This window comes from Thalia democratica, chromosome 7, assembly GCF_965202585.1.
Source record: "Thalia democratica chromosome 7, ktThaDemo2.hap1.1, whole genome shotgun sequence".
In the NCBI taxonomy this organism is placed as follows: Eukaryota; Metazoa; Chordata; class Thaliacea; order Salpida; family Salpidae; genus Thalia; species Thalia democratica.
The window spans coordinates 36,174,979-36,247,067 of record NC_139171.1 but is presented as its reverse complement, the minus strand read 5'-3'; the positions used below and the strand labels follow the sequence as shown (position 1 = coordinate 36,247,067).

Genomic DNA, 72,089 nt, shown 5'->3' with positions numbered 1-72,089 from the left:
GTTTAAAAGGCCCTGTATCTACATTAATGATATAACTAGTCTTAATTATTAAAGCTATAAGTAAATAATTGGTATTTATTGAGTTTTTTTTAAGTTCCACTCTAAATCAAATATTTTTTCTTATACAGATGCAAAAGGGTTAGATTAAAAAAACATTCTAGAAAGTGTTTAAAAAATTATTTGACTAAAAACGGCTCTAAATTTCAAATGGGTAAAACATTTTGTCGGCTAGCCAGATGTGGAACACTTTTGAACATTACGGGCCTGAATTATAAAACATGGACTTTAGCTAGCCGCTGTTTTATTAATTTATACTGAAAAATAATAATGAATAATTTCAAAAGATTCTTCTTCATTGAAAGATGCTCGTTTTGAGTCATTTTATCTATCGATTTTATCTGATGATCAACGACTCCTATTATGCTGTGGAGTCAATAGTATTAAAATTTGAAAATTAAATTTTTACAAGAAATGTTGTTAAAATTTCAGTTTTATTTAAATATTTAGTTCATCGTAGAAGGCTCGAAAAGAAGTTGCCCATAAAGTGTTATTAAACTTATTTATGACAACTGTGAAATGTTTTTATTTTTTGTTTTAAAATGAAAATTTAAAGACTGTTTTTCAGTGAGAAGGCTAGTAAAAATAGTTTTGCCGGGGAGATTAGCTCCCAAAGGTTAGGTTTGTGATTGACGACACTCCAACTCTCACTCAAGGTTATCTCTAACTATGGTGTTTAGTAAGGCCACTTAAATAAGCTTTCTCTGAGGTGTGTTGTCATGATCATTTAGCGTTAGGTAGGAAAGCGTTCGGTAGAATTAAACCTACGCCGTTAACAGGTTAGAGTGGAACTTTTTGTTGATTTTATTTATGTTTTTAGTTGTTTAAAGCAGTTTCTATTTTCAACTTTTTCTAAAGCTAGGTATATAAAAGTTCTTAATTTATTTAACGCTACTCAGTTAGCTTTGATCATCTGAATTACTGCAAGTATAGAAGAGGTAAAATTATATTTTTAAATTTTACTACTTACCGTATATAAATATATTTTAAAATCATATTAATTCTAGTATCATAAGTATAAAATGTCTTTTTTTTTGTTACGTTAATTAATAAAAATAACTACTATTTAAAAGCTTTTTTGATTGTGTTTTATTTTAAAAGTTTACTGTTAAAACTATTTTTATAGTAAAAGTTTGTTATCTCCATTTATGGAGACTTTAAATACTGTAAAGATGTATAAATAAAACTAATAACAAGTTTAATAAGAAACAAGTAAATTAACCTTGAAACAGATGTTAATTTTTTTGTGTAAATGTATATACCATAGTGTTTGCTTCTTAAGTTTACAAGACTTTTGACTAAATTTTAAAAAAGTATAATGATGAAGTTAAATCTGAATGTCTGAATGGAAAACATAAACTGTTTTTGTATTAAAACTAAAATTTCTTGACAGTTAAAGAAACAAGTGTCTATACACATTTTTTATTTCAAAATAGCTATAATTAGGCTTTACTGTTTATTTTTTTTAATCAGTTTGTTTCAAACTATAAGTGTTAATTAAACAAACATTTTTATAGGTGCTTAAGATATCAATATTTTATTTGAAATACTTTATACAAAATTTTTTAAAGTATTTTTTAAGATCTCAGTAGCATACCGTTTAAATAAACATTATTTGTAAAAATAGAACTAAAGTCTGTAAATAATAAAGTAATGCAATTTCAAAGTGTTACTTCAGTTTAACTTTTCTTACTACTATTAAAGAATCTTTATATTTTGAAACAATTCATACTTTCTCTCTCAAGTATAAGTCTTCTTAAACTAGTTATTTAAATGAAATACACATTAAGGTACTCGTTGCTTTAAATGTTGAAACTAAAACATTTTCTACTTATAAATTAGTTTAATTTTTTTTGTATCATATTGCTGAAAGATGTTAAATATTTATGACAAGGTAGAATGATGTTAAGTCACCGTTCAAAAAACGACAATTAAAAATTTGACTATTTAAGTTGTTAGAAAAACTTTAAAAACGGCTAAATTTCAAAATATAATTCATATTTGAAAAATAAATGCTTATGTAGGTATAATTAATAAGATTACAATAATAGGAAAAGTTCAAAGAAAAAGTTATAAAAAGAGATAACTAACAATTACTACGAGTTATTAGAATTCGAATTGTCGGAATTTGATTTTCAGAGTTTAAAAAGCCGTGCACCCAAAAATAATAAGGTGTTTAACTTGTAAACTTTAAAAACTCGGAATTTTTTTATAAAATCTTTTAACCCTAGTAACAAAGGCTTTAAAAAAATAAGCATATAAATAAATTGATAATTAATGCTTAATTCGTGACTGAATTTGTTTAGTTTTAATTTTAATGCTTAAAAAGTATAGAGTGAGAGTTTTAAAACTTTTAATGCTTAAAGATCAATAATGACTGTTAAATCTCTTTTTTTTTGTATCTTTAGCTATGTTTTATAATGCTTATCAAATAATTGTTTAGGTAATAAGAAAGTAAAACTATTTGCGTATTTAAAAAAACATTGTAAATGTTAGCATTTATGTGTGTATAATAAATATTTTGTATAAAAGCGGTGCCAAAACTATTTCTAGAATTTTTATTAAGTCTAAGGTTTTTAGTATCGAATTGTAAAAAATGACGTTAAAATTTCTAGGTAGCTCATAACAATCAAAACACCCAAAAAAAAAAAGTGAAACAGAAGAAAAATATATTTTTTATATTAAAATATTTCTAAACATAAAATAAAACGATTTTTTTAGATAATTGGCGTTGTTTTAGAGATTGTGCACACTACTGTGTATAACTTTAAATAAATTTACTTATAAATAAAAAAACTATCTTTCTACTGTTGCCTAATTCTTAAGATGAAAAAATAATTTAAATTTAAAAAAAATTGATTTAAACACTTTTATTTTCGAATATAATAACAATACTTTCGATACGTACAAAGTTTATTTGTTCAGCTTCAATTAAGTTACAAGTTTGGTTGCCCGTACCTTAATTTCGCTAAATTAATTCAAAATCTAAATATAACTAAAACTGATTTAGCATTAAATATATAAAAATATACAGTTTCCAGTATTGTTCTAGTAGATTTTGTTTCCAGACTTCAACACTGAATGTAAAGAGTAAAACCTCGAAGGGTCTTTTGCTTCTTTTGATGACAACAATACCGGAAATTTCATGGTGACCTCATCCGCGTAACTCAAGCTCACCTGCTCAACGAGCTGATCAGGCGACAGTGACGTCATAACAGGAGCGTGCAGCCTGTAGTGCGAGTGCATGAGCTGTGTGACGGTCGGGGAAACACCAAGCTCGCTCGTGACGTAACCGATCATGACGTCGTCGTTATACTTCCATCGCATCTCCGCGCTCAATCTTACAAGTCGATTGTTTCCGACGAACCGGCGCATTTTCAGCGCCAAGGAGCGGCTGACGCAAAACCCGCACCCTCCGTGTAGAAACCGCGCCTTTCGCACTTCATTCCCTCTCACAAAACGAGTTGGTTTTTGCTTGCTCGGCTGCAAAATTTATAGTTTGTTACCTGTTTTTATAATCTAGCGATCAAAATTAGTTTGCAATTTTATATAAATATTATTTATTGAATACTTAGTTTTAGTGTCACGTTTATAGGTATGTTTTTTTTTGAGTTTACCTTAAAATCAAATCAAAAAGTCAAACAAACTTTTCCGATATACCAGTCTTTTTCGGGGTCGTAATGCCGCAAAAGTTCAAGCAAATTTTTGATTATGACGTAATTATCGTCGTCCCAGTGGCACCACCACTTGGCAGACGACTCTCTCAGGTAGGCTGTAAATTCCGCGTCCAGCTTGCAGTTCAGTCCTCGCGGGTTGTGGCCCTTCGGACAGCCAGTGACAATAAGACGACCTGGTTTGACAAGCTCCGTGTTCGCAGCGCTCATTGGACGATCGGTGATGACGTATGAGTTGTTTTTTACGTCACGATACCAAGTGTTTAAGATTCTCGGCATTCTCAGATTTTGGGTGTGGTTGCCTGTTTTTATTGTGTGTATGACGTCACTACTAGTTAGCTGGTTGTCAGAGATTTTTTCAACAAGCTTTGTTTCTGATCCAACTAAGTAGACGAAAACCAAAAATAACAACTTCATAGTAAAGAAGTTTTTAGCTAATTCATCTGCATAATTGCATAGAATCATTTAGTTTAATTTAAACTTTTGTTTTAAAAAAATGTTTTAGCAGTTTTCATTGAGCAAAGATAAAAAAAGTGAAAACGTTTAAAAAAAATTTATTAAAAAAAATAAGCATAATTTTAATTCTTATTTTTAAGTAATTTCAATGAAATATTAGTCTTTACTTTTTTATGTTTTTAATGCTTCAAATACAATACGTTAGCTACCACATAGTTTATGTGCTTACTTATTAGTTTGTATTGTTGTTATTATTGATACCTGGTACAAAACTAAACATAACATTTTAATATTTCTAAATAAATATAAGTTTAAAAGTATTTTATCTAGTTTTGTCGAGACTTTTTTGAGATCTTTTTTTTTAAACTTTGTATACCAAGCAGTTGAAATCAAAGTTTAAATTAACAAAAAAATCTTTTTAAAACACAAATACTTTTTTTTTCTAAATTGTCTATATATAGTTTTTATTTTAATTTTAAAAATTAACATTTTTGTTGGATAGGTTTGTATTTTTAACTTTAAAAAAAGCGCTTTTTGATTCATATACAATTTAAAAGTTTGGGACATTCATAAATTAATTGTTCAAAAATTGTGAAAATTTTATGCTTAAGTATTTAAATGCTTAAAAAAGGTTTTGTAAAAGCTTAAAAATAAAGATTATCGTTTTTTTTTATTTTTAATAAAAACTTTATAAAACTTTATCGTTTAGCCTCTGAACTTTTAATCTTAGATAGTGGTTACAGATTGAAATAACTTTATTGCAACCTTATTTAATCTTTATAGATTTTATTTACATGTCCTTGACAAGACGTTTAAAGGTATCCGTGGTGAGCAAATCGATACCCAAAAGGTTTTTTCGTGCACCAGGTTCTAAGACCAAATATTTTAAGTGCTTTTATTTTTTTCATTCAATAAACAATATATAGGTTAAAAATAAGCTTAACTTAAAGTTAAGTTAAATAAAAAAAAAAGTTAACTATGAGATTATTTTTTTATATTAAAAATTGTAAGACGAAATAAGTTTGTTTTAGTTTCTTAAACTGAAATTAAGCATTTTTTTCCATATAGTTTTTTTTGAAAATATTTTTGAGTAAACTTTTCAGATTTTTAACAATTACAGTTCTTATAACTTATGTAATTTAAAAAAATGACAGTCTAAGCTTTAATTACGATACAGAAAAAAATACTTATCTTTATTTAGCTTTAAGATCAGCTTGACTCAAAATAAAATAAACTTGATTTTTAATAAGACTAAGTAATGCTTAAAAAAATAATATTCATTCTATGTTTAATTCAACTGCTAAACAGTAGCATGAATATTAAATATTAATTTACTTTTTACTTTAAAGCAGTAAGTATTTAAAAGAAAAAAGTTGTTTCAAAGTGTACATCAAATAACTATTTTATTAAATTATTTATTTTTCTTTCTGTATTGTTTATTGACAGCTAATGACAAAACTGAAAGTATGTATGATATTATTATTAAATTTTTCTAAATTAGTGTCCTTTGTCTTACTTATCTGAAGATCAACAATCTGCAAACTGAAACATTTAGTTATTTCAAACTATTGTGCATAATGCATCTCTACTAAACACATAATTGCTAAATAATTATATTTTAAAGAAGTGGTGCTATAACGAGCGCAATTAAAATAAATTCTACTAGTTAAGAAACACTTGCGATAACTCGTTTTAAAGAAACACATTTTTACTTCGAGTGTTTCTGAAAAAACATTACTTTCCAAATTGTGCCGTAGGGTTATTTGATAAATTTCATGTGAATTATTTTCTAAAGTTTTTTAAATTTATAAACGCTTGGTAACTAGACTAATTTTTGCGGTTTTCATTGACACAGATTTCAAACAGTAATCAAAGTACCAAAAACATTTTCTTATTTAAACATCGAAATATTTAGCTTTAGCAAGTTTTTCAACACAAAAAACTATTTCAACAACACTACGAACAATAATTTTATTATTTTGAAATAAAAAAACGTGACCTGAATATATTGTAAAACTTGTTAGTTTTCTAAACTAATTTCGATTATAAATTTTCCTACGTAAAACAGAACTAATATTTAACTTATACAAAAATGTGTTAAGATGAATGTTTAGCACATTAATTTTTCAAATAGAATTTTTTTCACATAAAGTTGGTCTCTAAAACAATTTTTTTTGGAAATGCTGTTTGGATTTTTTTATCAATGCAAACGCTATCATATATTGCTTAGGTCTGGAAGTATAACTTTGCTAACGTAACAAGCAAACTATTTTCTATAAAAATGTGAAGTGTAGAATTAATAATAACAACAGCAAACTCGTTGGTTTAAAATTTTTATAGGCTGATAAAAAATTAAGTTTTTGAACCTATAATTTAAATCATTACTTGAAATTTTAACTTAAACTATCAGTGCTTTGTGCTTTTCAATATATAAATGTGTAAAAAGTTCCTTTCGACATTAATCTACATAGCATACTGTTAAAAAAAAGAGTTTATAAACTGTTAAAACTTTTTATTGTCAAACATACAAGCTATTTCCACTAAAAAAACGAATAAGTGTCGCCGTATGGTAGTTTAAATATATTGTATGTGAAAAACTATCGTTTATTTTAAACTAGCTAACTTCTTGCCCTTTTTCAATGGTAGGTTTTTTAAACTTCAAATATTTTTAAATAAAAATTATTCTTCATAGCTGATTTTAAAAGTTCATAAGACAATTTTTTCTTAACTATTTTAAATAGTTTTTTAATAATTCAAAAAAAAATTACAATTATATTCTTGAAAACTTTAATATAAATGTAGAAAAAATGAATATTTTGAATCGAATCTAAAGAAACAATTTGAATTGCTTAATTGACAGCTCTATGTTTTTGAAAAACTTTATTTATAATAACAACGTTTTAGACATGAAAAAATAAAATTTCTATCTTATATTTATAATTAAAGTAATTTCAAGTATTTATCTGTTTAATAAAAAAAAGTTGTTATCAATTACGAGCTGATATCTAAATATAGTTTAAAACGCAAATACTTAACAATATATCAATTCAAAAACACTGTTTGATGTTTTAAATACTACTAAAAAAGATAATAGAATTCAGATACTCAACTCATTGTTCTTTGTAAACGTTTATTTTTGCTTTTCTCAGTCTAAATGATTAAAATGATTATAAGAGCATTGTAATATGTAAATAAATTTATTTGAAAAAAACATTTATACCAAGTTGACTAGTGTTTTTCAAAGTGTGCATATCTATGCGTACTAGTTTCCTTAAAAATTATTTGTTGCGCTCAGAGTTTTAAAGAGCAGTGAAAGCTTTTTAAAAATAGATAAATACTTGATGTTATTTGTTTTTCATTTTTAGATGCTTTTAACTAGTTCTTATGCTTTCTGTAGTGGTAAACACAATAAAAGCATAGCGTTAGTATATGTATTTTAAAAATCAATTTAATTAAAAAATAATTGTAAACATAATTACAGAGTGTAAACAAAACTATTTTTAGTAATCTTCTGTTCGAGCTTTTGAAATTGTTTAGAACCAGTGGTATATGGTATCAATTTTATACTTATAACTTTTATTTTCTTTAATAAATTGCTAATTTCTATTGAAAATTAATACCTTAAAAATTATTCGTAAGTTTTATTATTACTGCTTGATTATTTAGATATGTATATATAAAAAAGAACCCATTTATATCTATTGCTTTTTAACGAAGTCTGGCGAAAGTCTAACAGAGCCGAAGCCTAGTCTTCGCGCGCCGTAATATAAGTTTGTGGTGGTGATCTGACGATTTTGTGTTGACTTGAGGTCGCATTTTCAGCGAAAAAAACGTGTTTTAAAGCTTAGTAGTTTAAAATTTATAAAAATTTAGAAACTTTTAGAAGTAGGTTTCAAAGTTTTTATGCAAATTTTACTTTTTTTAGCTTTTGTAATTTATGAAGACTGTTCAACTTTTAAAAAATGCAATCGAAATAGCATTGGAGAAAACACCAAAGTATTTTGATGTTGATAGAGTAATTTTGTTTCTAGTTATAAAAATCAAGCTATAAATGATTTTACACTTTTATACGTTTCCTTATTTTTAAACTATTTATTTCAACCTAGCAAAATTACAGATTACTTCAATTCAACACCTATAAAAAAACTTTAATTCAACACCTTTAATTGTTCACACAGACTTAATGCGTGTATAGACTCACTTGTTATCCAAAAACATTTGCTTTTAGTGTAAAGAGTTCTGTTTAGCTCCGCAAGGTTGCTTTAGTTTGAAAGAACAGGGATGCGTTAGTTACAGAACATAGCGTGCATATAAGAATTGCATTTTTTAGTTATTTAAATCTTGTACTGAGCTTAATAAAATATCGACCGTGTTTTAAATGAGGTCTGTATTCGCTCCTTGGTTCTCGTAAATATTTAAGTGAACAAAGACCGCTCGAGTCTTATTTGATAACATGAACGATATACCAGTGTAAATAAAATTTTTTTACAAATAATGCTGTTATACGTCGTCTGACTTTATTAATTTTTGTGTAACATCAACAACAAACAAGTAATTTAAGAGAAAAATTACTATTTTAACAATGATTTTTGTGTAACATCAACTACAAAATAGTAATTTAAGAGAAAAATTACCATTTTAACAATGAGATTGTCGCTAAAAATTGCTCATGCATGGTATAAAAAAGACGTTTATTCATCATTCACAATCTTTATTCTAAAAACCCTGCTTCACAATAATCTAGAGGCTTATGAGAATTTTTATAAAGACTTTTTTTGTTCAAAATTTCAAATTAATTTGTTGGTAGTAAATAAAGGTGACATAGAAACATTAATTTTGTTTTTTGTTACTTCTAGCTGTTTTAAAACCATGCTGACATCTTTTTACAAGATATTCAGTTTAAGATACTTAAGTGTTTAGAAAAAATTAAGCAGTAAAGTCACTTTCAAACGCAAACAAACATCTAACTTTTATAAATTTCAAAGAAAAGTGAAAACTATCCTGAAAGCGGAAATTTGTTCTAAAATAGAGCATTTTAATCAAGACAGTAGGGAAAATGTGTATTGTCTCCGCAAAAGACATACCTTCAAAGTTCGTACAAGGAAATAATTTATTGTTAAAATAACAAACAAGTCTGTACGTAATACCGGAGAAATATTCTCTGCTTCTTATGTAAAATCGACAACTGCTCGAAAGTGTGTGAATTGCGGTGCGTTTGTCGCAGCTTATTGTTGAGCTGCTTATATTTTATCACTTGTAGCTTTAGTCTAGAACTATTTATTTGTGTAGTCTTTGACACACACTTTTCATTTAATCTGTACTTGTTTTAGTTAGTATGTTACATCTCATTTGATATGAAACGAAACTACGAAGTTTTTATACAGAATCACCTCAGACCATTATGCATTTTTTCATTCAATGTTTTCGCTTCTCCTAAACTACGCTAGCACCATTCTGCTTTTCAAACTGCAATAAAAAATTATTTATTTTTAATTCAATTTCTCTTTGTTTTTTAAAAGTATCGTCGAAGGTAATTGTTCTTTGTTTTTGTAGAGCGATATTATCAATGAACACCCAAACTGAACTCAATTTCCGGCACGCAATAAACAGTTCTTTAAGATGATACAGGTTCTTTACTTCTACACTTCCACAAGTATCTATTCTCAGCTACTGGCATGATTTACTCATAGCTGAAAGGCTTGGTATGTTTTTAATAGTAATCAACCGTAGTTTGTATTTTCAAAGAGGTTTTAGATATCAAAACTATTTAGTTTTGTTTAAAACAATTTCTTACAAAGTCGAATCATCAAAAAATAAAAACACGAATTAACGGTGATTAAAGTGATTTTTACGTTGGTTAATTAATTGACTCAACTATATTCGAGATTTAAAGTAACAACACGAGCTTGCTCTTTTTATACTTGCTTTTCGACTCGAAAACTCACGTTTAAATGTGTTACACGACCTAGCACGCTTGAAACAGTTCAGCTTAACCTTTGTATGAAGTATAAATCACAAGTCACTTCCTTTTGTACTCAGTTTTTTCACAACAAACTACTTTCGGGTAGAATTTCATTCACGTTTAAAACTTCCTTGTTTTTTATTTTTGCTTTAGATTTTTTTTCAATAATCGTAATGAAAAAGAAAATATTTAGTTTTCGCGCTTTACTCAGAATATCGATTGTTTTTAGTTTACAGAAAAACTGTTTTGTAGAAACACTCTTTTACTGTTATTGATAGTTTATTTTATTTTGTTTGTATATATTTTAAACTAAACAGTTTAATTTTTTTATTTATTGTTTTAACAATTTGGCTTTTAGTATAACAAATATTAAACAAACTTTATTAGCTTTATAATTTTTTTCAAAATAGCTAAAGTAGTAAGTAACTAAACTTTTAAGATTTATTTATAAAAAATACTGAAATACATGATGTGCTTGTTAGTTCATTATATGTTTTAAATGAAATAAGTAAAATTTTAAAACTACATGTTAGATCTGAAAGCTAAAACTTATTTTCATAGAGCTTTATAAAAAACAGTTAATAAAAGTGTAGTTTGTATTTTGTAAATTTTTATAAATAAACTAAGCAGCTAACGGAAATAAAAATTTTAGTTGCTGAAAATAAAAAAGGCAAACATTACTACTTTTACTAAAAGTATACAAATTAAAAAAAATAAAGCTTTAGAAAAATTTTTAGGGTAAGGTAAGAAATTTCATTCCAAAAGTTATTATCTTAATTTAAGTAAAAAAAAAGTTGTGTATGATAACGCCCTTAATGTAATTTACCAGTCGGTCAATTCAAAGCTCTTAGGTATAGTAAAAATTAATAAAATTGAATTAAAGTAAACTGTAATATTGACAGAAAATTAAAAGACTTCGAGAATAGACCTTAGATATTTTATCTTGAAGTAAAGCTAATACTTAAATATATATATTGAATAGTTTTTTCTTCGTAAGCAAAATATAACTTAATGTTATAATTACTTTTTCAAATAGGTTTTGTGTACAATAGGGTGCATCTGTTGCCCGACCTTAGAATTTAGCTTAGTTTAATTTTTTGTGCGTGGCAAACCATATAAAAACCTAAAAAAAAATTTATCTTTTTAGCTTTTACCACCGTTTATTTTCTGAAAACGACCCCAATGTAAATTGTATGAAGCCTTAAAAATTCGACTTTAAAGTTTTTGGCTGAAATTATTTTTGTACATGTAGCAATCATCACAGAACACATTCTACGCGTTTTAAGACGATTTGAAGGAAGTTTCATGACTTTTTTTTTTGATTTTCTGTACTTTTTATATATATTTTTTTGAGAAAATCAAGAAGTGGCTCCATGAAATTTTCTTCAGATCGTAAAATGTGTTTTTGTTAAGATTGATACATGTACAAAAATTTCAGCCAAAAACTTGAAGGTCGAATTTTTAAGGTCCCATAGAATTTACAAAGAGGTTGTTTTCATAAAATTATAAGACGCGCGACGGTGGTAAAATTTAGGATGCTAATTTTTTCTAAACTGTCCTTATATATTATTTTCCGTGCACAAATAATTAAACTAAGCTTACTACAAAATTTACATTTTTAGCGGCAACAGATGCACCCTAGTATACATGTTATATGCTTGGATGTTTGATCAAATTCCTTAGTATACTTAAGAAGGCTACTAAACAAAGATTAAATAAACAACAAAATACAAATATTTGTAAGTAGTAAGACTGAAACCAGCTAATAAAAGAAAAAAGAGTTTTTATAATTTTTTAAGTTAAATTTCTTTTTGTTAGTAAACGAAAGTTAAAACTACATAGAAAGGTAAGTATTTGGTTTAGTAAGAAAAGTTATAAAAAAGTTTCATTATAGTTTAAAGTAATAAAACGCATCGTTAAACTAAATCAAAAAATCTTTAAAGTTATAGCATAAAATTTAAACTATTATGAAAATTATTAAAACTTTCTTACTAAATCAAATATTTACCTTTCTATGTAGTTTTAACTTCAATGGAACAAGGTTATGATAGAGTTGACATACATTTATTCTATTCAGAAAATAATAAGTGATAAAACGCATCGTTAAACTTAATCAATTTATCTTTAAAGTTATAGCAAAAACTTATTATTTTCTAAATAAAGTAAAAGTAATGTCAACTTTATCATAACCTTGTTCTATTGAAGTTCAAGTAAATTTGATTTTTAGTTAAAAGTAAACGCTTAGTGGTAGGAATAAATATACATTTTATTAGGTATACACAAAGGTATACTCAAAGTATAAAGACAAAAGTATAAATAAAACGTTTTGGCGACTTTTAATATTTAGTAGCACTGCTTTTATCATTTTAAAAATATAAAAAAAGAAATCAAACAACTTGATGAAAAATTTTACGAGAAGTACATGACTATGACATGAAATGCATCTAAGGTTATTTGTATAAACAAAGTAAAGGTCTTACATTAGCTTACAGAAACAGAACAAAAGTTATACACAAGCGTTACTTCTTCCAAAGTTAAAAAGTATTTTAAAACAAAAAAGAGTAAAAAGCTGGTTTAATTGTTTTTTTTAGTTTAAAAATTATTTAAGATAGTTTTTTATTATTTTTATCATTACGTATACTATTAGCTAAAAAAAGCAGGCGTACTTATTTGTGTGATTTTTATAACTTTATTTTATAGTTGCTTAGTTGCCTTTAAAACTACTAGCTGTAGCTTTTTCATGGAATAGCCAATGAGGAAGTTATTTGTTTTTTTACCGTAAGCTTCTTGCTGAGTTAGGTTTTCGTCATTGCTCTAGTTTCTCATTACTTCGCTAAAATTTTTTCTAGTCGTAAAACGTTCATTACTCTTTGCAGTTGTTTTTTTTTGTGATTTTCAAAAAAAAATAAAATGCTAGTTTTATAATAGATCAAGTGTTATTTTTAGTAGTATACGCTTTAGAATTTAACTACATACAATTTACTAAGATTTATAATTTTTTAGTAGTTAGTGAGTAGTAAATAGATTTATTTCAAGAGTTCTTTTCAGTAAATTTAAGATTGACAAGTAAAATAAGTTCAAATTAGCAAGTAATTGTGGTTTGAAAAAGTCTAAAAATTAGTAAAAACTAGCTTACTAGTTTTAAGTAATTTTTTCAGACTTTATTGCTTTCATTAACCTGTTGCTTTCGATTTGATTTAATAAGGTGTTTTTATAAAGTCTTGGCTTACTGCAAAGTACTTAGTTTGAAAGATTAGTTTTTCCAGGGTAAAATAACAAAATCTGTTAAATGCAGTCAGGCGTGACTAATTAAATTTCCAATTATAGGTTTGAGTCAATGTGTTTTGTACAGTTTTATAATTTTGATGAATTGTTTTGTTTGCTTTATATTTGTTTAAATTCAATGAAAAATATACTACCAAAGTACTTAAATTGATGTGTGTAATAAATAAAAGTGTAGCTTATAACAAGTTTTTTAATTAGTTATGAAACAATAACTTTACTTCAAGATATTTTGTTTTATTATTAGAAATTAAACTAATCAGTTACTTATGCTCGTCAGAAAAATAGTTAAAAAAATAGTCTCGCTCGAATACTGTAAGTAACTTTTGTTTTTGCTAATGAACTTTTTCATATATTAGTTTAATGCTGCTAATGTTAACTTATAAACTATTGTTTACAACTCTGAATACAGTTTTACACAGATAAAAATGTTTGTAATAAAACACTTAATATTGTTATTAATTGTAGGGTTATATTCAATTAAACAAAAAATTTTAACTTAATAACTTTGTTTGTTTATTATAATTTAAGTTTTTGAAAAAGTATTTTTTTATTACTAAAGTAGGTTTTGATTTTAAATGAAACACTTAGTTAGTTCATAATAAATTAATAAAAACTAACTACTTGCAGCTATAATCGATTTAAGGTTGTTGTATCAAGTTTGTGTTATATTATATACCAGTTTGTTTTAAATAAATCAATTTTAAACTACAAATAAGCAGGTTAAAATAAGAAATTATAAGCAGCTTAAAAAATACTCTGTTTATTTTAAGACAGCTCAAAGAACGAAACTATATTACAACTACATTCGTTAATTCAAACATTACCGAACAAAGAAAAAAAGCTCGGTAAATAGAAATATAAGTTATTGTCTAGCTATTTAAGGTTTTGTTTTAATGTATCAATACATGCTTTAGCATTTATTTATATTTTTTAACGACAGAAAAATCTGTATTAAACAATTTATTTTTAGTAACTCATCTAGGATAAATAAGTAGTCAAGTAAACTTAAGAAAAACAATTTTAAGTCGAATACTTCCCAAGCTAAACTAGTTTCCTTTATTTTAACTGCACTAATACACATGAGATTAGAAACTCTTCTCTTGTTTTGTTTTTATTTATTTACAAAACAACTCGTTTTTAGATTTCAGTTGGTTTTGTTAATTATGAGAAAATTTAGATTTTGGTAGTCTAAATTGTATATTTAGTTTTTTCTAAACACATAAGGACACAGTTTCTAAAGTGTGGTAGTATACAGATGTCTTCTAGTACTTTTTAGTTTATTATGATAGAAATGAAATAAAAAAGAACAAAATACATAAACAGTTAAACTTTGAATAAAACAAAATCTTATTTATTAGTTTAACTGACAGTTTTACATTTTTTGTTTCTTTTGAATTTATAAATAGTTTTTTAAAATACGAATAAACAAAACATAATATCTTTTTATTTGATGTTTTTCATAAGCTTATGCTGATTTGAGGAAACTAATTTACATACAATAGTTAATTTTGTTAGCATTACTACTTCAAAAATAGTTTTTTGTTTCAATGTAAGTTAAGAAAGTATTTGTTTTTTAATCTCCCCGTCTGTTAATTTAGTTGCGGGTATAAACTTTTTACTAGGTTTAAAGTTTATACTTTACAAGTCAAAAGTTATTCGACCAGAATTTATTTAAGTAAAAACGAAAGGCTTTGCTTTAAATTTAGGATGTCTATTTACAAGTTTCAGAAATAAAGATACCATTTTATTAGTTATTAAATAAGTTTTTGAAAACTTTAAACGTTTTGAATTTTGCAAATATTTTAACAGTTTCGTAACCAGTTATCATAATATTAAAATAAATAATTGCTTTACAAAAATTGACAAGATTGCGATTAAAGACGAGAAACTTCTTAAGGCAATTATTTGTGCTACTCAGCTATGAATTAAAGGTCAAAAATTGGTGGAAAAAAATATTTTTTTGAAGTAATCGAAAAAAATTAAAGATTAAAAGCATTAGTTAGGTACTGATCTAAAAGATTTAATATAAAAAATAAAAAATTATTTGTTTATTTATTTGTTAACTAGACTTGCTTACAATACAGCTAGGAAGCTTAAAATGTTTTACTAATAAACTTACTACAATCTCGTTTTGAAAAACTAGTGATCAACAAATCTTACAAATAAAAAAAATAATTGTGAAGTAATTTGATGTATAAAAGTTTAAACATAAAGGAAACAAAACAACTGAACCGAGAGAGAGAGTGAACCAGACTTACATAATAACAGGTGAATATACAAATTCATCATTAACAGTAACTAAATTTAAAAAAAAGTCTACTTAAACTTCAACTAGGCTTTTAAAATTTTAATTTTTTTAGTATTAAACTGTTAATTTTGTATATAATAAAGGTGTTGTATAAGTTTGACAACTAGTGAAATTAGTGTTAATTAAAAACAATATTTTATGTAATATTAACTTAAGCATACTTATATTAGCAATATTAATATTGGAAATGAAAAGCTTATTATTTAATTATTTTTAAACACAACAATAATAATGATTATGTGATTAACATAAACGCTTAAGAAGTAAGTACACTTAGAACAGCAACATTGAAACTTAAAAAAATTAAAATATTTTTAAATCCTATTAAAAAAAATTAATAAACACTTAAGTACTCACTAATCACTAAAGCTATCTTTTTAGTGAACGTTTTCTGTATAAACTATCCAAAACAGCATTTTTACAACCCTAGGTTTTAACTAATGTTGTTTGAAACAATTGAATATAAATTTTGAAATTAAAAACATTAGCACACAATTTTGAAACGAATTAAAAAGCAATTATTTACAACACCTCTTTTGTTTTTTAAGTTTTATTCATTTTGTTTTTCAGAACAAGTTTTCATTTTATTTTTTATTTAGTTTTAAATTTTATTTTTAATTGTTTGGTAGTAACTGTTTTTTTCAAGTGACAAACGTTTTTTGCAAAACTAAAATTAGAAAAAGTCAGCTTTCTTCTTTGAAAAACTTTAAAGGGTTTATATTAATCTTTACTAACAACTTAAGTATAAATATATATGCTATTTTTTTAGTGGCTTTTGTAGAATGGCGTGATACAAATGCAGAATTTACAACTTTATTTTAACACAAAAATGTATAAGCTGATAAGCAAACATCAAGAAATATGTTAGTTGTGTTAGAAAACATAAATAAGTGGTGAAGTATTTTGTCTCTTGTTATTATTTGCTTACACAAGTGCTTTATAAACAGTTAGAAAAATGTTAAAAAGAAAAAAATGCAAGTATACAAAATTAAAAGCTAGCCTCAAAACTATAAAGTTAAACAAAAGGAGTTTTAAAATCTTTAAATTTACACCATAGCTGTGAAATAAGAAAAATAACAACACAAAAGAATCATATAAACTATAATTTAAGTCGTACATTAAGAAATTTAAAAGTTGTATGATATTGATCAAAACTATATCTCTAATAATTTGAAAAAATAATACTTTTACGTTTACAAACTCTAAATTTAAACAGAGAATGTCCTGTATTGATTTATTGACCACTTTGGGGAGTAAAAAAATAGACAATACTCTGTTTAAAGTACATAAGTTTGTAGTGTATACCAAATACTCAGTTCGGTATACTTTTCAGAAGTAAGTTCTTTAGACATTTTCTAAATATAGTACACGGTAAAAGAAAATAGACAGAGAGAGAAAACTAAAAAAAATAATAACACATTAATATTTGATTCTTTACTTGCAAATAATATTATAAGAATACTTGATTTTTTTTGTAAAATACGTTTAATAAAATGCCATAAACAGCATTGATATGATACTAAATTATTTTGTTTAAATATATTAAATACTAAAAATACAGAATTCTGAAACTCAAATGAATTTGATTTTTTTAACAAGGTCTTGTTTACAACAAGCAGTAATAAAACAAAAAGCTGGAAAACAAATAATCGATAAAATATAATACAGATTTATAAAATTTGTTTAAAAGTTATAGCTAAAGTAAATCAAATACATTTTAAAGTAGTTAAAACAAACCAATTTGAATTAACTTAACATAACAATTGTTTTTTTTTCAAGTATGACGCTTATAAAGATACACATTTATTAATCATCTACCTCAAAGTTTCTTGTTATATTGAATGAATATAGCTTGTAATTTTCTGTATTTACAGTTTTCCTAACTTTTTTTTTTGATTTATAATTCTACAGTATAAATTTAGAATATCCATTATTTTGGGCTTTGTTTTTAAATTTTCTATTAAAGTTATAGAATTTGTCGAGACGAAAATTTGTAAACAACGAGATTTCTATAACATAAAACTATATAAATAGCGTGTTTACAGTATTATTATTGTTTTTGTTTTTGGTAATGTTTTACATTTAAATTTCATTTCAAGTAAAATTTTTACAGTCTTAAACGTTTACTTAAAATTCTTATATGTACTAAACCAAGTTTCCAAATTTTATTTTGAAAAGGCCTCCTTTAATAAAAATAAAAAACTATGGCTCCCTCCAACAATATTTCTTAAAACACCACCATTAAAAACGCTTTTGACCTTTATTATGTTGCTCTTCGTCATCAGCTCCAGAATATCTAGTGTAAGTTTCAAATTATGGCCTTGTAGCTCCCCTGTTTACGGCTAGTGGCCCCTAAACTATCTAAACTTTTTCCATAATGTCTAGTATAATCTCCTAAACAACCATTAAAATTGATTAAAACCTTTATTTATACTTTTTGCTCTTCATCATTAACTCCAGAATACTTAGTATAAGTTTTAAATTACGACCTCGTGTTCCCTTGTGGCCTCTTTACTGCTCATGGAGCTCCCTTTGGCCCCTTTGCTGTTCATGGTCCCCTAAATTCCTGTTATGCTGTCCAAGGGAATCAAATGACCCACTTTTGAAAACCCTGTACTAAACTAGTCTTAACTAAAACTTGTGCTATAATTTTATCAACTTTAAAATTTTATTCTCGCGATTAGCTAAACAATACTAATATATTAATTGACCGAAATTTCAAAACGAGTAATTTGTATTCAAATTTTCTAATAAAAATCAGTACTTAAACAAGTATTTCAAAATATAGTTGTGGTAAAATAGTTGATTATAAAGTCTTCTATGCACTTTAGTTTAATGCTAATTTGGTTATTTAACAATTACTAAAAATAATTTTAATTGCAGAAAATAATGAGAAAAATTAAAAAAAATGTTCTGATAGTCTCAGTTTTTCTAGTTATTGCCTTCACCTCGTTTTGTGCTCTAATTGATGTGACAAGAACTGAGAAGATTCATCTTTTTTACAACAAAATGCTGAATAAAACACACCAAAAGTTAGTTTACTACTTTTACAAGAAAATTCAAGTGTTATATCAAAATAGTATTTAAAAGTTTAAGTATTTATAAATTTTAAACTTTTTAAACTGATTTTACAGTGTTTATGTTAAGGTTAACTTTTTGAATGGCCTGTTTATTTAAGTTGATCTTCTAAGTAGCGTCGCAAGATTAAAATTTTATTCAAATGGCTACTTGTTAAATAATTGTTACCTTACGTGTTTTATAGAAAAGAGCATCTATTTTTTTTTAATTTTTACTCTTTACTATGGACTTTATTTTCTACTACCATGTTTACAAGTTTTATTATAGTGTTGTAGTACATTGTAACTTCAATCTAGTCAAATGTTTGTTAAAGTTTATAAAAGTGTTCTTCGATTTAGTTAAACTAAATAACTTTGATTAAAACATTTACCAAGGTTTAGAAAAAAATGAATTTATCTTATTTTCCTGACTACTTAAACATCATTGTTTTTCGTTTTTTTATCAAAGTCAAAAAACACAGTTTTTATATGATTCAAAACGTTTCTCCTTGAAAAGAAAATGTAAAACTGTAATGTTAAAAACTTTCAGTAAGGAGCCTTTTTATTTTTACAATTTAGTTTTAATTAGCTTATGTGAATAATTTTTTTTGTTTACTATTTACTAAATGTTCGGTCACATCAACTGTTATAAAGTCTTTTACTTTCCATGAAAAAGTAGAACTAATGAATAAAACTGCACTATATACTTCACTATACATACAGTTACCAATCAGTGCTTATTTAATTATTCAAGTAAATACATGAGTAATTAATTTTATCAAACGTTTTAACATAGGAATAGAGTAAAACTGCGTTTGTTAATTTTGACATAAAGCTAAGTTTGTTAGAAATAATGAAAATTTAAAACTAAAGTTATTAAAAATTTATAGTTTACGTTTTGTTTATAATCATATATCAGTTATCACAACGTGTTGCAAACAATAGTATATGAATTTTAACAAAAATATAAAAAAAACTGCTTTTTATTGAAAAACTAAAACAGAAAACGTATGAAATAATATTTATGTACATTTAGTATTTATATATTCAAAAGTTCAGAATTTTTCCAGAAATTCTTATTTAGTCATTTGTTTTTCTGTCTTAAAGTTTATCATATTTTTCTAAGCATCAATAAACATGTAAAAAAAGGTATATCGTAATGATGCGTTGTGATACTATTTACTTTGGAAATTGTAATTTAGACTGTTCTGAATATTTTTATTAAGCAATTTCTTTAGGGATTAAAAAAACTTTCTATATACAAGGCTATTTCGAAAAAAAAACGTTATTTTAGAATTAAATAGTTATAAATTAAGAACTTTTCTGTTCTTAGCTTTTGTTTCACTCTAAATATTTAATTATTCTTCAATAGTTTTATTAAAAACATTAGACTTATTTAGTTTTAGAAACAAATTTCAGTAGTTACGTTTAACCAAGAAATTAATAATAAACATATGTACTTTCGCAATCATTCAAAGTCATATTTGAAGTATCCTTTCTCCATTTATATTTTTCACAAATATCGTATTTGTATATTTTAAACACAAATGTTTAGTTTTTTAAGTTGTAATTTATCCAGTTATTCTTTTTATTTTAATTACTTTTGTTTAAGTTCCTGTTTTTAATATGTTTAACTACTTTGTTTTTAAGTATACTTGCAAAAAGTATATAAGAATAGTTCACTTAATTATTTCTAGTTGTTAAAAAAGTTAGTAAAAATAGCTATCAAAAGACTAACTTGAATACTACAGATTTTTATCTTAATTAAATTCAAATCTAACTGTAATATCTCAATCAATAATGTTTTTTATATAGTTTAATACAACTATTTCGTACACTTGTTTAAACATTTTATTTACTCAAGGTGAAAAACCTTTACTTTGATTTATGTATTTTCAGAAACACTTCGAAGTATACCTCTGAAAATCAGTTGCTCAAAGTTTTAAATAAAACTTTGAATCAGGCCTTTAAAAGCAGCGCAACGACAGCCAAAGCAACAGTCAAAGCAAGCGCAAAAACAGTCAAAACAATGAATTCTACAAACAAATCTCCTATACTAACTTCCGAAGAAAATCAATACAGTGTAAGCTATGTAATGGTTCCAAATGTGAGTTTCAACAAGCCTTGCGACAAAAAATGCAACGAAAAATTAGGTTAGTTCAAACATGCAATTGTTAATTGAAGAAATATTTTATATTTCATCGACTGTAAAAGACGTTCTGAACTGTTAGATAAAACAATTGAACTTTAACATATAGGTCTAAATCGATACACAATGATTACTTTTATCAAGTCAAAAGCTACAAATGGAAAAATAAGAAACTTTATAAGAAGAACTTGGGCTTCTGTAAGATACACTGAAAACGGAAGACTTTTGTTTGTGTTTGTCATTGGTAAACCAACTTCTACAAAAGATTTCAATTTAATTGAAGAAGAGTCAAAACGTTTTGAAGACATTTTGATGTTTGACGGTCCAGATGATTATAGGTTTAAAACTAGTTTAAATTTACTTATTGTTAATTTCAATTCATACTTTTGTATGTTTTGTTTGTATTATATTTAGTTATTACAATACTTTGCTTGATTTTATTCTAAAATTCATAGTTGAAAAGGATAAAAAGATTTCTTCTAGTTGAGAATTTACTTAAATATTTGATATTAATTAACTTAAATAAACATGATTAAGATAATTTGTACTTTTTAAATTTATATTTATAAATAAGGCGTGAAACTGCAGAAAATTTTATGACAAATAAGTCTTTGTTCAAACGTGATTAAGTCTAAGTTACAGTAATAGTTCTGGAGAGCTCAAAATATTTATTTATATATTTTCTAAACTTTTTATGGATCAATTTATTTTATATTAGATAACAAATAATATTAGATAAGTAATTTTGTAAACATTAAAATAACAGAAAAACATACATTTAAAATATACAACATATAAAACACTTTGAAGCTCTTGAAAGCTTAAAAAGTTTTTTTGAGGTGTTAAATAAAAAATATATGTTATTGAGTACTTGTTTTTGTGATAGTGTTATTAAAAAATATTTTTAAACAGAAACATTACGCGCAAGACATTATCGGGGATGCAATGGGCTTATGAAAACTTACCTTCTTCGTTTTACTACTCTTCTGCTGATGATGACTTTATGATTGATGTGGCTGCTCTTGATGACAACATAATGAAAGCAATAAACACAACAAAAAATTTACCTCATTTCCCTTTTCTTTGCATATACTCTTTGGTTGGTTTATGTTTAAATATGTTTACTTGTTTCCGTATTTTTAGCGATGGTTGACCTTAAACAAGTCATAAAACTAAAGTAAACTACATAGTACATACCATAAAAGGTTTATTTTTATTTTTATTTTAAGTTAACGCAATTAACTTGAAGATATAAAAGGTGTTATTGGTAAAACCAAGTTTAACTTTGATCAAGAGCTATTGTATCCAAACATGCTACAAAGTATTTTTTTTAGGCGGGTACAGATATCTACAGAAATGAGGACAGCAAGTACTACGTGCCAATCGAGGAATATCCGAATGCAACGTGGCCGAAAGCGTGTCTCGGTGGATTTTACACGACACGGGTGGACACCATCGCGAAAGTGTGGAAGCAAGCCAACAAGGAGAGCTTGGTCAGAATGGACGATGTCTGGATAACTGGAGTTGTGAGGCAGAAGGCTGGAATCCCGGATTCCTGCATAGTGAAAGCCTACTTTGAATCCTGGCTTCACACGTGGGGGTACAAAGGTAGAGGCGATCCCGGTGCAAGAAACTTTATGCAGGGCGATTGGGTTAAGTTTTCAAGGGAAATTAAAAAAAGACCCCATTGCGCTTGTGTGTAGAGTACATTGAAACAATCATTTAAAAATCTTTTTTTTTTTCAAATAGTACATTTACATTCGAGACGTATATAATTGCAGCTGACTGTTTTAGATTCTATGCAATGCTTTTTAGGTAACTTAGACTCTTTAGATTTTTATTTTTATTTTTTTTACTTTTTACAAATTCAAAGTAAATATAATTTTTAATTTATAGTAGAAGCTTTTGTAATGTTTTATAAACTTATACGTTTCTAAATTTTTTATATTTATTGAAGAATAATAAAATAAACCTTAATTTTTTCAGTTGCAGTACTATTATTCTTGATAAATTTTAACATCTTAATACTTAGACTGATTATTACTTATAAGGACGAAACCGGTCTCAGTCTACCGAAGGCTTGTGGTCGGATGATTGAATTATTATGATCAACCCTTTCGCTAAATACTTATTTCAAACATTTTTAAAACAGTTTTTGCTAGTATACAAATACTTATTCGTGTATAAATTTATCATAAACTGTGAAAAATTTTAAATTATTTAATTTTTTTTATATCTAAAATAAATGGTACAGACATAAAATTATGACCTTTATCATAATTACTAGTTTTTACATAATATCGGTTGAGATCAGTAATATTTAAGTTTTTTATTAAGTATATTGTTTATTGAACGACAAAAAAGAGCGCTCAAAAAATTTGACCCTGGGACATGGTACACGAAAAAACCTTTCGGTTATCGAGTCGCTCACCACTTGGATACCTTTTAACGTCATGTCCAGTATAAACATTTTTTATACATTTTTAAATGCCTTGTAAATTTTTTTTTAATAACAACTATCAATAATAACTTTTTAATTATAATAAGTAGTAAAAACATTCTTTAAAGAAACTAACGTTGATAAAAATTTATATGCTAATTGAAACTACTAAATTGTAATACTTTATCAAAAAACTCCGGAAAACTAATCTAATTATTTTCAATATTTGCACTTCTTCAACGAAGAACTTTAATAACCCAACTGTAGACTACTTAAGGTTAATTAAGCTAGTCTTGTCTTTGTTTTACAAAGATTTGTTTTTTCAAGCCAAACTTAAAATTTATTTAATTTTAGTGTTATGTACAAATTTTCTCTACGTGTTCTTCAACTATTAGAATTTGAATAGTGAAAAATATTCACATATCTCAAAGCTACTTTTTCTTAAAAACATTTTTAAAGCAATAATAAAGTTACTTTAGCTTTTAAAAGTTATATAAGTTATAAGAATTCCAGTTGATATACAATTACAGTTTGACTGTTATACTTATTTTTTAAATTTGAATTTTCTCTTAAAACAAAATAAAAAATATGGTTCTGATTATACCAAAACTAACACTAATTGTTAAACTGTTTATCACAACTGTCAATTCATTTTAATTTGTATTGAAACAAAGTTTTTTAAATCAAATTTCATTCTTTAAAAATTAAAGATAAATAAACTGATAAAACTAGTGTTGTTTAAAGGTTCACCTTAAAATAGTAACTTTAAAGAAACTTGATAATTCTTAAAACACAATGAATTCAATTAAAATAAGCTAAAATAATAAAACCATGTTTACGCGGTAATTAGTTCTACTTAAAACATTAGTTTATAATATTTCTTGTTTTAACATATAAACTAAAAAATTATATTTATACATAACATCAATTTTAATTATATTAGTAGTTAAATTTTTTAAACAGCTTGTACTAACAATATAAAACAAATTCAATAAAAAAGTACTTTAAAAGTCCTGGACATACGTTAAAAAGTATCCGTAGTGTTTGACTCGATAACCGAAAGGTTTCCTGGCGCACCAGGTCCTAGGACAAAATACTTTGAGCACTTTTTTTTAACACCAATCAATAAAAATAGTTGTAATTTAAAGATACAAAAAAATATAACGATTCAGAGGAAAATCGTAAAACAATAAAGTTTATATTACACAATTAAAAGAATATAAATTAGTTTGTAGGTAAAAAGCATGATAGAGATACTATCGTTATGTTGTTGGCCTTTGTTTTAAACTTTTGTTTTGTTTCTTTATTGGATTTTTTAAACTAATAAAAATTTAAGTTAAAGTAAAATTTAGTAGACCAGTGAGAAAAGTTTCAACTGCTCAAAAATGACGTTCTGTATTGGTAGTTTTTTTTTCAAGTGGCATATTTTATTTGTAAACTTAAAGCTAGAAACAGTTAGTTTACTTCTTTCACAACTTTAACAAAGTTTTTATTAATCTTTACTAGCATTTTGAATAAAAATAGATAAACAATTTTTTGGTGGCTTTTATAGAATAGCGTGATGTAAATGCAGAATTTATAACTTTACTTCAACACAAAAATGTATAAGCTGATAAGCAAACATGAAGAAATATGTTCGTTGTGTTAGAAAACACAAATAAGTGATGTAAGAATTTTGTCTCAGCTTATTATTTGCATACACAAATAACTTATAAAAAGTTAGAAAAATGATAAAAAGAAAAAAATGCAAGTATTCAAAATTAAAAGCTAGCCTCAAAACTATGAATTTAAATTAAAAGAGTTTTGAAAGGTTAAAATCTATACCATAACTAGGTAAAATAAGAAAAATAAGGGCACAAAAAATTGATTAAACTTGAACTTAGGCCGTACAATAAAGAAATTTAAAAGTTGTAATATATTAATCAAGAGTAAACCCTTTAATGATTTAAAAAAAATTATACTTTTACGTTTAAAAACCCTTAGTTAAAACAGAAAACTCTCTTTTTAATTTGTTGAAAATTTATGTAAGTAAAAAATTAGACAATACTCTGTTTAAAGTACACCTACGTTTGTAGTGTATATCATATACGTATTTCGGTATACCTTTCAGAAGTATGTTTTTTAGACATTTTGTAAATATAGTACACGGTAAAAGAAAATAGAGAAAGAGAGAAAACTAAAAAATAATAACCCTTTAATATTTGATTCTTTACTTGCAAGTGATATTAAAACAATAGTTAATTTTTTTTTTGTAAAATACGTTTAATAAAATACTATGAACAGCATTGATATAATACTAAATGATTTTGTTTAAATTTATTAAATACTAAAAATACAGAACTCTGAAACTCAAAGGAGCTCGATTATTTTTTTACAAGGTCTTGTTTACAACAAGCAGTAATATAATAAAAAGCTTAAAAACAGTTAATCGATAAATATAATACATATTTATAAAATTTGTTTTAAAGTTATAGCTAAAGTAAATCAAAAACATTTTAAAGTAGTTAAAACGAACTACTTTGAATTAACTTAACGTAACAACTGTTTTTTTTTTTTCCAAGTCTGACGCTTATAAAGATACACATTTATTAATCATCAACCTCAAAGTTTTTTGTTATATTGAACAATATAGCTTGTAATTTTCTGTATTTACAGTTTCGCTAACTCAGTCTTATTTTACCATCTAAATTTAGAATATCCATTTTTTTATGGGCTTTGATTTTAAAATTTTCATAAAAATTGTAGAATTTGTCGAGACGAAAGTTTGAAAACAAAGAGATTTCAATAACATAAAACTATATAAATAGTGTTTTTATTGTTTAATGCGAGTTTTTAGTGTTTTTATTTTTTTCGCTTTTTGTAATGTTTTACACTTTAATTCCATTTCAAGCAAAATTTTTAGAGTCTTAAATGTTTTAATTCTATTGATTAAATCTTAAAGATAATTTTAACAGGGTTTCCAAAAGTTAAGCTGAGAAAAATTTCCTGATTTTTCCTGACTGTTTATTAAAGTTTTCCTGCCTTTTCTAAAACAAACTCTTAATTCAAACTTATTCTAAAATGCATAATGAAACACTTGAAACTATATAGATCTTTCAGTCTTATTTTTATGCAGGTTAAAAAACTTTTTTTGCTGAATTCAATCATCTAACTTTCGTTTCATCACTTAACCATCTGTGTATGGTTGATGTATTTGCAATAAACAGCTCTATCAGCAAAATAATTTTATTTTCTAACTTATAGACACATGGAAGTGTATTTGCCGCATATCATCAGTACTAAAAAGCACACAAAAACTGATTGTAAACTGAAGTAAAGTAGTTGTTCAATATATTAATAGAAAAATTTTGCAGTTTTACTAAGGCCATTTTATAAATATTACAAGACAAAGGCATTGAAAATCAGGTAAATTTGTAAGCTTTTATGAAAATTTTGCAGTCTTAGTCTGATTTTAAAAGATTTTTAATTAATTTTTTACCATTTGAAAGTTTTAGAAAATAAGGAAATTTGTAAACTTGAACTGAAAAAATCTGACGTTTTTCCAAATTTCCTGACTATTCCTGACTTTTTTTTTTAATCCCCTATTTTTCCCTGACTTTTCTTGACTTTTGTCATTTAAAAAAAGTTTTTCCTGAATTTTTTGAACTTGTAGCAACCCTGCTTTAATTTCTGTAACGTATAATTTAATCGTCTTTTAAACCAAAAATTTACAGTTTTAGATAAGATTTATAAATAATTCTGAAATCGGTCCAATGAAATGTCTGAGGAAATTTTAAATCTTTTTTTCCAAAACAAATAGCAAAAAGACTTTTTTTTTTGCTTGATTTCTTCAATAAGTTTCAATTTTTTTTAAAGCGCAAAATACAATTTCAGATAGTTTGAGGACCTAGCTCAAAAAAAGACCTTGTAAGTAGGTTTAAGTTTTCAAAAACCTAAGGAAGTGTTTTCTTTATAAAGTTCTTTCAGGTTTTATGGTTTTCTTTCAGCTTATAGAAACTACCAGCTTTCTTGTCAGTTTTTAATTTTTTAGTTAAACTTAAAAGCTTTCTGTACTATTAAAAAAGTTGTAAGATACTGTTATGCTGCTATTTGAATAAATTCTATTAAAATTAATTACTGAATTATAATAAAATACTTAATTAACATATTAAATATTTTCTAACAATTTAATTTGATTAATTTGTAAAATTTATTATTTTACTTTTGGATGTTTTGAGAATCTTAAGACTTTCTTTCAAACTTAAGTTATTCCTTTTTTTAACTCAGGTAAAATGGCAACCCTGGAAAATAATTAATGTTATAAATTTGTTTCATTTTTGGAGATTTCATGGTTTGTTTCATTTTTTGGAGATTTTTCGAAAAAAAAACTATTTTTTAAAAAATAATATATATTTTTATGTTGTACAGAAACTGAAAAATATTAGTTGTTGAAGCGTAAATGTTAATTCCTAATAAAAAAAATTGACTGTTCTATAGCATTAAGTTCAAACTAATGTTTCATACTAACTTTATGTGAAAAAAAGTATTTTAAGATTTGATATACTTAACGTTATAGATATTTGACTAATTTTAAAGCCAAGGTTTTTACAAAAACTTTTGTCACAATGTTATTTTCAACTATTCAACATACTTTGTCATTTAAAACTAAATATTGAAAATTTTATAATCAATATGTGAACAATAATTTAAAACATAAGACCGGTTTTCAATAAATTGTTAGAAATGTTACCTTCGTGTGGTTAATTACAAAAATACAAATAAATCATAATAGTATAGGACAACTTTGATAAATGTGTTAAATTATTGATGCTTAAATATAACCAAAAACAAAGAATTCACTAAAACATTCAACCATGGACAGGTATTAAACGACGATTTTGCACGGAGACATTTTCGCATGGGTTTATTTTATTTATTTTTATTATTTTTTTATTTAACTTTTTTTTTACTACCACTGTTACCCCTAACCCTTATCCTCGGTCGGCAAGTTATTTTTTTAACATACTTTTTTATAATTTTATTTTTTTGTTTTCTTTTTACTATCACTGTTACCCTCGGTCGGTAGTTTCTTATTTTAATTATTATTAATATTTTTTATTTTTTTTTAGTAAAGTTTTTATTTTTACTATCACTGTTATACATATCTATTACCTTCGGACATTATCTTTTTTTTGTTAATTTTTTTTTTCTGATTATTTTTAGTTTTTATTTTACTCTTAATTTTTAAATTTCGTGCAAAAATATAACTCGTGCAAAAATTGACTCTCGGCGCAAAATTGTCTTCGTGCAATTTTGTTCCCTGTGCAATTTTGTGCCATCGTGCAATTTTGGCTTAGTGCAAATTTGGCTTTGTACAATTTTGTGCACTCATGCATTTTTGTCTTCGTGCAACTTAGACCTGTTTCCCTATGAACTATGTTATAATATATATGTTTGAAAATAATATTTATATATAATATATGTTAAATATAATTAAACTTTAAATAGCTTGGAGGAATCAGTTTTTTATTTTTATCAAATAATTGTATATCTAAAACAAAGTTTTTATCTATTTTAAATTTAGACATAAAAATTCAAAATGTATTTTTAAAAAGTTTGCTTTCTAAAATTTGTTTGTAATACTATTGTCTAAAAAATTTAAATACTTTAAATTAAAAAAAAAAAAAATTTTTGTACAATTTAAGAATATCATAAAAAATTGACCTTTAAAATTTATTTTTTATAATTTTTTTTGTGTAAGAAATTTTTTGTGAGCTAGTTAACTTTAAGGATTGACCCACCTTTAGGATCATGGAATATATTATTATTTTTTTTAATTGTCAGTATGAATCAGTACAGCACAGAATTTTTTTATTTTATTTTTTTTAATAATGCTTACTCAGGATAGTTTTGTTTTTTGTGATAAATTAAGATAATTTCTATACTTCTTTTTAGATTTTAAATGAGATTTAGTTGTATATTTTGTTCTTTTATAGCCAATTTTGTATAAAAACTCCTTTTTATTTTGAAAATATAAAGTAAATATAGAATTTGTAAAAAACCCATAATGACTCAGGACAGTTTAAAGTCACTTAGGACAGTTTTAAATTAAATCAGCACACTTTTTGTTACTAAAAGTGGGGCAACCATGATATATTGAAATTAAATTGAATTTTATATTCTATAAAAAGTATATTATAAGTTTATAAGAAACTACAAAAAAAAATAATATTTATATTTTTTTTATGAAAAAGTATAGAAAGTTTTATCAGTTATATTGTCTAGAACGTATCAAAATTGAAACACATACTAAATGATCTAATTGTCGACTGTTAAAAAGACCAAGTTCTAGAATAGCAGACCAAAAAACCAGATTATTATTAAACTAAGGAATGCATTTCAAAGATATAGAAGTGTAACTTAAATTTTACAAACAAAAAAAATGTTACAATTTTCCTTCTCTGAGTTTTTACAGATCTGTAGTTTAAAAAGTTAAAAGAAACTACACAAAAAAAAGAAAAGAAAAAATCTTTTAATTCTAGCTTTCTTGTTTATTTTTAATAAACAATAAAAGTTTTAAGTTTTATTTATTTTTTGGTTAAAAAAGGTTTTTAGATGTTTTTCTAGTAAAGTTTCTTTTTATTAGGTCTTTTATTTTTTTTAGGTTTTTGACAAATGTTAATTTTTTTAGTTTACAAAAAGTAAACTACAATATATATTTTGATTTAATTGTTTATTCTATGTATTGAAAGCTAGATCTCACTTAACTTTGATATGTATTTTTAAAAACTATGTTTTATGAAATCAAAACTAATAAGTAAAGTTAGAATTTGAACTTTCTAAAAATCTTTTTTGTAGGTTATTTTACACCTTTAATTTTCTAGTTTGCAATTAGTGAGCTATTGAAAAGATTTTGCTATATTTGTTTATTTTGTCTACTCAAAGCAAAGTCTGACTAAACTCTATGTTTTATTTTCTATTTATATTGAGAGTTGTTTTAATTTTTTTCTTAAATTTGTACATGTTTAAAAAAAATATTTTCCGTGAAAAAATATTTGTACCTGTAGTATGTTTTATATATCATTTGCTAAGCCTGACTAAACTGGAATTTTTTGTTTTATTTTTTTTTTTTCTGAAAAATATTTAGGTGTTTTATATAGTAAAAATTATTTAAAAGATATAACTAACTTTAGCAATTTTATTCAAGTTACTTGCAAAATATTTTGTTTGAATACAAACTTTGTTGTTTTTACTTATTATTTAAGTACAAAATATTTTATAAGGTTTGTGCATGAAAAGAGCCAATAATCAAAATTTGTTTTAATATCAGTAGCTATATATGTTTTAAAAATGCCACGTTTTGAAAAAAGTAAAGATTTTTTTTGAGCAGTAAGTCATCGTTTTTTACATAGAAATAATATTTTAATTGAAGTACTAAAAGATTTTTATAAAGCTTAAAAAAAATTTAAATTAGGGAATTTTTTTAAGGGAGTAAATTTGTTGACACCCTAATAAAAATACCACGCTACGCCACTGGTAATAACTAAATAGAAACTTTAAAACTAATCAACTTCATACTCCTTAGTAATTAAGGTATATTAAGAACACTGAGCTTATTTAGAACTTGGAGATGTTTTTTATTAGTTAACGTACGTATGACGTTAGAGATTAAGCAAAATACTATTGTGATAATAAGAAAACAAGCATTCATTAAAAAGAAACTAAACTGCTTACTTTTTCTGTTTATAGAGTTTTTTCATGTGAAAACAAACTAAGTTCAATCAGTTTTAGCGCAAAAGCTGCCGTAGTGTCCTTATAAAACCAATTCAAAAACTATTTACATGTTTCTACTAATAAATTACAACTTTTTGTGCACATATTTCTACTTTAGTGTGCACAATTTTTCTCAAGATTTAATATCGCTGGTTTAAAGTTTAGTTTTATTGCGACTACTGTTGCGTTCATGTTTTTACTACTTTAATTTTAGTGAATACATTATAAGGTTTTTTTTACAAAGAGTAGTGTTTTTAAAAATAGTTTAGTTACATTAGAATATTTTTAAAGTATAAATTCTACAATATATATCGTTGCAGATTTTAAAACAAAAATGAATAAAAGTGTATTAAAACGAGTAGGAGTTTCATCAACAATTGGACCATATAAAAAATGTACCACAAATAACAAAACGTTTGGTTTTCAAGATTTGTGCAAAAAAAATACCAGGCAACAAATTGATGTTTTAAAAATCGGTAAGTTTGTTGTTATTTATCTTAAAATGGCTAAAGTAAACCGAGAAGTGTTAAAAATAAACAATTATTTTAAATAAAATATGTTTAAAGCTTGTAATTAATTCATTCCAATAAAGTGATATGCTTTTGGATCAATATTACAAAAAATTTTTTGTCTTAATTAATTTAGTTTCTGTTACTTCTCTAACAGTACGCAATTTGTTACAAACTAAAAAAAAGTACTTTTTCTATTTTATCTAAGCTTATGCTGAAATAGCTAATAATTTTAAAAGATAAATGAACATATTTGCTTGAGATTAAACTTATACTTAAAGGTTGTAATTTTTTCTACACGTAAAACGACTATGTTATTTTGTGATAATAGCTCAGGAATAATAGTTTAGAGTATGAGACACAGCACTCAAAGTTATATGGTTTTAACTAACTACTTGCTAATAGTGTCCATCCTTAGATTTACAGTTAAACTAACAGTAGAACTATATTAGCTTAAAAACATGTTATTAAGATAAAATTCACTAGTTACAAAATGTTAGTGCTTAAATAAATAATTTTAGAAAAACAATGCTCTATAAAACTTTTTTTTTTTGCAGTGGAGACAAATATTTCTTGTTTTAATACTTTTTTAAAACAACTTTTAAGCATTTTAGAGAAAATTTTCTTATTTTTAACTTAATTTATTTTATTACTAGTAACTATTATATACCTTTTAATGTAAATTCGAAGAATTATAATATTAATAGAAACAAAACTTAACCAGCCTTACGGAGTTGATTAAAAAACTTACAGTCCAAAACATTACTATTTACTTATTGTACAGTTTCCAATGATTGAATAACTTCAATCTGTGTTTGAATAAGGGTTGTCTAGACATTTTTCAAAGGGGTTTCACAATTTTTTTGTTCTTAATTTATCGCTTAAGTACGCATTTCTTAGGTACGCACTGCCAGTTAAATTTATAATGCTATTAATACCAACTAAAACAAACAAATAAATAAAACAGTAAAAACTTGGGCTCGTTGCGTCTAAATACTATTTTTTTAACATATAGAGTTTTTTTTTTTGAGAAAGATTATCAAGTTATTTTCACAGCAGTGAGGTAGGTTCTTTTATTTATATTAATACTTTTTTTAATCTCTAATAAAAAAATATTTTAATTTAACAAATTTAGAAAACTTAAATTCTTCAAAATGTAGTAAAATATATAATGAAACTATTTTTTAACTTTTTATATGCTTATAAATCTTTTCAAGTTCTACTAATTTTAGTTTAATTATTAAAATACTAATAATCTATCAGTAAACTAATAAAATAATTGTATTTGGTTAATTATAAATTTAATTATGTTTATTTAAAGTTAATCTAAACCTAGTAAACGACAAAAACGAAAGTATAAAAGCATAACAGTATAACTATTAAATTATTAAATTGTTTTTAAACATAATAAAACAATACTAAATGTCAAATTTACACAGAACACAAGAAAACTACTGACGAGAATTGTATAAAACTTGTGAAAGTGAGCAAAATATTCTTAGATGAAGAAACAGCAAACCAAACGAGCGAACAGATAAAACATAAAGTTACTGTCATGAACTCTTTAAAGTGGTTTTCTTTTTCTAAAATTTTTAGACTCTCCGAACTTTCAAAAACATCTTTTCGCATGATTGAGCGTTGGTTTGCAACTGTTGCTGATTTAGAAGAATTTCTAGAGTTAGAATTTACCTACGTAGCTGCAATTTTGAACAGTTCTGAGTTGTTAATTGATTCGGAGCTGCAAGTGTTCAATGTAATGTTTTCCTGGCTGAACCACCGACGCATTGAACGAAGCAAACATGCGAAGTATCTCTTGCAAAGAGTTCGGCTTTCATTGCTAACAGTTCCTGCTTTACAAAATATTTTAAACAAGGACTTGTGGATAACTCAGAGTAACGAGTGTGCTGATGTCATAAATAAAGTTATTACAAACAAAAAACACTCTAGCGAGGCCGAATCTGTAAATAGGTATTGTTGTCAAGACAACTTTAAAATTTTATTTGTTGGTTGTTATAATAGCTATAATCTTGTTGGTAGAAATGCCTTTACTGTCGATGCTAACAATCTTTTCAATATAAACAACTTACCACACACTAAGCATGGTAGAAGACTTCCATTAATTTGTTCCATTAAAGGTGAAGTTTATGTATTTGGTGGCTATTATGATATGGATAAGGCAGTAATTCCCGTTGAAAAATATTCGACTGCTACTAACACTTGGAATGTTGTAACTAGTATGTATGACGAGCGTCATTGCTTTTGCGCTTGTTCATTTATTGATAGTGTATATGTGTTGGGAGGGCGTTCAAAACGTGACACTGTTCCTTGCCTTGCTTTTAATACAATAAATAAAACGTGGAGAGAAATTACTAACACAAACCAAACAAGAATTAATGCGTCGTGTACAGTATTTGAGGGAAGAATAGTTGTTTCTGGCGGTAAAAACAGAAACGGTGAAAAATTAAACACTGTTGAGGCATATGATCATATTGATAATTCATGGTCTAATATGCCTAACATGGTCGATGAAAGAAATTTCCACAAATCAGTTGCTATCAAGAATAAGCTGTTTTTAGTTGGCGGCATCTCTGATAGCGTATGTGAAGTTTTCGATTCACATTGTAATCAATTTGTTTTAATGAAAGAATTTCCCAGAGAGTTGATTCAACTAGCATTTAGCGATTTTGACGCCCTTTCATTTGGAAATAAGATTTTTATTTTTATTAAAGCAGAAGGATGTGTATTTTTTTATGACGTTGAAAACAATGAATGGTCAAGGAAATCATGTGAAGCCTCACAATATCTTAAAGAATTTTCTTGTTCCAAACTACCAAAATAATATAACACTTTAATTTAAATTGTAAAACACGTTTAAGTGTTTTTGCATTGGTTTAAATGCTTCATATTGGTTTTTAATTTTAAGTTTGTTTTTTAAAAACTTTATTAAAATTAACGGCATAGGGAGGTCCACCTTGATTTTTACAAGTTGGTCTTATTTTATAGAGTTTTAACTGAGCTACCAGACATTTTTAAGCGCTTGAAAAATTCAAAGTAAATTTTGAGATATAAACGATCAAAGTCGGTGAACTCAATAGGTTCCTAATATAAGGCGCAAACCAAAAACGCAAGTAAGACCATTTCACTAAAAATCTATCTTCTCCCTCAATTTTTAACCAATCTTCTTCAAATTAAAAAAAAAAATGTATTATTAAACTTTAAAAAGATTGAATTCAGGAGTGTTTTTTACTTTTGAAAAATTAAGTTTTTATTATAAAAAACTACCTTTTTTTATCTAAAATATTTTTTTTATATTTTTTAAATCGTAACATTTAAAGTCTTTAAAGCTATATAAGGAATTTATGGAACCTAAAAGTTTGAGGTCTTAGCTTAAAAAGTAAAGAAGAAGATAGATTTTTAGTATTTTTTAAGTTTTCGAGAAAATTTACCTCGAAAAATTTGCGGTCCATACGTTTGTATCGGTAATTAAAAAAAAATTCAATATCTCAAATATTAAATAACATTTTTTATTTTATAAAAACTGTCTTGTAGTTTGTACTTTAAACTTTTATACAAGATCCAATACTATTTTTAGTGAAAAAATGTTAGACCTTTCCTATGCCCTTAATGATTGTTGTATTGTCAAAAAGCTAATAATTAGAAAAATAAAAGTGGTTTTATACTTTGAATGTTTATAAGCTTAACTTAATGAGCGTAGAAACAGAAAAAAATAAAATTTAGTTTTCTTCTTACAATAAATAATTTTTTGAGTTTTTTTCTTCTAGTTTGTGATTTAAAACACTAATATAGTCTGTCCGTTCTTAATTGATTGATACGCTATTTGAATTAAATAATAAAGACAATTTTTACAAAAAAAATTTTTTTTATCTGTGCTTTATTTTTTTAAAGATATTATTCTATATACTATTACGTTAAATTTAGATTAAATAAAACATTAAAAAAATAAAATATTTTTTGCTTCAAAAGGTCGCAATCTCTTGCCACCGAAACCGGTCGCGAATAAAATATATAATTTGCGTAAATCTATTTAAATAAGCTCTTTACATCCCAGTAAATTGAGCATTCTTTTTTAGTTAAGGCAAATAACTATACTTAGAATACTATAATTTATAATATTATTTGTTTTCACATATAAAATAAAAAACTCTATTTATAAAGAATTTTTATTATATTAGTAGTATTTTTTTCTAATTTGTAGTAGTGATAAAAACCAAAATTTTAGTTAAAGCAAAATTTATTAAACTAGTGAGAAAATTTTCAAATGCTCAAAAATGACGTTCCGTGAGAGCCTGAAGTTTAACTTTATTTAGTCTGGTAGAAGTTCGATATTTTTTTTAGTTTCAAATAAATTAAGTATTCAATGAAAAGTCGTACCTTATAATATCGTAATAGATAAATCATTTGTTGTATCTTCTTAAGGGTTTTGATTAAAAAGATTATTTTTGTGTAAAAAAGATACCTACGTTTTTGTTTAAACATAAACTATTGAATCGAAACTAGATTTAATTTTGCATACTCTTTATAATAATAAACGTATCGCTCACTACATTAGATCAGAAATGTACATATAAACTTATTAGTAGCGTGAAGCAATGTTTTTAAGATGAGCATAGTGCAACTTCTGGAAAGCTTGCAAGTTATTGATTTTAGTAAAGCACAAGGTAGTCGCATACAACTTAAGTAATGTTTTTAAGAGCAGTAAACTTCGCTCCTATGGTTTTTTAAGTATTTTAAAACAAAAAAATATTATAATTTTCATGTGCTATTATCAAAGGTAAACAACAAATAACAACTTTAATAAACTCATAAGCTTAAACTATTTGCTAAATCTGATAATACACTTGCCCGAAATTTAGTTTTTGTAATAAACAACACATGCTTTTAAACTAGATTTTGAGCTGTGTTTGATGTTAAGTTAGGAAAATGAGAGCACTAGTACATTCACTACTTTTTTTTTTAATTACGATCTATATACTTAAACATCCGGAAGTAGTTCATTAAAATTTTTAAAGGGGAGATGATTTAAATGTACAGCTTTTATTGGCGTACTTTACTTATTTGACTTTTTGTAAGAAAAAAATGTTAACCTAAATTTTATCTCGACTTAAAGCATTTAGTTTGAAGTTTTAAAAGTTTTAGTTTGTAGCAATTGTAAAGAACTTCTATATGAGCCGAAACCTAATCAATAATAAAAAATATAAACTTATCAGTCGGATGTTATTTGCATATAGGGTAAGTACAAAGGTCTTCTTATAAAATACGCACTATTTAGGTACGCACTTCATTTGGAGTACGGATTTTTGAGATGTGTTCAAAGTGTGTACTCAAGTAACAGAACACTGTAATGCAAGAAAAAAGGCTAAAATGTTTTTAGATGTGGTTTAACTATAAAACATTAGAATGTTACTTGAAAACATTACACAATGAAAAAAGTTAGTACACCACTTGCTCAAAACTTCAAATTTACTTGATGAAAAGTTTAAAGGATAAAATATAAAGACTAATTTTTAAATGAAAAATATTATTGAGCTCATTAAGCTACTATCATGAAATAAGTTACTAAAACCTACCTTTATTATGCATGCTACTAGGATGTAACAAACTTTTATAAAAAAAAAGTTTATTTTCAATCAAAGTTTTTGAGTTTGTTTACTTATTTTAGTCAAAAGTTAGTACAATATTGACACTATTTATAGAACTAGTAAAGATTTGTAGAAGCTTTAAACTAGCTGAACTCTAATCTGTAAAAAAGAAATTTCATGTTTTTCTAATAGTTTAGTATAGCAAGAGACTAACTTTTTACATTTAGTTTAATAATATTTTAACACATGAATGTCTGTTAGAAATCAAAGCTAGTTTAACTTTTTGATTTTTTATTACTAGTATAACTTCCACTTTCAACTCACGTCTGACCTTGAAGTTTAGTATTCTGAATTTAAGTATAATATTATTAAGTTACTTTTTAATATTGAAGTAAAATAACTACTTTTATCTTAACTTAATATTGATTCTTGCAGCTGGTAAGACGTGACTTTTGTGTTTTGTACTTTGTAAAATTTTCTTATGATAATTACTTAGTAAAAAGAGTAATTTTTCTAATTTTATTAAGCAAATAATAGGTACTACTACAGTGATTAGAATTATTTTGAGCACAACATGAATGTGATGATGTCTAAATGTAGTATGATGTAATTTTGAGAGAATGCAAACAAAAGAAGTAAGTACGGCTAATCAAATTACTCTAACAAGCTACCTAGTCGTTTTTTGCCTAAAGTTAAAACAAACATAGACTGTATTCAAGTTATGCTAGATAACTTTTTCATAAAGAGTTTTTTGTAATGAAATATTTGTTTTATACACCAGCTTAAAGACTTTTTTTAACAGACAGCTTAAAGTGTTTTTTAGTTTTAAATCTAGTTTACTGGAATGATTACTTTGTTATATGTTAAAATTCAACGATTTTTACAACACTTGATCAAAAATAATTTTTACTTTTCGTAGTATTTCCCTTTAATAAACCACGTAAACTAGTCTTTTTTTAATTTTTTCTTATAATATCCCTAACAGACAAATCCTGTTTAGTTCAGAACAGTGTGAGTAAAATTTTAAATTATTTTTGTTACTCAATCTTCTTTTAAAATTTTCAGTCAAAATAAAAAAATGCTTGTAAAACTTTACGGAAATATCTTACTCTTTCATTTTAAATGTTAAAATTTAAATGTTACATTTTAAATCAAAAACTTTCGTTCAAAAATAAACGCACAAAAAACTAAGTTTGAGTAATAATTGTTTTCCCACTTTTTAAACTTTAAGTTTGATTTTATGTAAATATTATAGACAGAACTCAGTTAAAATATATACAGAAGTTCTAATAATAGTTCAAAGCTAATTGTTTAACAAATGATTTAAAGTTGAAAGCAGTTAAATGGGATTAGTGATAGTTTAAGTGAAACAAGACTTAAATAATTCATTGAATGACCGTTTAAGAGAAAATAACTTATGAGAAAAAGAAACTAGAGTAATGAATTGTATCTAATTACTAGAAGTGAATAATTTAAACCAAATGCGCATTATTGCAAAAAATTTTAAACAGTTTAAATTATATTACTTATACAATTATAAAAGAATAAAATTAACACAAATTTAAGTGTAAGTTACACAAAATTAATGCTATATAAAAATGTTTGCGATACTAGTACTATTACTTGGAAAAAATGCAGTAAAAAAGTTTTTTTTTTTTGTAAAATATTTTTATTGCCCGTCAATTTTTTTTAAGTAAAAAAAAAGAACCTGAAAATGCTTAAAAATATATTTTATATTTTTCAAAAGCTAAAAGTTATAGAAAACTTATAAAATGTTTTAGCATTTAACAGCACAGCATTTTGAAGGATTAATTATGCATGTTTCGTTGAGTGTTTTCTAGTTAAAAATTCATGACCAATCAGCCTAAAAAAATTATTCATGTAGTTTTTTTTCTTTCAGATAACTGTTTATGCTTTGGTATCATTAAAGTAAGATTTTTGTTTTTTAGGTCATGAAAGAGACATATAGGTAAAATATTTTGAGAAGTTAAAAGAAGAAAACTTTATATACAATAAACTTACATGTTTGGATTGTTTGAAGATATTCTTTTTTTATTTAAGAGCTACTTCAGAAAATAATACTTTATTATTATTGAATACAAAAGTAACTTTTTGTTATTCCTCTAGAAAATCTTTATATAAATAGTTTATGGAGTTTTTATTTGAATTTATTTTAATCCTTTAACATTTCTTTTACTTTTTTATTTCTACCAGATGAAATGAAAAAAAAAATTGTAAATTATATAAAAATTTGAGACAACAATTCATTTTGCAGTATATTTTATTTTTTGTGAACTAAAAATTTTTTTCAAGCTACCCTTTTCAATAGTTTTTGTAGATAACTAGATAGATTTTTCTAAAATAGTAAAATTAATAAAATTGTAAGATTATGTGTCATAATAGGTAAATAAAATTACATGTACTAGGCGATGCTAATATAAAGTTGTTTAACAAAATTTAAAGTATAAAGCTTAAGTACTAGAAATTGAAAGTATTAATAGCAATTTTAATGAGAGGAAACCGACTTATTTAAACTTTCTTAAAATAAAATTAAACAACAAAAACAAAACTTAGTAGCGAATTTACAATAATTTAAACAAATTAGAGTTATAAACAAATTTTTGTTTGCATAAACTTGGCTTATTAGTTTTAATAAATATAGACTCTAAAACACTTAAATGATACATCTACGTCCTTTACAAACCGAACTTTATAATTTAAATCTAAATCCACCAATGTTTCCAAAAGAGATATGCCAGAGTTTGCTTTATATGGCAGCTAAGAATGTAGAATTTAGGTTCAACAATTACATCTATAGACAAGTCGACGGTGTCGCGATGGGCAGCCCGTTGGGTCCTGTGTTAGCAAATATATTTGTTGGCTATTTTGAGTCCATTTTATTTACGAATATAAAAAACCTCTTAATTACTTTAGATATGTTGACGATATTTTTATTTCTTACAAGACAGACTACAATGTGGATGATTTATTTGACCAAATCTCCAACTTACATCCTTCACTTAAGTTCACTCGTGAGCATGAAGCTGATGGCTCTTTACCTTTCCTTAATGTCTTAGTTCAAAGAAAACCAACCTCTTTAAACACATCCATTTATAGAAAACCAACTTTCGTAGGCCAATATATTCCTTTGCAGTCTTTTTGTCCCACCTCATAAAAAACCAACTTAATATCGTGCTTAGTTTTTCGAGCACATAAATTATGTTCTAAGGTGAAACTAAGTGAAGAAATCAATAACATTAAAAGTATTTTCGGCTCCTTAGGTTACCCTTTAGAAGTTATTGAAAAAACAATCAATAGTACTACAGCGAAGCTTGTCAGCCCTACAAAACACGGCCCATATAAATGTGTAGTATATTTAAGTCTTCCATATTTAGGAAAGGAAGCTAAGCTTTTTGAAAACCAAGTTTTAGAAACCGTAGATAACACTTTTGGGGCAGTTAATTTAAGAATTACTCATTCCACCAGAAAACCACTTAACGGAATTGTTAAGGATTTTACTCCTGATCCAGAAAAATGCAATATAATCTATAAATACAAATGCCACTGTAATAGTGAGTATATTGGGAGAACTTCGCAACGATTTACATAAGAAAGGACCAACACGTGACCAACGCCTTGAGAAACTGGATGATCTATGGGACTAATAAGCCAATAAAAAGTCAATCGGCAATAGGTGAACATTTGTTAAATAATTTAGAATGTGCAAAAAACTATAACGATAATATGTTTTCAATTGTTTGTAAAGGACGTAACATGTATCATTTTAGTGATTTAGAGTCTATATTTATTAAAACTAATAAGCCAAGTTTATGCAAACAAAAATTTGTTTATAACTCTAATTTGTTTAAATTATTGTAAATTCGCTACTAAGTTTTGTTTTTGTTGTTTAATTTTATTTTAAGAAAGTTTAAATAAGTCGGTTTCCTCTTATTAAAATTGCTATTAATACTTTCAATTTCTAGTACTTAAGCTTTATACTTTAAATTTTGTTAAACAACTTTATATTAGCATCGCCTAGTACATGTAATTTTATTTACCTATTATGACGCATAATCTTACAATTTTATTAATTTTACTATTTTAGAAAAATCTATTTAGTTATCTACAAAAACTATTGAAAAGGGTAGCTTGAAAAAAATTTTTAGTTCACAAAAAATAAAATATACTGCAAAATGAATCGTTGTCTCAAATTTTTATATAAAGTTAGTACCGAAAAGAAATTATTTAATTGTAAATTAGTTAATTTAATAACATAGTTTTTTTTCATGATATAACCCAACTAGATTGACTAAACTTAGTAACAAATTTAAATACTGCCAATAAAAATATATCTAAGTAAATTAAAAAAGTTAACAAATTAAAAGTACGAATCGAGTGTTTTGTACATGTAAAGCAGGGTTTCCCAAACTCATTTTCTAAATCGCCCCCTTTTCAGAAATTGGAAAAATAATCGCCCCCCACGATTTTACAAAGTAGTTTTTCTCATGAGTAGAAACTTTTGAGCCGAAAAAGTTGTGTTCGAAATGTAATTTAGTCTGGTACTTCTTATGCACGCACTTTTGAGCGGTGTTCGAAGTAGTTTACAGGGCTTGAGAAAATAAGTTACATTTGTTTTCTTATAAGCCCAGTTAAGTGTATTAAAATACTTAATTATTAAAAAGCCTTGTGTAATCTGTAATTAGTCTTGTTTAGATATGAACTGTTTTGAAACTAATGAAACTTTTAGGGTAGTGGTGGACAACTTTTGTAGTCAGCAATTCATATTTACTAAAAAATATTTTCTAGTTTCAACTTGTTTAAAAAATGTAATTGCGGACTGCATAATTTAAAAAATAACATATAAGAAAATTAAAAAACTTGAGCAAAATTGTAATAAAATGATTTAGTATTATTGTGATCTAGGAAATACTATTGTGAACTGAAAACCAAATTGAAAGTGTATTTCAAAATATTTAGTATCAAAAAACTAAATTTTGTTTCTTTTGCACAATTAGTTTCCAAGTTACTTAGCATGTCGATATTTGACTGGATCTTAACCGTACGTTACCCATCTGAAATCTTAATTTAAACCTGAAATTATAATAATCTCTCATATAACGAATTTCGGACATTTAGAAGTTAATACTAAGTAACTTGTTTAAGCCGCACAATGTACTAAAATTATTTTATAAATAGGCATATTCTAAAATTACTATACCAGAGATAAAGAATTTATAAAAAAATGAACAGTTTATATTACACATAATAAAATAAATAACAAAACATAATTTCTGATCTAGTTTTAGGAAGTTTTACCGACTGGTTGATTATCTCACATGAAAAGTGGTTTCATCAACAGCTTCAGTTAATGAAGTAAAATTATTAATTTCAATGCTAAGATATATTATAAGCAAGTTACTTGTAAAGTTAAAAACTTAATTTTAAACTTTTTAAACTACATGTTTTGTAATAGAATACTATTAAATAGTATTTGACTTGGAATAACCTTTAGGAAACTAAACCTTAATTTTAACATTTTCTTTTTTTTTAATATAAATTCAAAAAAAATCAAAAGTTTTATAGTTAATTCTGTGAACAGAAAGCAATCGATTAAAAAATTCTTTTAATTAGCTTAAAATTTTGTTTCGTAACTGCAGCAGTCTTTTTAATGGCTTATTTAATACTGTTTTAAGTTTATTTTTTCAGTAGTCATTAGCCTATGATAATTTACCAGAAGAAAATAGTGAAAAACTAAAAGCTAGTGTTGAACTATTAAAATAAACAACACATTCTAATTGCAATATATTAAAAATTAAGATAACAATATTTGTATTAATAATTTAAAATTCCTTAATGTATGGGTTTTTTAACGATAATAAATCAAGTTGGAAAATAAAATTGAGTTTAAAAATGTTTTAAATGAAAAATTTGAAGTAGTTTCAAATAGAGACCTTAAATCTATACTCTTTTAAAACCAAAAAAAAACTTAAAATAAAAACTTTAATGGTTATCAAGATTTATTTATTTATACAGATTAAACAAGTAATAACAAAAATATGTCAAATAAATTTCTTTCAAACAAACACTTTAATCACTATGCTATAAAAACTTTTAATGTAATGCAAAACGACAAACATAAACTACAAAATTAACCAGATCAAAATAAAACTAATATCAGATTTAAAACATAAATGATTTAATAAATTCAGTAGACTTCCGCTTGAGTTGGCACTTTGAACGAAATCAAAAAGTGCAAACTCATAAGTTATTACCTTTTTTTTACAAAATGATAAATTTAAATATATTATATGCAATAACGTTATGCATAAACATAAAATCAACTAAAACATAAAACAAACATTCATTAAAAAATAGATCTATATAAGATATTAAATACTATGTATTTTTTGTTTTTTTAATACTTAGTTAGTAATAGACTTTATTTACGTTAAACTTTAGAAAATATAAATGTGCACTTTTTTTTGGGTAAAAAGTGCAAACTCAAGAGGAAGTCTACCGTAATTAATATTTATTAGGCATTATGCAAACCTGTTGTAGAATAGATAACTTAAAAAAAAATTTGTTATAAAAAGACTACTTAAATACAATACAAACCAGGTTAAATAAAAAGTATTTTAAAAGATTAAATAAAACAAAAGAAATTTCATAAAATAATGTCTGCTATTGAAGTCTAATATAATGTGAAGAATGAGGTTCATGACTGCTTGCAAGTTTTTCTTATCTGATTATTAATCAGTAATAAAAAGCCTCCTTTACAAATATCTAGATTAGATCTTTTGCTAAAGATGTTGATAACTGATCTGAAAGCTTTCTCAACAACATAGCTAGAAGGAAAAACTATAAACAACAATCTATATTCCTCTCAAATGATTGGATACTTTTGCCTTAGTTTTTGTTGAGTCCAAACTCCAAAAGCTTTTATTTCGTTCTTTGGAAAAATTCACTTTTAGTTCAAGGTCAGTCACTTTTCAAAATATAATTGGAAATATCATGAGGTAATATAACTATCACCTAATGATATTTTCAATTGTTTTTTGAAAAGTCACTAAGTTAGAATAAGAAATAAAGTTATACAGGGTTGCCAATTTACCTAGAAACTTAATAATATATAACATAGATTTTATGAACGGTTTATGATCCCAAATACCATATATGTCAGGTTATAAAATGGTGAGAGGAATTCCGATCGTCTATGATCTATGTAATTGTTAAACAAGAAAATATATGAATGAAAAATTGTAATTTACTTTAAAGTAGGAGTCATAAGCACTTGAATCTTGTCTCTATATTTTACATAAATAAAATAAACTTTTTTTGTTTAAGTTTTACCTCAGGGTCAAATATTTAATAGCAAGCTAAAATTAGTAAAATAGCAGTTTAAAAATTAAAAATTTTATGACAGCCCAAAATTTCAAAATCGCCCCCTTTTCGCCCCCTTACTAGCTATCGCCCACCCTTTCGCCCCCTTACTAATTATCGCCCCCCAACTTACTAAAATCGCCCCCAGGGGGGCGATATCGCCCACTTTGGGAAACCCTGATGTAAAGACAAAGGTACCAACTAAGATAATTTGCAAATTAAACAAACTTATTTATATTTGTGAGCCTTTGTTTGTTATAAAAATCATTGTAGTAACATCTAATAAACTAATTATTTTCATACAGAAACACGCTTAATATTGCAAAATTTTAAACATTTAATAAAAAAGGGTAAAAACAACTTGTTATAATTTTTTTAAATAATTTTCAAAACTTTTGAATACTTATAATTTTTAGAAGAAGTAAAAAGCAAAGTTTTATAAAATTTAATATACATTCAGGAAGAAATGATTAAATTTAGTGATGTTTTAATAAAAAAGGTTTTTATTGTTTTGGTATTTTTTTGTTTCGGCTATATTTTTATACTGAATAGAATTAGTGAAAAGGACGACAAAAATATTATACATACAAAAAGAAACGTCAGTAAAATCTCTGAAACGTAAGTGTTTGTTTGTCTTAAAATAAGTGTTTTGTAAACGAATAAAAATGAATTCATAACAAACTAACTTTCTTCGAAAACATTGTTTTGTTGAATTAAAAAAGTTTCGATGACTTTACAAATCTTTCACCATTTTAACTTCATGCTGTTATAAATTTTCTATTCGACTGTGTAATTTTTACAGACTCTTTTTGGAAGATATTACTGGAGTAAATTCCTCAATGTTTATAGAAAAGAATATAAGTTATAAATACGCTTCTAGCTACATTATGATGCCAAGAATATCATTTAACACTTCGTGCGAGCAAATATGTGAATTAGAAGCAAGTAATATTTGTATAAACTTTTAATTTTTTTAATTATATTTTTACTGAATAGTTTTGTATATATATATATGCTAAATGTATATTGTTTTTAGGATGAGTTTAAAAAAAGTAGTGTTTTTATTAAAACTAAAAAAGAACATTGTTCTAAAACATATGTTTAGTTTTATAACATTTCTTCTTATTTTTTTTTAATTTCCAAGTCTGTGTACTTTTAAACTTTTTAATAATATCAAGAACAAAAAATTAATATTACACTATAAGATACCTACAAATACTTTCATATGTTGTAATTAGATTAAAGAATTAAATTGTTTTAAGGTTTAAAGAACTTTACTAAAAAAGTTAAGTAAGAACTTGGTAGCTTAACTTATAGTTAAGCTCAACATCTAAAACAAAGTAAAAAATTCAAAAGTTTAATATTTTTATACAACTTTATGCTTAAATAAAAAACAGAAAAAAAAATCATCTCACATAACTTTATATCAAATTAATATTAACATAATATTTTTACCCATGACTAACAACAGGTTTTATGTTTACAGATCAAAACTATACAATGGTCAGCTTTATCAAGTCAGAAGCGAAAAACACAAAACGAAGGGAATTTATCAGAAGAACATGGGCATCTATAAAATACACCGAAAATGGAAGACTTTTGTACGTGTTCGTCATTGGTAAACCGACTTCCAACAAAACATTTAATTTAGTAGAAGAAGAGGCAAAACGTTATGAGGATGTTTTGATGTTTGACGGTCCAGATGATTATAGGTTAGTAAACAAAATTTATAAATAAAGCTCTTAACTAAAGTTTATCTTAAAATTACAAAACCAAATTTAATTTTGCGCTTGAATTTAGTATTGAAAAATAAAACTGATTATTTTCCTTTTTTAAAGTTTTTTTTTTTGATTCTTACTTTTTTCCCTTTTTTACAAGTGTTAGAAATTACAACACTTAATATTAACTTGAGTAATTTTATCACTATTAATATTATCACTTTTTCCTTAAACAATTTAAATAAATGTTATCTCGTTAAATTAAATGAAGTACAAATATTGATTGAACTCTAAAATCATTATTTTTTGTTATGTGGTCTTTCACTTATATACTTGTTATAGATAGAATTTATTTTTATAACTAAATTTAAATCAAATTAAGTATTTTTCTATTACAATTTGGCAACAAATTCGAAAACGACAAATGTTTAAACTTCAAGAAAAATATTTTTCTTAAAACAAAAACTTTGAACTTTAGATATAGTTTTTCTTAAAAGCATGTTTTTTTTTTTATTATTTAAGTAGTAAACTTAAAAGGCTACTTAAGAAAGATAGTGTTTATCCATCATCAAATTGCAACCTCAACAAAATATTTTTACGATTAGTCGTAAAACTTTTATTTTTCTTGTCTTTAAAGTTTTATGATTAATTAAAATTTAACTTTTCTTAAAAATTGTTTTGTAATAAATTATATATATTTATATAATTTACTACTTATTTGGTATTATAATAAATTTAAGTTTCAAATAAAAAAAACTTTGTTGTATACTTGTAAATACTTAGCTTATGTGCTTAATTGTTTACAAATCAGTAGGAAAAACTGTAAGTTTATTTTCGTAATTTAAATAATTTTTCAAATGTTTGTAGAGTCTATTTATTTTTTAGTTAATTTACACATAATAAATTTTTATTATCGATAATGAGTAAGTCATTTATCCGTGTTAATATACTGAACAAGAATTATAAACCATTTTTCGTAGCAACATCCTCTCAGTTTATTATGTATGTAATGTTCAAGTTTAAGAAAATTCGGTTATTTTTCAATTTTTCTTAAACTTAAACAAAGTATCTTTTTAACTTTATGGAAAATAGTTCAATTGTTTTTATTTTTATTATTTGTTTTATTTATTTTTAGTATTTACCTTTGAATGCTGGTAGTTAATTTGTCCTAAGCTTATCAAGACACTTGATAAAAAACAATTACTTATTAGCATTGTTGGATATAAATTTCAATTTTGTAAAAAGGAAACAATAGAGTAGAACGCGGATATATAACTTTAAATAAAAATAGGTAAACTTTTTTCTTTTCCGTTCAGATTTTATAAAATCATATAAATATTTAGCTCAAAAAATCTTACTTTTAACCTTACTTGTTTTGCTCTGAAAAAGTTTTTATTACAGTTTTCAAATGAAAATTTCCTGAATATTTTCTCAAGAATTAAATTTTTGATTGTCATTTACTTTTTTTATTGAAATAAAACAGACACTAGTTTAAAAACATTTTGCATTTTTTTACAAAAAGCAACATTCCTTTTATAGTTTTAAGTAGCGTTTGTACCGTAATCTTATTTTCAAAATGTTTAGTACATTACTGCAAGCGTTTTCGAACAAATTTAGTTTATTTCACGCTGTAATTGGTTTATTATAGATATAAAGTTGTATGTAAAGTACTGTAACTGAGATCTTTTGAGTAATACTGTACTGTACAGTTTGTATTATGTTATTTTTATCTGATGTAAATTATAAGCTTGAAAAATCAGCATACATATACAAGTAAGAAAAAGAGTCAGTTTAATTTAAGTACTGTTGCAGTCTTTATGATATTAAAGCATCGAACTTTTAATAGTTTTTCGTGTCATCTTCGTGCGTATAGCTATAAAAACTGTCGTTTTATTTTTGTTTTAATGTAAGCCCTTATGACTAAAACATAAGCTTACAAATTTTGTAGGTTGTCTTTTTTATGTTGTATTCTGTAAGCCATTTAACTTTAAACACACTAAATGCTTGATTTTTTTTCACAGTGATTAGAAAAAAATAAGCTAAGATAAAAAAAAGATAAAAAACAAAGCTAAGATTGTTATTATCTGTTACCAGTAAAATATATGTTTTTCTTATCTCATCTAAACTTGATTATAACCATTCTGCTGCTTTACTTATTATACTTTAGTTTTTTTTTTCATGTTACCTTTTTTTTTGTTTTCTACAAGCTTAAATGTATTTTTTTTAGTTCACTTTATGAGCTAATTGTCATTGTTGATGTTAAATTCACATTTTTTGTATTATAGTTTTCGATGTTTTATAAAGATAATTAGTATCTATTTAATCATACAAAAATAGTATTTAATAAGCTTTTAACCAGAGCACAGGTTTTTATTTTCAAATTAAACTTTACAACAAGTTACTGAGCTAGTTGTACTTTTTGGTTTTTATAAAAATCAATACATAACCAATGATCATAACGCATAATTTAAATAAAAATTGGTTTTGTAAACAGTTTACGTAAAAATTTTTCATCAAATCAAAGTAACAATGCGTGGTATAATAACACAATTTTTTCAAGTTTGATAGCTTCTGACTCGTGAAATTTATAAACTGTGGTATAAATAGTTTCATTAAATTTATTTACAAGTTATTTATTAAAAGTTTGTATTTTTTTTTATGAATTATTAATTTAAATAGTTCACTTACTTAGTTAAACATTTATAAGTAGAAACAACTTTAACTAAGTTTTTTATATCACTAAAAATTAAAAGTATTACTAAATAAGTAAGCTTGTTGTGTGTCATATTTTCAAACTTGTTGGCTTAAATTTTTATTTACTACTTCATAACTTGCAAGCTTCTTTAAATAGGAACATTACTCGCAAGACATTATCGGGGATGCAATGGGCTTATGAAAACTTACCTTCTTCGTTTTACTACTCTTCTGCTGATGATGACTTTATGATTGATGTGGCTGCTCTTGATGACAACATAATGAAAGCAATAAACACAACAAAACATTTACCTCATTTCCCTTTTCTTTGCATATACTCTTTGGTAGGTTTATGTTTAAACATGTTTACTTAGTTATATTTTTTTAGCGATGGTTGGCCTTAAACAAGTCATAAAACTAAAGTAAACTACATAGTACATACCGTAAAAGGTTTATTAATACTTTTATTTTAAGTTAACGCAACTAACCTTAAGATATAAAAGGTGTTATTGGTAAAACCAAGTTTAACTTTGATCAAGAGCTATTGTATCCAAACATGCTACAAAGTATCTTTTTTTAGGCGGGTACAGACATCTACAGAAACGAGGACAGCAAGTACTACGTGCCAATAGAGGAATATCCGAATGCTACGTGGCCGAAAGCGTGTCTCGGTGGATTTTACACGACACGGGTGGACACCATCGCGAAAGTGTGGAAGCAAGCCAACAAGGAGAGCTTGGTAAGAATGGACGATGTCTGGATAACTGGAGTTGTGAGGCAGAAGGCTGGAATCCCGGAATCCTGCATAGTGAAAGCCTACATTGAATCCTGGCTTCACACGTGGGGGTACAAAGGTAGAGGCGATCCCGGGGCAAGAAACTTTATGCAGGGCGATTGGGTTAAATTTTCAAGGGAAATTAACAAAAGACCCCATTGCGGATGTAGTTCAACAAGTAGACATTATGACAGTTTTAAAATGAAACTTACTATGGCACTGTGTTTAATGTTTGTGTCATTATTATTCTAGCGTAAACGTAAGTTGATGAAAAAATGGCATGTATCATGTACACTGTGCTTATTGGTAAATATTTCAAGTATTAAACAGAAAAAGACGTTAGTGCATTGTAAAAACTAGGCTAATTTAAAAAAAAAGAAGTTTATTTAAGATAAAATATATATTACAATTTTTTTATATTTATAGTTAATAAACTTAATTTTTTAGTTAAACCGCTTTCTGGAAACTTTTTTCAGCAGTTGTTAATATAAATTACTTTTCTTTATGCGTTTATAAAGGGGTTGGCAAAATGCGGTCCCCCAAGAAACAGTTTATGGCTTGCATAATGCTATGTAGTTAAAATACAACTGATGTATAACAATGAAACTTTAAATTTTTTTGTTATAAAAGTGCCTTTTTTGTTAGTAGACTGTACTGCTTATTTTATGCTTATCTTTTTACGCACTGCTGTTATAACTAAATATTTTTGTTCAAAAGAGCTATTGCTAGCAGCAAAATTTATGTTCTTTTTGCTCGTTGTTATAAAAAATTGCTATCCCTGTATTAAATTATTACGAAAGAGTTATAAAAATTCATAAATCAATCTTAATATTTTATTTTATTATGATTTTCTTTTTACATAAAACTACAAAAAAAAACTATAATGTGTTCTTCAAATTTGTTGTATATTGAGTACTGCATAGTTCTTATGTCGATTTTATTAAAAATTATATGCAAAGTTTTAGATTTTAACAAACTAATGTTTTATTGCTCCTGTATTAAAATATAGTAAATAAAGAAATTTTTTAGTCAAACTCTTTCTGCATATATAATTCAGGTTTATTTTAAAATATTGAGATTGCATCTTATCTAACCAAATCAACTGAATTTGTATAATTGTTAATAACCTTAAATCTCGATAAATCATAGTTGTTTGCACAATCGACGTTGTAGATCAGATGTTCTGCTATCGAGGATCTTTTTGTCGCATTTATAACAGCTTCCGTTTTATTATTAACCTTTTCCTTTAAAAATTTTAAACACATTCAGGTTTATGTTCATTCACTCTCGTTTTTAGATGCCTAGATGTTTGCCCAATGTAACTTCTTTCGCCGAAGCAACTAAATATGCGAATAATACAATTTTTATAAAGGTAGGATATTGGGTCTTTGAGTTCCAATCCAAGAACTGGTTTTGAAACAAATACTACTCTAGGCTTAACTTGGTTATAAGTCGTCTGTGTTAGTTCTTGCACTTTATTCTCAAACAAACGTGATACGCTAAACTACCAAATATGGTAGTTTAAAAACCGCAGGAAATTTCTCCGGTCCAAACAATTTTGGCTTCTTACGGTTGTCATCGGGTGATTTTATGACCCTTTTTATCAGCTCTAGTGAATAACCATTTCCCACTAGAATTTCCTTAATCTTTTCTGTTTAAGGCTGAAGCAAATCAGGAGAACAAATCATAAAATCCCGATGGTATAAGGTTCTTATCAGGTTTATTTTTTTTTTTTTTAGTACAAAACGATTGAAAATGCAAATATTGCCTTGTAAAAGAAGGCTTTCTCTACGCAATGGTAAGCAACTTCGCTTTACTCCTCGTAATTAATATATCTGAATTTGGTTATTGACTTCTATTTCCTTAGTGAATGAAACTTTTTCATATAACACGTTTAACTTACAAAACAAAGCTTAATTATTGTTTGTGAAATAACTAAACAATCATTTATAACCTTATGTAAATAGCTTGGGATGATAACCCATCAACCGATAACCAAGTTTTAAATTAGCTAAAATCTTGCACAGGGTGTTTTTGTTGTACTTGCCAAGTTTCTAAAATCTATGGCTGAAAACTTAAAGTTTGCCATATTTATAACCACCCTAACGTACACTCGCATTTACAGTCATAAGCAATCGCTGTATCATAGTTGAAGTATAACCAGGTTCGTGGACTATGACACGAGCTGCTGATTGTGGTTGTGTGGTGCAGTCTAGCTAATGGTTTTGGTTAAAAACATTTCGGACACACGTGACAATTGTTTTAAATAACAAGCGAGAAAACATCATTTTAAAACAGTTAAGATGTTTCTTTTAATGCAGTAACTAGAGCAAAATGATAACAGCTTTGTCTAAAGAGAGCTAAACATAACAAAAAATTGAAAGTACATAATCATATTAACTCCACAACGTTTTAAGAAGTAAAGAATAACAAAAGATTTCTGTTTCGATGGTCTGTTTTGCTTTTTGTATAGCAAACAGACTGTCAATAAATATTAATTTGTTTTACAAAATTATTTGAAAAATGTGTTATATGTGGCACGCTCAGTTCCAACCCATGCACATATCCGAATAAAGTTTACACTCGTACATTTCCAACCCTAATAATTTGCCTCTCATCCGATTCATTTTCATTCAAGTTAATCGTCACTTTTGCAAGGGTCTTCATTTTTGCACGAGTATCCACTTTTGCATAGCATCACATTTGAAAAGTCGCAAGTTTACCAATAGTCGTCAGTTTTGCATAGGTGACATTCTCAAACGGCATAACTTTCTGAAACTAAAATGTAACAGTATTAAAAAGAAATATAACAAAGTTAAATTGTAATTTCATTAAACTAAATAAAAACCAAATCAACATGAAAATGTTTTTTAATTAATTTTGTATTTCCTTTTTTAGTATATAATTTTTAAAAATGAAGCAAAACATAAAAATTTGTTTTATTCTAATTAAGTTTCTTTATAAGTAAAAAACTTTTAGAAATCAAAAAATGTTACAAAATATTTGTGAGTTTAACTTTTCTAGATTTTCCAATTGGTTAGTTTTTCAAAATGACTTTGAATAAAATACAAAATAAAATACATATACGCACTATAACACGAATCAGGGTTTTGGACAGTGTGTTAAATTGTATTATTTTAAGTTTTAATGTAAAAATTTCAAAAATCTTGAAAAGACTTTTCTAGTTAAAAACTTTCTTTTTAAAAATTTTTTTTATACATTAACAACAGTTTGATAGTTCAGTTTACTTTAGTTAGTTTAACAGTAAAATTGTTTTCTTACATTTGATATTGTAGTGTTTAACTTGTTATTAAAGCTTACAGCAGTTTGTTAAAATTCGTATCTTAATGTACTTTTACGATTTTTTTAGGCTTTATTTAATACTATTAGTACAACTTAGTTTTTGATAACTAGCTTAGAGACTAAAAATAATTTTAATTATTTTAATATTGAACATAAGTTTATAACTGTTGGAATCGGTTTGAATTGAGCGAGTCCATTTTTTTGATTACGGCTACCCTTGGAACGACTTTTCTTTGAATTGTGTCCTGAGAGCAAATTTTTCTTGTAATAGTACTTTACTAATAAAGGCATAATATAAAAATAAGGCATTGTAGCACCTTTTTGCACCTAAACATAAGTTGCCAACTGTAAAGGAAATAAAGCATTTATGTGCAGTACTTCTGTAATACGTCACTTAATATAAACACGAACTAACTTAAAATTTAAGTTTGAACTTTTTAAAACATACTTAGACACGGAAATGCTGTTTTGCTCGCAGTTTTATACTGTTTACAAAACTTTTATAACAAAGTTACTTATTTATTTGACGACCAACAATAGTCTGTATATAAAGAAAAACAGAATGCACTGTTATAATTTTATTGAAGTGAATTTTTGAAAGTTTAGTAGTTTGTATTTTGTAATGAGCTTAACTAAGCTAGCGTTTATAATTAAAAAGAAGATTTTTTTTTAAACTGTTGCGAGGAAAATAAATATATATATTAAGTTAAGACTCAGTCTTAACAACTAGTTTCCTTGCTTTTTCACGTTTTTCATTTTTCCAGTTGCAAAAGAAATTTTAATAAATGCTAAATGAAGAGTGATTTAATGCTCAAAACCTTAATAAAAAATGCTAGTTTTTTTAGTTTCAAAGCTAAGCTAACTTACATGATTTCATAGAAAGGTGATAAATACTTTTAGTATTTATCAACAGTTTAAATGCAAAGTTTTCAAGTAAATTTTTAGTTTACAAATAATCGTTAAGTAAAACATTATATCTGATTTCTACTAACTAATACCTAGAACAGAACTATGGTATTACATCTTAATAATTTTGTAAATAATGTACATAGTTAATTATTAAAGTAGAAAAATAAAATTTCATTTTGCGGATAAAACAGTAGGGACATAGTTAAGGCACGCATTTTGAAAGCAGATAAGAGTACGTACCTACCTTACAATAAATGATGAAAAAGTCAAAATATTGAATTTTTAATGAAAATTTTTATGAGTTGATAAAATTTTGATGTTAAAGAAAACATGAAACAAAGTAGTTTTCGATTAAATATTAAGTATATAACGGTAAATAAGTATTATGTAGAAAAATACATTATTTAAAGTTGTAGTCTATATCAGTTACGTAAAACAACTTTAAAATGTGTTTACGTAATTTTACATAATCTAAATTAACATACCAAGTTAACTTATACTAATACTTGAGCTAGATTGTATTCTAGTAGTACAGTACAAGGTATAATGCAAAAAGAGTACAAAATTTTACTAATAAGTAACAAATTAATAATTACTGAAAAGTGGTTATTAAGAAAGTAACATGTAGATTAAATAAATTTTATAAACTTTAAACAGTACAATGTGATTTTCTGCTAATACATATTAACTATGGTCTACACTTAAAATAGATTTGTATAGCTTTTAACTGTATCAATAAATCTTAACTGTTTACATAACTGATAACAATAGTAAAAGTTATATACAACTAGATTAATATCTATTATTTATAAGTACGTTGAATAAAACATTGTTATCGTTAGTATAAAATATCAGCGTTTTCTTCTCATACAAACACAAAACATTGTTCTAAGTTTTATAGAAAGACCTTGTCAAAAAAAAAGAACAAGTTTTGCTTATAAACTAGAACTGGTTTTTAAGTATCCTTTGTATTGAGGCTTTTGTTTTAAAAATACTTAATTGTCAAATTAGTAATTCATAGCTGTTTATTCAAGTTTTTGTTTCTATATTCTTTTTTTAACAAACTTATTGTAGTGTTTTGAAATAAAGCTTATTTAAATACAACAGTGAAATAAAAATGTGATAATATTATTAAACGAAAACTTCTTGATATGAAAACAAGACATGTTAATAAATAACAAACAGGAGCGTGTCTAGACTTTTTAAATGGGATAGAACTTTTTTTTGTTCAATAAAAGAATATTATGTGTAATAGCTTTTAATAATACAATTTGGAAAACTGCTTAACTGTCTACTACACAACTGTTTAAAACTTTCTCAGGTACATTCAAATTTTAAAGTTTGAAAATACTAATAAAACATAATGCAAAGTTATAATAAGTAATCAGTTCTTTAGTTTTTATAAAAACAATTTAAGTATAAAGCTAGGTCCTGTTGTTATTGACGAACACTTTTATACATAAGAAACTTAAAAATGAAGTACTAATAAAAATTAGTATTTTACTTGTCTTAATAACAGAAAAACATATTCATTGATATGAAAATAAATTACTTAGTCAAACAGTTCTAGTTGAAATAATTTAGCTAAAAATCATACTTTAATTAAAAACAAAATATATTCTTGAAAACAAACAAGTAGCAGTCTTGAGCAGCTATTTATAAGAAAATAAATTGTAAAACTATGATTTTTATGTTAAAATAATGAAAAATTAATGCAAGTTGGTATATATTTTACTATTTAAGAAGGAAACACTAGGACTTGTATAATCATTGAAAAATAACATTGAAAAATCTATACACTTATACTTTTTTTCCTACGAAAATATTATGAAAACTAAATCATTTCAAAAAACACAAAATTTTTCTTGATGGCAAAAAGTTAATAGATGGTTATGAATTTATAGTACACAGTCTTATAAAGAAATTCGAAATAAAGAAGGTTTTTTGTATTCATTCTCTTTTTTACTACCTTTGTTCTAGTTATATTCAGGGGTCGCACAGGAAAATAGAAAACACGCACCCGATAACGAACGATCAAAAAAAACTTTACTCAAACCTCACATTAAACTTATAACGAAACGTTTCAGACTATTAAAACTACATCGAGCATGAAAGCTGCCGTGGTGATGTTCATGTTGCTGGCGGCAACCCGGGGTTGGAAGGCCCACATTCCGGGGAAGGCCGGGCAAATAGACCCGGAGTTCTTGACGGAGTTCGAGGAGTGGATAGACTACGACAACCTGCCGTCTTCAAACTACTCCCTGAAGGTGATGCGGGAGGCGGAGCTGTTCTACGGGGTTGGCATGAACGACGTGGACTGGACCGGAGAAAGATACTACATCGTCAGTTGTTTGAAAATGTGTTGCACGATCAATTGAATTAATTTGTTAATTAAGCTCACTGTTTATTTGTAACCGCAAAAACCTAAGCTCACAGTTGTATAAAACGCACTAGATTGTTTTGATAAATTGTTTCAGACGTTAGTGGATGAGCTTGAACTTCAGGTTAGAGTATCTGTCAATTGGTTACATTAGCATCGGTCTTATTAATACATACAAGCCATTTTAATTCTTATTTGCAAAGTCATAAATATTTAAAATATATCTATAACTAAAAAAAATATTTGTATATAAAACTTGTTTTAGCCATATCACAAATTATATTTATAATTTTGCAGAAAATAAAAAATGGCTTGTAGATATCAGTAAGACCTAAATACTTATCTTTATTTTTTCTTAGATATATTTTACTTTTTGAGTTTTAACAAATTAAACAACTTTTTAAGAATTTGAACTGTCGGATTTTGAATTGTCCGAGTTTAAATTTTCCTGTACACCCCTGTTAATCCTAACAACACTAATTATCCTTAAAGCAAAAAATTAAGCTAACTGTACAAAAATTTTCACTGAAAAACGCCGGCAGAACGGGTCGACGATGGACTACTACGACCTCGCGTGGGTGCAAATCGACAATCAGGCCAGCGACGAGCTGGAGTGGTACCCGGACGGGGCGGTCGACGGCAGCTGGAGCCAGTGGTCGCCCACCACGCACTGCCTCTTCCTCGGCAACAACAGGAGCAGGATCGAGGAGCTGACGTTCGCGGAGGACCGGGGAGTGAACAAGTTCAACCACGGAGCCGGGCAGGACTACAAGAAGTGGCTGCGAATGTGGTCGGACGCGGAGCACTGGTTGGGAATGGACACTTTCGAGGCGCCCGAGAACTGGCCGACCGTCGACGAGCTGGCGAGGCGGAACGACGAGGAGGAGGCGACGTGGGTGGCGCAGCTGAGAGTGCGCTTTTGCAACGACCCCGTGTGAGTTTGCCGCTTTAGTTTTTAAATTGTGCGTCAACTTGCTTTTGGAATGTATGCACATGATTGTACGAGTTTTTGTTTAAATTAAAAAAAAACGCTTCAGGCCTTTGAACGGAGGGAAGCTTTGCAGGGGCGACAACGGCGTCTTCGAGAGGAAGGTTTTTTACTTCCAGCAGCCGAAGACCCCCAAGCAGTACTACCAGAGAAAGCTGTTGGAAAAGCACAATTTGACGGAGTACGACGGGGGCAACTGGTGCACGCCCGATAACGTCGACTTCTACCACGACGAGCGACACGATTGGAAGTACCTCGAAAAAAGGTCCATCATCCGCCACAACGGTTCCCCGGAGGTCGTCGACGAAATTGAGCAGCTCAAAATCGAAGCTGCCAGGCTCAAAAGGAACCTCCAGAAAATATGGAAGAAGAGAATCGAAATCCACAAAACTTACTATGATAAAAAGGACGATGCTTGGATAAGGTATTTCGATGCCCAGTACGCGCGGGTGGAAAATTACACGATCCAAGTCTTGCACGCGGAAACCGACAAGCTCCTCGAAACTTTCAAGGAGAAAAGAGCCAAGCTCGTTGCCAGAAAGGTCAAGAACTTGAACCTTTTGAAGGAAACGCGCAAGCAGTTGGCGCAGTTGGGCGAAAGGAGGGATGGGCATGTCGAAGTTATAAAGAAGTACATGGAGGAGATAAGGGAGGGAAACCTGTGGAAGGAAATCGGCCGCACTTACTACGACCTTCCTTTTTAATTGTTGCGCAATGTTTCCGAATAATTCGTAATAAACAGTTTGGTTTGAAAACGCTAACAAGTAATAAACGAAATAATTTGATGTCTTATAGATACTTAAAATAATTTTATAAACTTGAAATAGTTTGAATTCAATGAAAAACGTGAATATCAGAAAGCATTAATATTTAAAATGTTGGAATATCTTCGGCTTAATGTTAATTCTAAAGTTAAAACTTTGAATAATTATCATATAACAAAAGCAGTTTAAGATATAATAACTTGTATTCAATTGTAGAAAGCAAAGGGTCTTTTAATCAAAACAGTAGTGTCCAAGTTTTTCTAATCATCGTTCTATGTATCAATTCTTTGATTTATACCTGTTGTAATTGATTTCCAAACAAAAAAATATTTAGTTGATTACTTTTTAAATAAAAACAACAAAACAACTGTCAAATAAAAATTAAAAAAAAAGGCCTTTTTTTTTGCTGACTCAGCAAATATTAGGAGACACACCGTCGCGTTATAATCGGACACGTAGAACTTTAAAAAATATCACAGTAAGATTTCTTTCACTCAAAACCATTGAATTTAAACAATAAAATCAATCAATATACGTTTATAATTATATTCCATCCACTATAGATAAACGTGGTATACAATACTATTACATACGTTATACAAAAAAAAGATAAATCAAAAAAAAATAAACTATTTTAGTTTTTATTTTTATTTTTTAAGTCTGATATTTCATAGGTAATATTCTCTTGTGTTAGAAATAAACTTTGTCATATGTTGCTAGAAAAAAATCATATCTTTCTTTAAGAGCTCACTGGTTAAATGAAAGCTTTGAGTACAAACACCGAGCTTTGCACTGTAAGGAAATATAAGGTTCTCACACTGGCTTTAATATTTGTGAAAACATAAAGGAGATGCTTGAAAATTTGGGTGTTAATATGAATCGCATTTACCTTTTTCCGCGCGACAATGCATTTAACATTAAGGTTGAATATTTCACCAGCTGAAGCACTCTATTTTATTTACACGTTTCAACTGATAATAAAAGATTTACTGTTTTCAGAAAGTAATACAATTGTGTAAATAACCAAGGCCCGTCAAACTACTTTAACCATTTTTCTACAGCGTGCGAGAAATATAAAATAAACCCAGGTCACTTTAATTTCATCAGTTTCAATGCAAAAAAACCTTTTAACATTTTTCAAGATGTTGAAAAAACGTTGAACTCAACCTACCTAATGCTGAAAAAATTACAAAAATTATAAATAAGAACAACAAATTTAAACCCGCAAATATTTTTACAGCTGATGAATGAAAACTTGTTGGCCTCTCTAATGAACTGCTTGTGTCTTTATTAATGCAGAAAAGTAGTAAAAACAACGCATTGCTGTCAAGTGTAACCCCGCATGCAACAGTACCAAAAATTTTTTTAACCATAAAGCTGTCCAGCAAGTCTAGATCGAAGTAGTTCTACTACCTTGGTAACCTTGGCAGAAAGTATAGGGGAGGCTTTTGAAAGAAGCTTTTATACTACTAATAACAGCACACGGATAAACCTATATGATAACGACTTGTTTTTACTCACAACAGCTGTTGATCCACGGTATCGACTTGGCTTTTTCCCTGCTAATCTCAAACTCAAGAAATGCTACTGAAATCACAAGTAAAAATGATAGTTGTCGTGAGACTGGTCAAAGTGATCAAGTTCCTCTAGTACCGCCTAATAAACCTAAAGCTCAAATACCTACAAATGATGTTTACAAAAATATTTATCGTTCTATTCTACATTTAAATCGAAAAGAAGTGCAAGCACTCACGAATTGAGCAACAAGATTCAGTTGATTAGGAAATCGAGAAAGAAATTAAGGTTTTTTTGGCTGAAGAAAATTTATCTGCTGAAGAAGTTAAAGAAGCTGAAGCCTTTTGGAACTAAAAAAAAAAAACATCTTGCCAGGTTTGCAAAAAAGTATCTTTCGGCACCAGCATCTTCTGTTTGTTCTTCAAGTTTGTTTTCAGAAGCTGGTAACTTGTACGAAAAAAGCGGAACTGGTTGCTTCAAAAAACCAACAAAAACCTTTCATTTCATAACTTGAAAAAACAAGTTTCTTTGTAGCTTAATGGCGTTGATATGAGTAAATGTAATTTACCAAATGACTTACTTTTGTATATGTAAAAAGTGGGAGCGGATCAGAATGACACAGCGACAAAATGACACGGTCGTCAAATAGACACGGTGCGTCACTTTGGCACAGCGACAAAAAGACACGGTGCGTCACCTTGGCACGGTGCGTCACTTTGGCACGGAGGGTCACTATGGCACGGCGACAAAATGACACGGTGCGTCACTTTGGCACAGCGACAAAATGACACGGTGAGTCACTCTGGCACGGTGCGTCACTTTGGCACAGAGGGTCACTTTGGCACAGCGACAAAACAACACGATGCGTCACTTTGGCACGGAGGGTCACTTTGGCACAGCGACAAAACGACACGGTGCGTCACTTTGGCACGGAGGGTCACTTTGGCACAGCGACAAAACGACACGGTGCGTCACTTTGGCACGCAGGGTCACTTTGGCACAGCGACAAAACGACACGGTGCGTCACTTTGGCACGCAGGGTCACTTTGGCACAGCGACAAAACGACACGGTGCGTCACTTTGGCACGCAGGGTCACTTTGGCACAGCGACAAAACGACACGGTGCGTCACTTTGGCACGCAGGGTCACTTTTGCACAGCGACAAAACGACACGGTGCGTCACTTTGGCACGGAGGGTCACTTTTGCACAGCGACAAAATGACACGGAGGGTTTATTTAGCACAGCGACAAAATGACACGGTGGTTAATAAGGGAGGGAACAATTTGTTGTGAAACTTCAATCTTCATTGGTATGGACAACGATCTTGTTTTTCTAGGAAACTTTTCGGTTTCCTGTCTTCCAACCGGTTTTGTAGAATCAGCAACAATCACATTGTTTAACTTTGAAAACAAAGACCGCAGGAATTATTGATTTTGACTTCATATAATAAAGTGAAACACGTAATGTTTATACCTTCTGTTGTCCATCTTCGTACTTATAAACAACATACTCATTTTTAAGCAGTAGTAAGGTGTAAGGTGTTCTTAAAAGCTGTACTTAATAAATGTACTGTTGTATCATACAACGTTCACAAAGATGCAAAAGCAGCAACTTTTTTAACAAAACACGACTGGCAAAGTTAAAGGGAATTTATTTTTGATTTCTTTCGAATGGAAAAACTTAAACACAGTTTTGTACTAGAACTTGAAACGAGTAATAAAAATTAAAAAATGACTTGCCATTTTACGACTAGAAAGATAAAAACTCATATAAAAATATTTTGTAAACTTCAGCAACATTCTGATTTAAAAAATACAATTTACATTTTAGATCAATCATTCATCACATCAAAACAATAAACTAGTAGGTGTAAACACAGAGGAAAATTTGTTTTATAAAATAAAACTCAGACATTATCGAAAACAACTTTTCTGCTGTTGTAATTCTAAATTCTAATGCGATTCTTATTTTACGTTTTTATGCTTAAAAAAGTAATACTTGCGCTCTTTTGGCGACTTAATACGTTGTAATTTTGAACTAAAATACTGCGTTCCCTGACGATTACGTTAGTATCAACATCTTCTAAAAATCATTGTGCACTTGACTTAAAAGATTTAAATTTGCGCCTCTATGCGACTTATGTAAGTTGTAACATATATCGTGCATTTAGAAGTAGAAGTATAATGCTCTTTCGCAAATAAAATTGTGCACCTAAGCACTAAAAATGCATAGATAAAAGTATAAGTACAAATAACCGAAAATAAGTTAGTTTTTTTAGCAAAACATTCCCTACATCAAGCACCTCTTTAAATAAAACTCAATAAATCACTATTACACACTTGTAATAGACTATTGTAGACTTGCTTTAACAAAGTACAATTTTTCTTACTATTATAATACTAAAACTAATAGTATAAATGCTATTTGATTCCTTATATGCAAAAAAATACTATAATATCTGTCATACTCTAAGTTTAATTCTTTATATTTTAGGCTACAAAGTTTTGTAAAAATAAAAAAGACTTATAGAAACTTTAACTTTAATAGAAATAACTAAATTGACGATAAACTTAACATTTAATAAACTATTTTTAAGAATAACTAATTTTGATTTGTTAGAACTCAAGTTGTATAACTTCAGTGCTTAATTTTCTTAAAAGTGATAAATATATAAATGCCCATGAATAGTTGCATCAGACTCTTAATTTTCTCTTAACTGTTCCTATCACTATTTTTATTTTTTCATAAATTTAGGCTCCATGACCGTTTATTTTAATTATTTGCTTTTAGATAAGTTTATTATACGTTTTCAATACAGAGTTTTAAGTAAACATCCTAACTTATTAACTTTGGTTGAATATTTTTTTGTATGTTTTTGGAAATTTAGGACTTAACATTAAAAAAAATTATTTCTAACTGCTCGTAATAGATTGTTAAAGCATATGATTTACGACTCGATAACTGAAGTGTTCTTTGGTATAACTTTTCGAGCGATAACCTTTTGTCGTATAAAAAAAAAGTAATAAAAAAACTTTTATGTTTAAACAAACTACTAGGTTAAAATATTAAACATTTTTAATATAACTGGCTAGTTATTACAAAGGCAGCTAAACTCTGTATTATTAAAAACTAGAGTTAAAACACGCATGACTTATTCTTACAACGAAATAAGTCAATTCCTGATAATAATTAATTAAACGTTTAACAAAAAGTACTAAATTTTATTCATTACATAAATATGAAAAGTCGTGAAACGTAAAAAATAAAACTTAAGAATATTTTTGTTTTTATCCTATGACTTAAATTTTAAAGCATTGTATCATGTATACTTTCAAATGTATCAAGGTACTATAGTTTGGAAAAAATATAATAATTTTTTTCTTTAACTAATAACTATCAAAATTTAACAATTAAAAGTTATATTACTGAAGAAGTTTAGTTTTGCTTATAAGTTTGTTAATCCATGCTATAGTGACGTACCGTGTCATTTTGTCGCTGTGCCAAAGTGACCCTGCGTGCCAAAGTGACGCACCGTGTCGTTTTGTCGCTGTGCCAAAGTGACGCTCCGTGTCATTCTGTCGCTGTGCCAAAGTGACCCTCCGTGCCAAAGTGACGCACCGTGTCGTTTTGTCGCTGTGCCAAAGTGACCCTCTGTGCCAAAGTGACGCTCCGTGTCATTTTGTTGCTGTGCCAAAGTGACCCTCCGTGCCAAAGTGACGCACCGTGTCGTTTTGTCGCCGTGCCAAAGTGACCCTCCGTGCCAAAGTGACGCACCGTGTCGTTTTGTCGCTGTGCCAAAGTGACCCTCTGTGCCAAAGTGACGCTCCGTGTCATTTTGTTGCTGTGCCAAAGTGACCCTCCGTGCCAAAGTGACGCACCGTGTCGTTTTGTCGCCGTGCCAAAGTGACCCTGCGTGCCAAAGTGACGCACCGTGTCGTTTTGTCGCTGTGCCAAAGTGACCCCCTGTGCCAAAGTGACGCACCGTGTCATTTTGTCGCTGTGCCAAAGTGACGCACCGTGTCATTTAGTCGCCGTGCCAAAGTGACCCTCTGTGCCAAAGTGACGCACCGTGCCAGAGTGACCCACCGTGTCATTTTGTCGCTGTGCCAAAGTGACGCACCGTGTCATTTTGTCGCCGTGCCAAAGTGACCCTCCGTGTCAAAGTGACGCACCGTGCCAAAGTGACGCACCGTGTCATTTTGTCGCTGTGTCATTCTGACACCCACCCGTAAAAAGTTGCTAAAGAAGTTATTGTAAATGAAAGTCTAATGTTTAGCCTTTCATAAAAAAAGTTCGTTACTTCTTTAAAGTATTATAGCATTTAATTTAATTTTTTTACATCATACAAGTATAAAATTCGAAATTAATCGTATAAATAGCTTGAAATCTAACATTTAAAGTGAGATTTGGTATAGGTAGATTCGTGGTTTTTTTACAAAGGTTTTTTCCTAGTGTTTAAATAAAACATTTAGGCAATCACGTTGTGTTTTTTAACAAAATATTTGTAAACTTTTACATGTTTTTCCCTTATTGAAACTTCATAAAACTTAAAAAATTTTAGATTCGAATGCGGAACCAAAACTGGCCGGATCTTAAATTAAAAACTAGATCCGGAACCGGCCGGATCTTAAGTAGTAGATCCGGTATATCACTATATAAAAATTTACATTTAGGTTGTTTTCAAAAAAATTTAAATAGCGTGACGGTGGTAAAAGCTGGCAAGCTAACTTTTTTTGTTGTTTATTTATGTGAATGTTACGGACAAAAACTTAAAATTAAACTAAAAAAGTTTTAATTCTTTTTCAAACTGTTAGGTAAGGTAGGATAGGCGTGACGCTTTATATTTAAAAATTTAGGTAAAATATGTTTGGATAGGTCAAAGTACTAATTATGTAACGCTGTATTATTAGATTATTTCATTTGCATACATTTATAAATAATGAAATTTCCAAAACCTTTCTACTGTAGCCGGCCCGTGTAGAAGTGTGGCTTTTAAATAAAGTAACTTAAATGCAATGTATTACAAATAAATTGGGAAAAGTTCTTTTTTTGATGTCTTTACTTGTATGTCGTATTTGCCATAAGAAAAATTGATTTGATCTAATCCAGGGGTCGGCAAACTGCGGCCCGCGGGCCAATTGCGACCCGCGAGCACGTTTTTTTTTTTTGAATGGAATGCGGCCCGCGAAAGAAAATTCTGCGGCTCGCGAGCATGGAAATGTGGCCCGCTGAGCAAAAATATATTCTAAGTTTATTTTTTTATTTTTATGGTAAAATTATTTTAGTTTGTTTAAATTTGATTAGTTTTATTTGAAGTCCTTGTAAAGAATTTCGAACCAATTAAAATGCTTCACTGGTTAAAACTGTAAAAAAAAACAGATTATAATTCGAGCTGTGTTTTTTTCTCAGTTTTATAATAACTTTCTTCTTACAATGACACATTATGATCTTAAAAACAGTCTTTAAAGTACTTGGACTCAGTAAGTTATTTATATAACACTTATTAAGTAAATGAACAAAATACAAATAATTCCCTTGTGTACAAAGTAATTCACAGTAATTTAGAAAAATGTCATTCCTCGCAGTTAATATATATTGTTTTGTATGTAACTTGTACTTTAGATATTTATCACGATATTTAAGTGTACACTAAAACATTAAAAACATCATAATAAAAAGAAATAAGGTTTATTTTATTTAAATTTTAACACATTTTGAATGTTGTATAAGTTTTCAGTGCACTTTAAGTTAATTCCTATGCACACCAATGTACAGAGATGTTCATTTTTAAACTACTTTTAAAACATTTATTTAAGTTAAAGTAAGTTCAATTTAAGCATAGTTTTCGATTATAACTGTTTTTATATACAATATCTAAGAATGTATAGACACATTTAAAACAAAAATACGACATAAATAAATTAGTTTTTGTTCAGTATACATTTTTATTTTATAAACAAAACTTTTTGGCAGTTTAAGTTATTTTCGTTGAACTGCACACCTATATACACAGATGCTCTTTTTTGGAAAAACCAATTATATATAAACTAGATTTAAGGATGATAAACTTGTTGAGTCTGTGTATTGTTAATCAAAATAGTTTAAATTTAAGCAAATAAACAACCTAACATTGCCATACACTTAGACTAAGTCAGGCTAACTTATAAACTTTTCAAATATCAGGCCAATTAAGGCGTTTTTATTTTTGACTTAGATTTTTTTTTCAATATAAGGATAATTTTTAGATCACTAAGGCAGGATTTTTTACTTTGAACAGTGCGAAGTAAACTTAATGATGTATGTTTTGTTCATTTCATAGTTTTTGTTGTAATTAAGATATACATTAAGTTTTAAGTCTAGCAGCTGCTATAATTGAAAATATTGTTTTTATTTTTGTTTACATATAAATGTGAACAATAATTGTTGCCAAAAAGCCTTGAGTTTTGAAAAAACTTGAAATTTGACAATTTAGGCTAAAAAATCTGGAACTATAGAATTTTCGAAAAAAAAATTGAGTTTTAAACAACTTTTACATGTAAAGTAATGAAACTTCGACTTTACACAAAAGATCTATCATATAAATATGTTTTTTGTTCTCAACGATTTTATTTATTGAAAAACACATTCAAAGTCGCCTAACAGTATCTTTTTAATGTTGCTATACTATTTTAGATATTTTTTTTTAAACTTAATTTATACTAAAATAGACTAAAAAACTTGCACTTTTAAAAACATGGAAAAAAATCAGAAAACCAGGAAAAAAAATCAAAAATTATTCGCAACCCTAAAACTGTTTACATTCTTTCTAATAGTTAAAAATAGCGCAAATGTTTTTTGTTTGAAATATGTTATGTATATGCAACAAAGGAATTTTTTTTACAAAATTAGTAATAATGGTGGTTTTAAGTATGACCTTTATTTAAATTTTACTATCTTTAACACCCCTTGTAGGTAATCAGATTCATATGATTTCGCAGTTTAAATTTTTTAACCTTCTCAAATGTATGTAAAACCTTATACAACAATTATCATATTTATTATTTCAATCACAGTAATTAACTAAAATAGAATTTTTTTACAACTTAGTTATTTTGTTTGACATGTAGTTTATACCTAAGTTTCTCTTATAAATTTTTTATCACTTCATGTTATATTTAAGTGTACACAAAAATATTTAAAATAAAACAAAAATAATAAATAGTGATATTTAAATTTTTGTTTTGACATATTTGATTTTTCTAGAAGTTTTCTGTGTATTTTATATTCATTTCTACGCACAACAATGTAAAGAGGTGGTCATTTTTAAACTATATGTTTTGATAATACTTCTACTAAGTTAGTAAAAAAATCTCAAATAAATGTTCTCAGGTGAGCAGCATTTGTTGTTGATTTCATCTTAATAGATCGATTAAAGTCCTAACTTGATTTATTTGACTTTGAAATATCAGAAATTGCTTAAAAGCGACTTTTTGTTGTCACTGAAGAAATTAACAAAAACATTATACTACCACCAACACAAATTCATTAAAAAAGTTTTCAAATCTAAACGGTGTCTTCTTTTGAGTATTTCCTTTTGCTACTTTATAACATACCTTGAAAAATTTTTCTGATAAGTATGTAGTTACTTAAGATAACATTTGCTTTGTTAAAACTGACTTTAGCGATTTTTTTTTTCGCCACAACTCCTAATTAACGTTTTGTGATTCTTATAAATCATTTTATACTTCTAATTAACTCTTTTTTATAAGCAATTTTTTTATTGCAGATAAAGCAATAAATAATTGCTAGAAATATCAATAAAAAAATATTCTACTTAATTAATGTTTTAACAATATTTTATACTTTTGTTAACAGTATTCAAGAAACTTAACTGTCCATTCGAGCTAACTTATAATAATTTTTTTTTGCTGTATATATTTATTTCACTGTCAAAATACTTCGTTATTTTTTTATTTCGTGAGTTTTATTTAAAACAGGGTTGCCAAACAAACAAACTAATTGAAAAACTCACACTTAGTTAAACCTATTTAAGACATTTTACAAAACTTAGGTGTACGTTTGATTTTTTTATTTCAAACACTTTGAATAAATCTTTGAATTCTCGGAATATTTTTTATGACTGTATTGAAGTTTATTAATTATAACTTTTTACTTGTTGTTTTAAACATTTTGTATTTTTTTATGATGACACCTTACTTGAGTATTAAAGCTTTTGTTTTTTCAAAGCAAGTTTTTAACATTTTTAACATTTAATAAACTCTGGCTTGTTTTATGTAATTCAGAAATTTTAATTTTAAAGTGGCAACCATGTAATGGACTAAATGATTACTAATAAGGTATTTTATTAAAGTATTCAAGCATTAACTATGTTAAAAAGTTGTTATATTTTTTACATAACATATATGTCTTAAATTTATTTAGCTACCTAGCTACAGAATTTTTAAAACGCGCAATTTATTTAAAACGTAAAAACTATTTTCAACAGTTAACATTTTTCTAAATATGAAAATGTAGTTGACAATATAAAACATATATAAAAGTGGCTTATAGATGGTTTTCAACTTGATTAAAAAAAAAAAAATTAGGTTGTTAGTAAAGTGGAAAATATATTAAGTTAATCTTATAAACTTTTAAAGATAGTACATAGGTTATTAAGTCTTGAGTATATTAATCTAGAAAAATTTTTATCCATTAAATAATTATGATTTAAATAGGTATTCTATGTGTAGCTAAAAGTCATAAAAAATATAAAACTGAATAAAAATAAAAGTTATATTTTAGTGTCACTAAAACTAAAACTGCGGCCCGCGAAGATTTAAGAAACTTAAAATTTGGCCCGCGAACATCAAGTACATGCCGACCCCTGATCTAATCTAAGAAACTTTTGTGAAAAAATAAAACAAAACATAAGTTTAAGCATTTTGACAAGAGTAGATAAATAAACAGCATCAACTAGTAAAAACAATGTAAAACTTGGGTTTAATTGTTAGATGGTAACAACTATCTTTAAAAAAAATTAAAAAAGAAATACTTTTAAATCAAATTAATGAGATTTATAACATAAAATAAATTATTATTAGCCAGTTATATTTTTGAATTTTTTACTCAATATTGACTTTAAAATGTATTTAACAAGTATGTCAATGACAAGATAAGCTCTAAAGCTAATTTTTGTTTAAAAATACATTGTAGAAAATTTCATCACTTACCCGGAAGGTTTAATTTAAAACTATGTGCAATATTTTTTTCTCAATTTATTATGAACACGTTTTCCGTACTTTGCGACAACTTTTTCCGCTTACATCAACAAAGAACGATATATCTACAAGGAAACTGAAAAAAAAAAACAACAAAAGCTTGTGGATTCGCAGTTATTTTACTTATTTATTTGCAAATTTAATTCACAAAAGAATGGCTAGAAATAGTAAGTTTTTTTTTGTTGAATTATTAACAAAATATAAAATTTAAGTTTGAAAACAGGAAAAAATCAGTAGTTTATGAAATAAAACAAAAACCTAAAAATTAAAAAAAAAACACAACAAAAAATGTTTCAGTATTTTTAAGCATTTTTGGAAATTTTAAAAATAACATTATACTTTTCAAAAAAAAAAACAATTCAATAATTAATCAAATATAAACTATATATTTTACAGATTTGATGAAGTATCTTGCGGTTTTCGTCTTGTTTAGCCTTGCACGCTCAGAAAATGCTTACGGTAACATATTTTAAAGATAATTTAAAGACAACAAAATAAATTAAAACTTTTGAACAGATACTTTAGAAGACTCTATGATTGAAGATGATATGTATAACGGTACGTAAAAATATATTTTATAAAATCAATTTACGAATAAGTAATTGTGTGTAATGTTTTTTTACACGTAGAATTGAGTATGTGATACTAAATACTGCTGTAAGTCTGTTTAGAGTTGTTTAACTTTATTTTATGTTGTTTATAAAAAGATCGGATTAGTTACTCTGATGATATGCCTGCCGCTCAAGTTCAAAATAGAATTATTTGTGAATATAGAAGGCTGCCTATAAGCTGTCCTAAAGACAAGAAAATATTAATCAAATCTGCATCATATGGAAGAACTAACCCTGACATGTAAGTTCAGCTTTTGATTCCATTAACCTTATTTTTACAAAATACTACAATCAGTTAAATAAACAAACTATTTGAATAAAAGCTATTTCATTTCAAAAAAAAAAAAACAGCTGTGGAAAATGGAGCGTACCGCTAAGAGGATGTAGCGCGTTGGGAGCACAGAAAAAGATCGAGACTTCGTGCAATGGAAAACAATCTTGTCTTATTTATGCATCTAATAGTGTATTTGGTGATCCCTGTGTCTATACCTACAAATATGTAAATGTGTCTTGGACTTGTGTCGATAAGATTGAAAGTTTGTTTCAAAAAAGATTCCTAATTTTCAAACAGAACTTAAAGAATGTTTGTTTGTATTAGACTAAGTTCTAAAAGTTTTATGAAAACTTAGGTCTTAACATACTGAAACTAAAAATAAAAACTAATAAACTAATAAAAATTTTGAAGAAAAATGCAACCTAACTTGGACGAGATTCTTTAATAGAGATAGGCCGGGTGGTGTTGGGGATTGGGAAATCTTAAAAAACTTGAGACTTGAAAATCCAGGCCAAATTTGTCAAAACCCTGTTGCAATTGAAGCCCAACTTGCTGATGGAAGGTGAGAATCTATGTTTTAGATTAATTTTAACTATGTAACTTTTTCAATAAATACTTTGTGTTGATTTTTAGATACATTAATTATTTATATATAGAAATTTTTATATATTGTCTTTTAATAAGTCTAAAAACTAATAAGTTTTTCTTAGTTAATTAATTTTATCATAGAATTTTTTTTTTACTACAGGCCAGCTGCAGCATCCGGCAACAATATTTCAATAAGTCCATCAAACGGTTTGTATTGCAGAAATGATCGACAACCTACTAATAAAAGATGCAACGACTTCAAAGTCAGATTTCTCTGCGTTGATTAAAACTCTGCAGTTTAGCTGATACACTTCTGTGTTTGTGAAATAAACGACAAAGCTTAATTTGTAAAATAAATTATTTTATGAAAACTGATTTTTGTTATTATTTAAAGTGTTATACACATGTTTATAATATATCTTATAGCATAATTTTAAACCTTATTAGTCACCGCAATAAAAAATGTTAATTAAATATTTGTTAAAGATAATAGTTTTGTAATTCTTTTAATAGTAAAACTACTCAGTTAAATTTTTCAATACTGTTTTTAATTAAAGATTTAAAACATTAATTTTTGTATAGTAAGCCTTTAAGAAATTTACTGTAGCACAAAGAAATATTATAATTAAAATGACATGCATCACAAAGTAAATTTTTTAAACTATCAATTTCAGGTTTTATTCAAACTACCTAAAAAGATTTATAATGTATGGAGAAGTTTATAATAATTAAAACAGATAAAATTAAAATTATTATCAAACTAAAAAGTACCTAGTTTATATTATTTTACCAAAATTTTGATAGTATATTTTATTTATTAAAAACTTAGTACTTTCTTTTATGTACAAACCTTATATGTTCACAATCAATATGTAGATTAAATCATTTACAAATTGTTAAGTTTGTCAGTTTTAAGATATAATGTTTTAATGTAACCTTTTGAAAAATTAAATGTATAAGGCTTCTAGAATAAGTAGCTTAAAAGAGTTCTCCGCAATATTATAACCTATTGAAAAATGTGCATACTATATAATTTTTTACTTAATGTGATACAATCTTGTCTTGTTTTAAAGGAATTTTCATGTTAAAGCTTAGTATAGGTTCATTATTGAAAAACTAATTAGAACAACTTTTTTCCGGTGCATAACTTATAAAAAAATATTAAATAACACATTTAAATTTTTTACTTTAATTTATTTGAATACTTTCGAAGTAAGTCTTGTCAAAAACTGTATCTTACTAAATTAAACTGAATATAAATTGAAATAAAAGTATACTGTAGTTAAAAGTTTTAAAGTATGAAATAACGTAATAAAGAAGAGTAAAAATTTACGCGAAACCAATTACTTTAAAACTACTTAATATAAGGATTTTAAAAATCTAGTTTGGTAACGAACGTTTTCTGTTTACATTAACTGGGCCTTGAGTTTGAATGCAATAGGCTTCTAGAATATGTAGCTGAAAAGAGATCTCCCCTCTCACTAAAACTGAAAAGTTCTCTTTATTTTAATTTTTCACACATTAAAGATTGTCCAACAAATGTTGCCCCATCGCCGAGAAGTATTTTTTGTAGGTTTCTCTGATCGACCATAAAACTAGCTTTTCAAGATTTTGGGAATATGCTGATCGATTATTAGATTAAACCTTTAAGATGTTTTTCCCATGTAGTCACTACCACAGTGAC

General features: G+C 26.8%; 5 protein-coding genes across 5 annotated transcripts; 4 read left to right on the top strand and 1 right to left on the bottom strand.

Moving 5' to 3' along the window:
• Positions 1-3,105: 3,105 nt before the first annotated feature.
• Positions 3,106-4,148, bottom strand: LOC145841335 (fringe glycosyltransferase-like). The gene is made up of 2 exons (XM_082948696.1): positions 3,705-4,148; positions 3,106-3,540 (listed from the first exon to the last, which is right to left on the bottom strand). Exons 1-2 carry the CDS (start codon positions 4,146-4,148, stop codon positions 3,106-3,108), a joined length of 879 nt encoding a protein of 292 aa, XP_082804822.1.
• Positions 4,149-20,827: 16,679 nt separating this feature from the next.
• On the top strand, positions 20,828-22,681 carry LOC145841334 (beta-1,4-mannosylglycolipid beta-1,3-N-acetylglucosaminyltransferase brn-like). The gene is made up of 4 exons (XM_082948695.1): positions 20,828-20,951; positions 21,057-21,285; positions 21,860-22,046; positions 22,282-22,681. The coding sequence occupies exons 1-4, from the start codon at positions 20,828-20,830 to the stop codon at positions 22,648-22,650; spliced, it is 909 nt and encodes a 302-aa protein (XP_082804821.1). The 3' UTR covers positions 22,651-22,681.
• A 10,594-nt stretch (positions 22,682-33,275) lies between these two features.
• LOC145841333 (kelch-like protein 38) lies at positions 33,276-34,487 on the top strand. Its single transcript, XM_082948694.1, has one exon. It carries the CDS (start codon positions 33,276-33,278, stop codon positions 34,485-34,487), a length of 1,212 nt encoding a protein of 403 aa, XP_082804820.1.
• A 10,605-nt stretch (positions 34,488-45,092) lies between these two features.
• LOC145840706 (beta-1,3-galactosyltransferase 5-like) lies at positions 45,093-50,367 on the top strand. Its single transcript, XM_082948032.1, has 5 exons — positions 45,093-45,246; positions 45,431-45,573; positions 46,115-46,340; positions 49,198-49,384; positions 49,621-50,367. Exons 1-5 carry the CDS (start codon positions 45,095-45,097, stop codon positions 50,065-50,067), a joined length of 1,155 nt encoding a protein of 384 aa, XP_082804158.1. The 5' UTR covers positions 45,093-45,094; the 3' UTR covers positions 50,068-50,367.
• Positions 50,368-69,015: 18,648 nt separating this feature from the next.
• Positions 69,016-70,776, top strand: LOC145840402 (uncharacterized). The gene is made up of 7 exons (XM_082947654.1): positions 69,016-69,099; positions 69,329-69,391; positions 69,449-69,490; positions 69,640-69,784; positions 69,895-70,079; positions 70,229-70,379; positions 70,566-70,776. Exons 1-7 carry the CDS (start codon positions 69,087-69,089, stop codon positions 70,690-70,692), a joined length of 726 nt encoding a protein of 241 aa, XP_082803780.1. The 5' UTR covers positions 69,016-69,086; the 3' UTR covers positions 70,693-70,776.
• The last annotated feature ends 1,313 nt before the right edge of the window (positions 70,777-72,089 follow it).

Coding starts and splice junctions, on each gene's coding strand:
- LOC145841335 (XM_082948696.1), bottom strand. CDS start 4,148: ATGAAGTTGTTATTTTTGGTTTTCGTCTACTTAGTTGGATCAGAAACA. Junction 3,541..3,704: donor AAGACTGGTATATCGGAAAA/GTTTGTTTGACT, acceptor TAAATTTTGCAG/CCGAGCAAGCAAAAACCAAC.
- LOC145841334 (XM_082948695.1), top strand. CDS start 20,828: ATGAATTCTACAAACAAATCTCCTATACTAACTTCCGAAGAAAATCAA. Junction 20,952..21,056: donor AAAATGCAACGAAAAATTAG/GTTAGTTCAAAC, acceptor TTTAACATATAG/GTCTAAATCGATACACAATG. Junction 21,286..21,859: donor GACGGTCCAGATGATTATAG/GTTTAAAACTAG, acceptor ATTTTTAAACAG/AAACATTACGCGCAAGACAT.
- LOC145841333 (XM_082948694.1), top strand. CDS start 33,276: ATGATTGAGCGTTGGTTTGCAACTGTTGCTGATTTAGAAGAATTTCTA.
- LOC145840706 (XM_082948032.1), top strand. CDS start 45,095: ATGATTAAATTTAGTGATGTTTTAATAAAAAAGGTTTTTATTGTTTTG. Junction 45,574..46,114: donor AATATGTGAATTAGAAGCAA/GTAATATTTGTA, acceptor TTATGTTTACAG/ATCAAAACTATACAATGGTC. Junction 49,385..49,620: donor TTCTTTGCATATACTCTTTG/GTAGGTTTATGT, acceptor ATCTTTTTTTAG/GCGGGTACAGACATCTACAG.
- LOC145840402 (XM_082947654.1), top strand. Junction 69,491..69,639: donor TGAAGATGATATGTATAACG/GTACGTAAAAAT, acceptor GTTTATAAAAAG/ATCGGATTAGTTACTCTGAT. Junction 70,380..70,565: donor GCCCAACTTGCTGATGGAAG/GTGAGAATCTAT, acceptor TTTTTACTACAG/GCCAGCTGCAGCATCCGGCA.